The sequence below is a fragment of the Phragmites australis genome, chromosome 12 (assembly GCF_958298935.1).
Source record: "Phragmites australis chromosome 12, lpPhrAust1.1, whole genome shotgun sequence".
Lineage (NCBI taxonomy): Eukaryota > Viridiplantae > Streptophyta > Magnoliopsida > Poales > Poaceae > Phragmites > Phragmites australis.
In genome coordinates this window covers 5328486-5400574 of record NC_084932.1, presented here as the reverse complement: position 1 = coordinate 5400574, position 72089 = coordinate 5328486, and the positions used below count along the sequence as shown (strand labels likewise).

The window sequence follows — 72089 nt, the reverse complement described above, 5'->3', positions numbered from 1 at the left end:
CCTCTGAGCTACCGGTCTCGCACCGCCTCAAGTCGAAGCCGCACACACGATGACGCCCTGCTCTGCCCTAGTGAGCCTTCCACCTCGCCGCTGCCCCAATCTGTTGCCACCTCGTCGTCGTCCCGATTCGCCACCTCCGAGCCTCCGATCTCTCACCGCCTCAAGCCGAAGCCGCATGCACGACGATGCCCTACTATGCCCTGGTGAGCCTTCCACCTCGCCGCTGCCCCAGTCCACTGCCACCTCGCTGCCGTCCCGATTCGCCACCTCCGAGCCGCTGATCTCGCACCGCCTCAAGCTGAAGCCGCACGAATGACTATGCCCTGCTCCACCCTGGTGAGCCTTCCACCTCGCCGCTGCCCCAGTCTGCCGCCACCTCGTCGCCGTGCTGATTTGCCACCTCCGAGCTGACGATCTGTGCGCGCCTCAAGCTGAAGCCGCACTCATGACGATGCCTTGCTCCACCCTGGTGGGCCTTCCACCTCGTCATTGCCCCAATCCGCTGCCACCTCACCGCTGTGCCGATTCGCCACCCCAAGCCAACGCCATTTGTGCGCGCCCTCGCCCACAGGTCCGCCCTTGCACTCCCCGCCTCCATCTCTAGCTACCGTGCGGTGAGGACGGCGTGTGTCCCCGTTCTCTGCACGTCTGCTGCTGTGACCCTTCTTTGCAGCGCTCCGGGCATTGGCCAGGGCCGTCGGCCTGCCATAGCCGTCCAACAAAATTGGAGGTGAGATCATGTATGTTTGCAAACAACAGGTACCAACAAAATTGTTCGGTGTTCATTTCATTTTGTTCTGGGGAAATTTGTGGAGTCTTTTGCTGTGTGGTAACTTGCTAATTCAGTTCTACAAATCCATGTTTCCATCCATCCTATATGTGATGACTTTCAGTACATTTTTTGTATGCAAAATTGTACCATATGGTAATATGGATCAGGGGTATTCCCTCTAATTGCTGTTTTCATTATTTTTCTCTTCCTTCGGTTGACAGGAGCAAGCAGGAATTTGTTGCCGGTAAGCTCTGAAGTCTCCTCTCTCTATTTACACGACACAACTGCGGTGAGCACATCTAAAGCTCAAACTCTGAAGAAACCTACTTTTTCTCTCTCTCTCTATGAAGTTGCATCTTACATGTATTCAACAAGATTGAATTTGATGTTTTCACGAATATGGAATTCAGCAGGGATGATTGCAATTTTGTGACTGAGGATGGCATCAATGATGCTAGCTGATGGTTCTTCCTTCGATGTTGGAATCCATGGACTATCCTAATTCTTTACATCTGACGAAAACAAGTATGGAATCTAAGGTACTCTTGACATAGATTTGCATTTTTCTTGAATCTTCGAAAACAACTGTGGAATCCTAATTCATTATATTTTTCTTGAATCTTCGAAAGATTTGCATTTGTTTCTTAATTTAGTTCTAATATTCATATCATTTGCTGACCTGGTGGTAAGGAGGAAGTGCCACGATGCGCCAAGGTTGGTATGAGGCATTGGCCTGCTGGTGGATTGAACTGTAGCAGGGCATACTGAATTAGCTTCTCTTTTTACTTTACCTTTTCAATTTCTTGGTAGTTAAGAGATTGAAATAAATTTAACAATCTGGTGTACGCTTCAGAAAATGGGGATGCCCTTGATGAGATGAAGACGACATTCATCCTGGCGTATTGAGGAGGTCAAGTGCCACAGAGGTGATTTATCCACCTTCTGCAACTGTTGGAAAAATCAAAAATGTGTTGCCATTCCAAATAGAGAGAGCTGAATCAGAGAAGTGTTTTTCAAGTACAATGTACCACTACAGTAGCTTCACAGTTCAGCATCCCCAATTTTGCTTATGCACACCTGTTAGATTTTGATCTCTTCCTTAATGTGTGCACAGTTGCAAGAGTTTGTTTAAATGGGTTGGAGTTAAAAGCTAGAATGAAGCATAGTTTCAAAATTATTTTTTAACTAAACGAAGCCTAAAGATCCTTTGGACTTCATTTCTCTTACTGAATGTTAAAACCAAATTTTAGTTGATTAGTCAAACCGATCTGATACTGTGCTCTTCTCAGATTGAATACCTATGGCAACATACTGGTTATTTGAGACTCTATTTTGTTGTAGTGCTTAACAAGAAAAACTTGAAAAGAGTCATTCGCATGCCATTGATGTATATATGTGTTTTCAAATTCACACTGATTTATCTATCCACTGTTTCTCTCTTATCATACACATCCATGTTGTGCATGCAAACAACATAGATTCGAAATTAATTTATATCTAGAAGAAGCCTGAGGATACTTTGGACTTCATTTGTCTCTGAATGGTAATCCAAATTTTAGCTAATTAGTCAAACTGATCCGATATTTTCTTCTTCTTGGATACAAATAGTGTGTTGATTTATGTTGTAGTAAAAGATAGCAGGTAGGGAAGAATATCTATGTGAGGCTTGCGAAACTTGCATTTTGATTTTGGCACATAAGCAGTTTTCTTATAACACATTCATTCTGGCTTATGTTGTCTGTGCATATGGAGGGGAAGCTAACATAACTTCTGATTATTTATTTTGTGTCACACCCGTTTTTCCCTCTCCCTCTCATTTGATTTCTCTCTTTCTCTCACTCTATGTCACTGCCATGTGGGTCCTGCCCATCATCCCTTTCCTTCCAACCATCGATCCTCTCCTTCCCTTTCCCGTAGCACCCTCCTGTTTGAAATCCCTATGATTCCATGCGTGTTTAAGGAAGAAGGCCATGATCTTTCGTAACCGACATCCCGTATGAAGACTGCCATCAAGCCGGGGTCATTTGTGAAGGAAAGAGGATGAGGAATAAGGAAATCGAGCCTAAATTTTCCACCGTTGCCATTAATCCCCGTCGACCAACTCGATTCACCCTCCTCCCTCTATATAACCCAAATCAAACCCTCGGCTGAGCTTCTTTGCACCCAACCGCTCTCAAAGCCCCAATTCCTGTCGATTTCCCCTCACATGAGAGCTCTCGCGCCATCGTCGGATTTCTTCTGCACCCCGCCGCCATCGTCGTGTCACTCCAAGCCTCCTCGACTAGATTACACCAGTTTTCATTTAAAGGATCATCTCATGCTAATATCAGTTCAACATTTCAATTGGGATAACATATGCCTTGAACTAGAAGGTGATTATTATATGTTTTCATGCAGTACTTCAACATAAAAAGATCGTGCATGGCATGCTGCAGTGTGTTTTCTTTTCCCTCTTTTTTTAAAAAAATCTTATCCTAATTATTGTGAACTTTGCTTTCAGTTGTGAATCTGAATTGGTTTAACACTCAAGGGAGCCTTTTGCCCCCTGCTGTTTATTGTTGTTCATGCTTCATAGTTTAGCTGGATGTGTTTATAATTCTTGAGTAACTTAAGTAAAAATGATGCAGCCACATTGCTAAAATGCACACTTAGTGTTTTTGTTTTAAATTGTGTGTTTTGGTTGTTCTATCAATGCTTAGTTCAAGATCTAAATCTTGAATGTCAGTCAAAATTTGGAAACTATTTTTCTTATGGTAGGCAACATGACATTGGAAGCGGAGTGTATTGTGTTTCTTTTAGGCTTCACTTGCCAACGTTGTTGAGTTAGAGCCGCTGAAGTGAGATGAGGTGGCTGATGTGTATTGTGGTTTCAGGTTGGAGTAAGGTTGTCCAAACGACTGGTTAGGGAAGGTAACATCATGGAATTATGCTTATCATATTCCCAAATAATATACATTTCATTCGTTACTTCAATACCAAGGAAGAAATGTAGATCTCCTAAGTCCTTAAGTGCAAAGTCATTTCTCAAATCTTGTGATAATGCTGAAATTGCCTCTCTAGATGAGCCAGTAACTATGATATCATCAACATAAATGAGCATATACATAGTTATACCTGACTTGTTATAGATGAACAATGATGTGTCAGATTTAGATGGTGTGTACCCAAGACCTTGTAGCTTTGAACTTAATCGAGAATACTAGGCCCTGGGAGCTTGCTTAAACCCATAAAATGCTTTATCCAGCTTGCATACATGATACAGAGCATCAACACTTTCATAGACTAGTCGCTGCCTTATATACCTCTTCTTCCAGAACACCATGTAAGAACGCGTCATGTACATCTAGTTGTTTCAAGTTCCAACCCTGGACACAGCAATAGTCAAAACAGGTCTAATAGTAGCTATATTGACAACAGGACTAAAGATATCTTCCTAATCTATACCATATCTTTTCTTGAAGCCCTTAGCTACTAGCCTTGCTTTGTATCTATCTATTGTACCATCAGCCTTTTTCTTTACTCTATAGTCCCATTTACAATCTATCAAATTTTTATCTTGTGCTGCTGGTACTAAATGCCAAGTCTTGTTTCTAACAAGATCCGAGTATTCATCATGTATAGCTTTTCTCCACTTGGGATCATCTAGTGCTTCTTGCAAAATTTCTGGTTCCCTGCAGAACAAAAGAACCCATACCTGATAGTGCCGTCAGTGAACCATTTTGGTTTATTTATGCCACTTTGAAGTCGTGTCTTAGGGCGACTCTGTTGTATGGGTGCATTCTGTACAGGAGGAGGCTGGACTTGTTGCGTCGCTGGTGTAGAGGATCCGTGGCCTCTGGGTACGTGCGTCACAGGAAGGCTTGTGTTGCTGATGGTGAGTTGCCACGAGCGGGCGACACAAACGGAGATGGCACAGAGGATCCGCACGCAGGTGAGGACGTGGACGAGTGCACTGTTGTCGCCAACGGCGCGGGAGTGGGAAGATCCTCCTCGATAACGACGCCAGCGCTGGAGTGGCCCATGCAACGTCCAGACGGATCGGCGCCGATTGTAGCGCCGGATGTGCAGTCGAATCCTCATGGAATTCAGCGCCATGCATGTCTGGTAGCTGCGAACCCCTAGTAGGTCTGAAAACCGCATCATTTTGCACCGGATTTGCACCAGAAAATTCCTGTACATCAGCAGCACTAGGAGCATGGTTATGGTCATTAGTTGTTGCATCACTACAATATTCACCCCCTTGATCTAGACTAGCATTTTGTAGATAGTCCGGTAGGAGCAAGATTTCATGTCGGAGGCAAGAGCTTGCATTTTGACGAAGATGCTCAAGAGGAAAGACAGACTCATCAAAAACAACATCTCTAAAAATATATACACGGCCAGTGGATATGTCAAGACACTTGAATCCTTTGTGTTGAGGGTTATAGCCAAGAAAGGTACATCTAGTAGAGTGAAAAGCAAGTTTGCGAGAATTGTATGGTCTAAGGTTAGGCCAGCAAGCATATCCAAAAATGCGGAGAGAGGCATAGTCTAGTTTTTGGTTGAGGAGACATTCCATAGGTGTATGAAAATTAATGACTTTGCTAGGCAGAAGATTTATGAGATAGGTAGCTGTAAGAAATGCCTCATCCCAGAATTTTAAGGGCATGAATGCATTTGCAAGAAGATCCAAACCTACTTCAACAATGTGGCGATGCTTTCTCTCAGCTGAGCCATTTGCTGATGGGCATGTGGACATGAGACATGATGGGTGACACCAATCTTTTGGAAGAAAGCATTTAGCTTCTCATATTCACCACCCCAATCAGTTTGCATTGTAATTATTTTCTACCAAATATCCTTTCAAGAAATTTTTGGAAATTATGAAAGACTTGGAACACTTCAAATCTTTTCTTAATGAGATAAATCCAAGTGTATTTGCTATAGTCATCAATAAAGCTTACATAATAGGTGTGTCTTCCAATAGAAATAAGAGCATGACCACATACATTTGAAACGATAAGCTCAAGAAGCATAGTGAAAACACTATTAGATTTTGGATATGGAAGCTGTTGACTCTTAGCCCTTTGACATGAATCACAAACTGACTCACTACTAGAATCACTAGCACATGAAAGCTCATAATTTCTAAGAACATGTTTAACAATGAAAAAAGCAAGATGACCCAAGTGACTATGCCACTTTGATGTAGATGGTTTATTGACACCAAAGACTTGTTTATCTTGACTTGAACTGGAGCATTGCGACACTGGTGGATAGAGGCCCTCTTCACATCTGCCGCAAAGAATAGTTCTCTTCGACGCCTGATCTTTGATAAAAAAGAAATCAGGATGAAATTCAAGGAATGTAATGTTGTTAGTGGCTAAGCGATGAATAGAAATGAGATTTTTCTGAGCAGTAGGAACATGTAAGATATTATTGAGATGTAGATTGTGACTAGGGTATGAATAATTGTATGATCAACATAACTAATTTCCATACCTGAACCATTGGTGGTGTGAACCTGATCGTGTCCATTGTACTTGTCACAAACTGTCAGCTTCTCTAGCTCGCTAGTGATGTGATTGGTGGCACCACTGTCGGTGTACCAATTTGTGTCAATGCCATAGGATGTTGTTGCAGCTCCTGCAACCTCATCCTCTTGCTGGAAATTGGGATCAAACCGGTTCCAACAGTTGAAGGCCGTGTGTCCAACTTTGTTGCAAAGTTGACACGCCAGCCTAGGGTTTGCTAAGGCATTTTGGTCTCCATATCTTGGATTGCCATTGCTGGTGTGGCCACCATTGTTGTGACCACTACAACCTTGACCATGATTTTTGTAGAAGTGCTTATTTCCACAGTTGTGCCCTCGCGAGGCCACATTGGTAGAGGACTGGAACAAGCCACCGAAGCTAGCATCTTGGTGTCTCCAAGCGCATGTCATAGGACATCATCTGGGCATACAGATCATTGAGTGAGATGGGATCTACACACCCAACGACTGACAACACCAAGGGGTTGTAGTCGAAGTCGACTCCGTCCAAGATAAAGGAGACCATCTCATCATCAAGAGCTTTCTCGGCTACTGCAAGTTCATCGCTAAGATTCTTCATCTTGGAAAAATATGCTGCTATAGACATGTTGCCTTTCTTGGCGTTCGCCAATAACATGCGAAGATTTGTTACTTGGACTAGGGATTTCACCGAGAACATGGCTTCAATGGTAGTCCACACGGCTGTCGAGCTTGTGAAGGTAACCGCTTGCATCAACACCTCTTTGGAAGGGGCATTGAGCATATACCCGAGCACTTGTTGATCCTGCACCACCCATTGAGCGTACGTAGGATTGGGAGTCGTCTCTATCACCTTTTCCACCTTAGTGACCTCAAGGGTCTTTGGTGGTGCCAGGGAGGTTCCATCTAAGAACCCGATGAGCTGTGCGCCCCTAATGGTCGGAAGGACTTGTGCCTTCCATAGGAGAAAATTGCTCTCGTTAACTTCTCCGAGACATGAGGACCAAGTGGCGGAGACATGGAGGACAAGGATGCTATGGATCTAGATTTAGATGTATTGGTTTAAGAAGACGACTCTGATTACCATGTGAGAATTGGTAAAGCATGTACCATGTTTGTAGCGCTTTTGTGTTAATATATATCTAGTCACCAAGGGCAAACGGCATGTGTTCCAATATGGAGTACAAGATATTCAGGGAATATTTAAATCTACACCTTCCTAGATTACAAGAGATTTGATCTCAACATTCTATCTATCGGCTCTTATCTCCAAGCCATATACAACTCAAGATACATGAGATATTAACAAACTCTAATAGAGCCCATTATAGAGTGTTGATGGAAGTGGTCTCCAGTGCTCGACTCAAATGATTCAGCAAGGACATGATTGTTCATGGCAGTACTGGTATTGAGGACACATTGAGGTGTGACGAGATGAAGGAGGAGAGGAGAGCGAACACAACTAGCTAACGTAGATTGCCATGCACAGACATCAAAGATGTGCTAATTACTCCATGTTGAGGAACAAGTCAAGAAATTCTACCTCTCTAATAATACAATATTTTTCCGACCAAGGTAATTGTCCTGTCCAAGGACAACCCTGTATTAATCCACGGTGACCAATCCTAAAAAAAAAAAAATCCATGGTGACAAAAATAATTATGTTCATAGACATCTTGTATTATCTTTTCCCCAACCAACTACTACACCCCCATATATACTTGTACAGTAATTTTTAATAAAAAATTGTTGTTACTCTCTTATGATTTTTAGTAGTTTTATAATAGCTCAAATAAGTGGCTGCATCAGAAATTTGAACATCACTAATACACGGAATTGTTTAGCCTTTTTTAATCTAATATTTTAAAAAAGCACGTGCCAAACTAAAATTCTAGGAACTAGCTCCTTTCACTACTACAAAATAGCCCATCACTATCAGTTTGAAATCCACCATCACTGTTGATTTTGGAGCCGGTAGTGGGCAAGCGGCAGTGATAATCAGAGGGCTATGACAACCAGAGGACTACCACTGCTGGATTCCCCACCAAAAATGTTGCCCTTTTCTAGAAACAAAAAGTAAATGAGCCAGCTTGAAATGAAGTTGGCTCGGCTGCCACCACCGCTGGTGTGCTCCGCCGCCATGAAAACTCAACCTTGCTCCGCCCTGAACAAGAAAATGCGATGACACGAAGGCCGCCGCAACAGCACACATAGTTGCGCCCTGCTTGTTGCCGCCACTGCCTGCGCCCTGCTTGCTACGCTCTGGCCTTGGAGCAATGGGTGGAGTTGGGGACACAAATGAGGCTGCATAGCCCTGAACCTACCACCACACATGAGGAACCCGGCTAGAGCCAAGCAAAGCCACGACATGATGGAACTTAGGCCTGGGCTGGCGCAGAGGAGGAGCATGGGGTGGTGTGAATCTACGGAAGGAGGCGGCATTGCATGAAGGAGGCTCCGATGCTGACTCCTCTCCTCCATCTTCTCATGCGCCAAGCCCCTAGGTAGCAGGAGCCATCTTCCTCACCACTTTTGCTGGATCCACCGTGACGCTAGATCCCTGCCACTGCAAGTCAACCTGCTTGCCCTACTCGAGCTCACCAGCAGCCTCTCCACCCTTCCCCCTCAGGCTATCGCTCGCTCATAGGTAGCCATGACTGGGACTTGGGGATTGTCTAGAGTTGGAGTTGAACAGAAGGGGAGAAATTGAGTGGACGAAAGCAAATGGTAGATATAAGGTTGGCCTAGACTTGACCTGGGCGTGAGGTTGTGAGCTAAAATCAGATCGTATGAAAAAATCGGGTCCGACCATATCTTCACTTTCGGTTGGTATTAACAACCGGCAGTGTTAGTATCACTATCGGTTTATAGCTAGAACCGGTAGTGATACTTGACTATCACTTCCGGTTCTTTTCAAATAGGCTTTTAGTGCTGGTTCTTAATATGAACCGGCAGTGATACACCATCACTACCAGCTCGTAAGGAACTGACAATGATGGGGCGGTATATATAGGGTTTTTGTAGTAGTGTTTAGTCATGTCGAGGCATCGGGTGTTACTCGTCTACTTGGTCATGCCACTTCATGTGGCGTGATTGACTCCGCCACCCTGACACTCGGAGGAGGGAGTTTACATATGTATCTGTCGTGGCGCGATAAAAGTCACACCAAGAACTTTGGCGTGACTTGCTTGGGTACATAGAGCCACGCTCGGCTCCTTCTCTACTCCTCCCTCTCCTTCCTCCTCCATCCCAAGACCCAGCTCGAACAAGCACAGTGGAAACTAGTGACCCTTCCCCCCCACAAATCCACCGCCAATCCACGCATTTTTGGGGTCATTTCGAAGGGGAAATTACAGGGGTCTACCCTAGGAAGGTAAATTCTCCATTCCCTTCATGTAATTTTGGTTATTTTGCCTTACATTTATAGTTCTAGCGTAGCTAGGGTTTAGGGGATTGATGTTTAGGATGTATGAAATTGCTACATTTCGGGGTAGACCAGAGGTCACATATCGTGCAATGGATGCATTGTTACACATGTCAAACATTTTGAATTTGTTGCATGCAATTTATTGGCGGTAAGGGAAGGAAATCATATATGGTTAGTCTAAATGTGTATGAATGAAGAATGATTTTGCATCTATATGAGTAATTTGGATAGTATATACGAATGCCTCAATTAGAATATTGAATGTAGGCAATTGTATTCATGTTTATTGATTAAGCTTTGAATTATTTAGACATGTTGAGGTGGAGGTACAATAGAGACAATGAAGACATGTAATCTAGCCCCTGGAAGAACTGAGACTATCCCCGTGATGGAGATTGGGATGCACCAGTGCCTCCCACACTTCCCATCCAAACTGTGAATGCAGAGCTCCTTGATGCCCGCAAGAGGATGGGACCATAGTAGCACTTTCACCTAGGAGTATTCCTAGGTTATATCGAATCCACAGGGAGCTTGCCATGTGGTGCAATGCGCTTTGAGTTATGTGTAGGGATGCAATGCAATTCAATAACGAGGTTTTGATGGTGATAATAAATAAATTACAAAAATTAAATAAATAGGAAAAGGATAAGTAAACTATGGATGAGATGCAATTAGAGACAAAGACTCTATGAAAACAAATGTTCCTAGGCTTCGGCTAATCAAAACATTTCATAAGGCATGAAATTAAACATGTGATCTAATTGCAAACATGAGGGTGAAGTCTAATTGAGCGCTCCCCAGTCTAGGGTTTGACACTCCTCGTAACGCAGGTTCATGCACCATATCAGGATCTCTACGAACCTTTTAAGAGGAAACCCCGAGCTGCAACCTTAAGTTGTGGTACTTCATGGTTCCCCTGCATGAATGATCAAGGAAGTCGAGCATAGCCTTGTCACCCTTCTGCCCTCTCATCCCATCTCACCTATTGGCTGTCCCCTCCATGATAACCTGATATACTTGTGCACCAGCAACCGGTGCTAAGAGGATCGATCTATATTAACAATAAGTAAATAACCCTAATTCACATTATGATTGGCTCGGCCCAAGAATGACACAACTACTCACACATTATCTGGATAGCCATGATAAGAGAATGAAGAACACAATACAAACACATATAGATTTCACAAACAGTGTATACAATCCAAGGCACAAACGTGAGATGCAAAAGACAAATGATTAAATATGCAAGTATATGATACCAGGTGCTATCCAGGGATCCCATTGCAATGAAGACTTGCGGTGGCGGAGATGATGGACATCGACACCGGCAAGATGGAGGTGTGGTGGAGATGACGACTGGTGGTGGCGCCTATCGACACTGGCCTAGGGCGTGGAAATGGTGGAGAGTAGTGGTGGCAACATGGAGAATACTTGGGAGGAGCTCTAGGGGTGTCCTCCGTCTGTTGGGCCATGCTACCCAGTGGCTAAGGTTTTTACCTCCTCTTAGATGGCAATATATAGAGGCATTGATGGCCTTTGGTCCCTTGGATATGCTGTCAATCCAATCCCACTGTCAATGGGTGGTTCTCCTTCAAAATATCTTCCTTAAGTGCGAAGGAACCTCCCAAAATAAACCCTAATTGAATTAGTCTTGAAATGGATAAGTTAAAGCATTAACCGTGGCCTTCTTAGGCTCCTTCGCGACCCTGTAAGGTCACACAGTTCTCAAAACTTTTTGTTTTTCAGCACGTGTAGCTTGTCTTCTGAAATTTGTAGAAAATTCATACGAAGTCAGATAGAGGCGATCCATACAGGAAAAATCAAAGAGATAGACGAGATATACAACCTTGATATTCTCAATATTTTCATTTGGAGTCATTAAGGTGCTCGAATATTCATAATAATCTTCAGCCATCATTTTGGACACCCGTAACTTCTCCGGCTTTGCTCCATCTTGAAGTTTCATAGTGGTTCACCCTTAGGAGTTCCATAGCGTCTTTATTCTATATCAAACAAATAAAAATTTATACTAATATGATAAAAATATAAAATATGCACTGCTCAAGTATAAACATGAATATCTAGTTCTATGCAATATTAACAATAAAAAACATATGTTGGTGAAGGCATATTGAAGCATTTTTCATTGAAAGCATAGAAATATGATGATGCTATTTTGGCATCATCACTCCCACTGAGTTGAAACAATAGAAGCATCTCTTGATGGCTGCCCATGCTTTCTACACTTGTAGGGATAGTCATGTAAGTGCATATACCATTTGTCATTTCGTAGGTCGGATTGATATGCGTTGGATTTGGTTTTTGATTTGTTTTGCTCAATTTGACAGGAAGAGTTTAGATGCTTCTTCTTCCAGTGAATTGATGGCTTGAAGGCGTATGACAAGAGGATATGTTGCTTCCCATATCAGACGGGACTGTCCACTCCTTACCAATTGTTCAAACATTGGGTGTCTCCTCTGCAAAATCCACCAATAATGATGGAGGAGAAGAAGGAAGCTAGTGTTCGGCGTACAGATAACCTGCCACTGTGCGAGTGTGAGTATCATTCAGAGCTGGAGGTGCCACCCTGGAGGTTAAACTATACTATGTTCTCCCATTGCGCTTAGTGGGCTATGTAAGAGTGAATCATTTTGTTCAAATATTTTGATATACCACTTAGAATTCATATACAAACTTGAACATGGATGCAGGATGGCGTTTGTGCAATTTTCAAGAGTACATTTATGGTCCCAAGTTGCACTGGCCGAAGGGAGAGGAGCTGGAGAAGTGTTTGAAATTTTGCAAGGACATTCCATGTAACAAGCGGCCAACGATGTTGTTTCAATGTGGAGTAACGGCTCATATAGGAATAGTGCCATCTAACCTCGTCCATGGTTACTTCTGTGCAAACACGGTCAGCGATGGCCATGACTGGGTGAGTAATCGATTTGTGGAAACATTGTAGGTTGTACTTGCTTGATGGATTTTATCTTATAACTTGAACATTGTGTATTGTAATAGATGAGGAGGTGCGGTTGGGGGAGTTTTGAAGGTCGACAGGAATTGTTGGACGACATTAGCAGGCTCCCTCCTCTGTTGGGCAAGAGGAAGGTAGAGAAGGTTAGGCGGAAGATTTGAACTAAGGCCCTATTTGGCACAGCTAAAATGTATGGGCTTTTGCTGAAAAGTTGCTTATGGCTTCTGAGAAAAGTTGTTAGCTTATGGTCTTAATTTTTAGGCTCTCAGCACACAGCTTCTCAGAAAAGCCACTCTCAGTCAGCTTATCAGCTTTTAGTTTATTTTATTAGAAGCCAGCTTATCAGCTTTTCAAAAGCCAGCATAAGCTCAGCCTGTTGACATAGCTTATGGCTTCTGAGAAGCAGAAGCTGCTGAAAAGTTGTGCCAAATAGGGCCAAAGTATCATGTGATTGAGTCACCTTGCTGGATTATTTGTGCCATTTACAATTAAGAGCAAATATTCGGTCACGAGGATGCCTTGGCTTGTTGGCGGAAGAATCATTATAAGTCCATGTCACCCGTTGAGTGGAAAGTTGTGCATAAGGAGGCATGGAACAAGAAATTCCATTCAATTAGGGAGCTTATGAAGTGGTTCAATGGTATGTGCAAGGCTATGGATGATCCTTTGTAGTGGGAGGATAAACGAAAGAGAGAGGAAGAAGAAAATAGGAAGAGGGAAATTGCTTACACAGAGGCAAGACTTCAGGATCCAAATTCATGGGAGTCTTATTTTGCTAGGGTGGAGGAGATTAAGAAGGAGGAACGCTAGGCTCAAGAGGAGGCGGCAAGACAGGTACAAATGAAGACAATGAAAGCACTTGTGGCTAATTTGCTTGTGGTTGTACCCAAAGATGATAATGATGAGTTGTCGTATGATGGCGATGATGACTAGTATGGTGTGGGATTACACCGTGTGGCTCCTACTATTGTTATGTGTACTTGATGATGTAATATTTGGACTTGTTGTATCGTGGTAAGTTTTTTATTTGCTATTTGAACCTTTTGTATTGATGTAGCCTTAAATTTACTATTTGGACCTTTGTATTATGATTTGGATGATGCTATATGGACTTATTGTATTGGGTTGTTTAAGTCTTTAATTTGCTTGGCTAAATATTATGGATCAATGGACAAGCTAGTTTATTAAGATAATGAAGTCTGAGCACAATTCATTGCAACATGTGAAAAGCATTACTCCTATGGTACATATGGGAAGCATTACATGATATGCAAATCCTGGCTATTCCTACAGTGCATTTTGGGATTCACACATTTAGGGAACGAGAACACAGTACTAGACAAATACGAGGCCAACTGCTAGAACACATCCAAATTACTCACAGTTGTTCCCCCGACCTATCATGCGAGACAGGATGTAGCATCTTTTGATGTTGTTGGCTCTCTCTTGGCACAATTGTTCCTCCACTTGTTCGACAACAACGTGCAGGTGACAGATGTATTCTTGAATATGTTGCTCCATCCGTAGGTCAATCTAGTACGTGAAACCACAATCATTCGTATGATAATAGGTTTAGATGAGATAAATGAATGATGTTGAAAAAATTGAGAAGAAACAGAGTGTTATTTGTTCTTACCCTAAAATGTGGACAACGGAAGAACTGGTGGCCTGCGTCACCAAAATGCTCAGAAACTTGAACTACAATGTCATCTCCATGTTGGCAGGATGGTCAAAACGTGCAAACAAGAGCATTGTGGTTACCGTAGAAATCCCTACCGTAGATGTCTAAATGGGGATGTGGAGGCGATGGATCAATGGGCCATTGAGAGGATGAGAATATGCCATTCTAGGGATTCAATTTGAGATAAGGAGATGAGTGAGTAGAGAATCAGTTGGGCTTGGTTTATATAGAAGAAGCCCCGACGACTGTGAGTAGATGTCGTAGCACTGAAAAGCCTATGCGATAAAATGCACCGACCTAGTAGGAGTAGCACTGAAAATCATATGCGCTAGACTGCACCGACCTAGTAGGGGTAGCATTGAAAATCCTATGTGCTAGAATGCACCAGTTTAGGAGAGGTAGCACTGAAAAGGCTACAGCTGCAAAGCTACTATGTTAAAGCTAACACTGCATGAATATTTGTACCCGGTAGTCATGTTCATACATGAAATGAAAAATACATCACGAGTAGGGCATGTACAAGTGCTAATGTTTGTCTTCTTACTCCTATGGTACACATGGCAACATGCACTTCATACGGACGCTACCACAATGCATTGCAACACTTGTTACAATGACATGTATGGTACACATCATCTCTAACCTAGTCATGCATCGAGCTAAATCTAACATGCCTTATTCAAAGTAAATTGTCGGGGGTAGTACCGATTCACTCCTCGTGACTTGATGCATCTTTCTTATGGGCTAAGGCTTGGACTTCGTTTCAGACTTGTTGCCTACGCCTATACTCATGCTCGTCCTGCTCGCACTTCCTCATGTATTCCACCCATTCTTGGTCCTTATGGGAGATGAAGTCATCGATCCACTAGTGAAAACCACATATGAAGTTGGGTGCCTGCGTGCAAGTTGGTGGTTGTGGAGGGCGAGTGTTAGTATAGAAAACAAATGAAGAACAAAGATTTGTGATAGAGATTACCTGAGATGTTTCGATCTACTTCAGAAGCTCATCTATGTTGGGACAACAAAAGTACCTGCTCCCTTAAGTTTCCATGTCATGTGATCTCTTGACATTAATGGACCCAGATCTACATTGGCAATCAGGTGGCTTGACACCTTTTGGCCAAAGCTTGTCCCTGAAAGCGTCCCAGTGTGGATCATTGGGTGCTGGTCCCTCCCACTTTGCTAACTCTCTCTCCAACATCACCCTCTCGTCCATGCTTAGTGTTGGGTGTAGTGACAATGGTGACTGGTGTGGGTGAGAGGGCTCGCACATAAGAGTAGTGCCTTAAATATAGAGTAGGAAAGGGATAAAGATGGAGCACTGCTCATTTGCAGTAGTAAGAGCAAGTGAAGGGATAAGGATGGAACACTACAGGACATGATGCTAAGTGTCACTGAAAAACGTACAAGTTGTAGTGAAATGTTCAGTCCAAATCATCTGGAAAGTTGTAGACCGTATTGCTAAAAGGCCTATGTAGGACTAAAAAGCCTACGCCTGCAACACTGGGTTCCTCATCCTAGGACCGGAAAAATTAATTATTCACAAACAATATGATTTAACAAATTTAAATTGTATATATTATGGTTGGGAATGATATTATATATTTTTTAACCAATTTAAATGAATTTTAACAGCTTTTTTTGGACTTTTGGGAATATTGAGTTACGCCAAATAGCTTGGTGTGACACAATGTGTCGCCACATCAAGTGTGACCCATTTCCATTTTCTTAAAGGCTTCGGAGAAGCTGAGGACTGGCTGGTGTGACAATATGGGTCGATCACGCCAAAGGTTATGGCGTGACAGCAGGTCATGCTAGTCTGCATGGTGTGACTCGCTGTTATCACCACGCCAAGCGTAACCTGTTTCCAGTTTCTCTGGTGATCTCGAGTACTGAGCACCAGACTGGCGTGATAGCATGGTTGAGTCATGCTGTTTGGCTTGATGTGATAGCGTGGTGAGTATTGAGCACCAATGATGTTAGTGTCGCACCATCCATCATCGACAACCCTGTCTTGACCAACTTGGCCAACGGCAAGAGCCCCCCCACCGAATGTATGGAGCATATCTCTTAAGAGGACTGTGAGTGCATGGCCCAAGAGGTTTTAGCATCTGAAGGAAATAATTTAAATTGGAATTATTACTTACAGATGCATGCTACTTTGTAACCGTTATGGACAATTCATACCTTGTTGCTGTCGACCATAAGGTGAACTCGGTTCTCATTGCCATATTACATCTCAAGGAGCAGGTAATCGAGGTGCGCCATTGCCCTAAAACATGAAACATTACACAATCCTTAGTTAATGAAAAAAACAAGATAATTGCAAAAGGATATTTAATTAAATGACATAAAATCAAATACAATATTTAATAGTTTACCTCTACCAAATTGTGGTTTACTGCCTGCTTTTTTCCCTACAATTTCCCTGATTCTTCGAAACCTCCTTGTGTTGTTCCAACATATGACCAAACTGGTGGCATATGGAGCAACATATTTTAATATGCGCCTGATCAAAGTCCCCAGTTCCATACATGGCATCACCGTAACTATTATTGGAATCATCCATCTCGTTTCAGAGCCGTTTCCTCTTCCTCCTCTCTGGTTTTTATTTCATTAGACCACAATCTGGCACATATTCATTACCAATGTACTCCTACCATTGCGAAGGATCAAGTACATGCTTGAAGGTGGCTCCTAAGTCTTCAGAACCATTCTCTCAGAATACACCAGATTTAAGTAGTCAGGTGTTATATGGTCTACTCTTCTCATCTGACATGTTGTGATGACATGTGAATATGAGACATGTAGCAAATGAGGGGGCCTGCACGTGCACTCCACATTGGTTAAGTCCACTCCATAGATCCGACCTCCAGATCTCTCACCCCCAATACTTGTCAGAAATGCTGGCCTAACGTTGTACACATAGCTCCTTGGATCAAAGAGTTGTGCCTCTTGGTTAGCATATAGCTTTCTCCACAACTTTCTAGCATCAAGTTCACTACGTGCTTTCTTCCATTGATCGACAAAATAGTAATTGCATTTGTGGAAGGTGTACTCCATGATGGTAGACACAAACATTGTATGGATGCCTTTAAGAACATTGTTGAAAACCTTCGAGATATTTGTCGTTATTGTTCCATACCTATAATCACCCTTGTCATACGCTAGCCTCTATGTACACTTATCAGGCATTTCCCCCTTCAACCACTCTGTCGCAAGTTCATTCAAAACCTTCTCCAATTCTTCAAGCTTTTTGTTGAAGTCCCTCCCCTCCTTAACTTTGCAAAGCATCTTTAGTTTCTTAATGATCTCCTTGCTCTTTTGTCTTCTCCATATATATGCAGCAAAATGACGCATGCACCACCGATGCACAATATGAGGGTGACCCTCCATTTGTTCTCTAGCAGCATTAAGGAAACCCAGTGCTGGTTAGATATCATACAAATTTGGTGTGCCGACACAATTATGAAACGATGCACCAAATATAAGAACCAGGACCAATTGTTGTTCCTCTCTCCCTTTGTCAATGCAAATGCTAAGGGGATCAACTAATCCTTCGCACCAATGCCAACATCAATTATTAGTGCACCCTTATACTTTCTCATCAAGAATGTGGCATCCACACTAATCAGGAGCCTACAATGCTTGAAGACCTCCAAACATTGAGGGAAGCACCAAAATCCACGCTGAAGGATGAGCTTCATGACACCACCATTGTTTCCCATCATGCCTCTAGTTGAAATGAAAGATCCCGTCCTAGCGTTGAAATATAATATTGCATTCAAGATCATAGGGACCCTCACGTAATGCCATAGTATGTTGCTTCGCCCTCTATACCTTGCCATACATCAATTTCCTAAACCCTAGCTACCCTAGAACAAAATAACTGAAATTTCTTGGAAGGAATGGAGGATTTACATTCCTAGGGCAGACCCCTGTGAAATACCTTTCGAATCGACTTAAAAAAAATACTTGGATTGGTGGAGGAATGAGGGGGGGGGGGGGTCACCGGTGCGCGCCGCCACCTTGCTGTAGCATGGCCTCAGACTAGAGGAGGAAGGAGAGAATGGGGAAGAGAAGGGCCAGCGCGCACCTTTGTACTGCCCTGAGTCATGCCAACAAGTTTGGCGTGAGACACGGTCGCACCTATATGTATGGCATGGCTCAGGTACACCACGTTGGCACTACGTGTGAAGTCCCCGGGGCGGCCACCCGCATGTCATCACATGCATTGGTGTGACCAAATGGAGGAGTCGCACCAATAACTTTAGCATGACAAAAGAGGTTACTTTCTAGAATTTCAGTTTTGCACATATTTTTTTTTAAATATTAGATTAAAAAAGCTAAACATTCCCTAATACACACGACTTTTCGTCTTTGTTATTTGTTGTCGTTGTACTATCTTATGGTTCATGTAGTTTTGAGAGTGAGAAACGAAATGATGTTGAAATGCTAAACCGAAATCAGTGTCAAACTTAATCTCCAGCAACCATATACTTGGAGGAAGTGAAATTCTCGCAGATAGAGACGACAAATTGTTTGTTGGTAGGCTGGTTTGTGTGACTAGCAAGCCTTTGTTGTAACAACAACAAAAATATCAGCAAAATGGAAGGACTTATATGCAAAATGGCGCCTCGAGGCTCGAGCAGTGAGGGAACGTGACGTCTTCCTGGCGACCAAACGGTCCTGTACCCGTATGTCCGGGTCGGCGTGACGTCTCTCACTGGCTACCTACTGACATGTGGGTACATGGATGTCCCTTTGGCACGGAGTCGGACCTGAGCTAAAAAATTCAATAGCCTTTTGTTTCCGTACAAAGAAATTTTTTTGTGTTTCAACGACTTTCTTTCATAATTTTTTTCACGAACCATATTTTTATAATCTTTGCAGTTTTGGAATTAGAAATGTGGACTTGCTTGGCTCTGTATGGAGCCGTATTGCCAGGAATGTATAGCCTTTGCGATAGACTATGGCCGGGGCCAGCTCCAGCTGGGATTAACCTTTATTATCCTTTTATTCCTGAACTTAAAAAGAAAACCGTAAACTTTAGAAAAACCTGAGAAAGCAAGCGTAGGTTGCTTCTATCAAGCTATTCAGCACAATCTCATTTCCGACCAAGACCGCAATAAGTTGCATCTCTAACCTTGTAAAAAGATTGAAAAAGATCTCAAGTTATTACCTTATTTGAAATCATCAATCTTGACAATCTTGCTCAATCGCGGTGTGAAAATAAACGAGTATATTTCCGTTTTCTTCAACCGTTGAGTCAACCTAAAGTAGCAATCAACAATCCGACGTTTTTCGCCACGATTTGTCGATCCTTCGTAGTTGTGATATAATTGCAGCATATTCCAGTTGATATAAAGAAGATGGTTCGCTATAGTCTTTGTTTGAATGCTATCATACTCGCAATGGCATAATTTGGTAGACGGACAACTATGGCATAATTCTTGTAGACCAGATAGCACTCCTAGTCCCATGTAATCGAGCACGACGAAGCTAATGCACACGTTCAATATTCTAGAGGTAAAACACCAGAACACCTCCACAGTCAGAGCTCAGGAGTAGTGACGGGCCGTGCCTAAGATTTTAGCCAGGGAAAACTCCACCTCGGCCTTGGCCGGCCGGTGCCGGTGTCCGCCATTGAATCACGCTCCTATCACTGAATATGCTGCTAGGTAGCTGGGGCAGCTGTCCCACTCTGCTGTAGACGACAGTTTATCTAGAAAGAAAATTTTATGAGATCCTTTATTAAAGATTCTTATGAGATTTTGATTCATGTTATTTTTTTTTAATTTAACAACTGTCATATGCAACTGAGAGGAAGAAAAATAACAATGATATACACAAAAGAGACCGGAGTCTTTTTTGAGACCGAGCCTCGTAGAATTTCTTTGCATAATCTATACTCGGGAGTGACTCGTAATAAGCAGCTAAGTTACGTATTAAAAACATGCTATCCATATCTTACATATATATGGAAGTATGACCCACGTCTGGTCCTCACCATGAATGTTATATTATAGACCAAACACTTATTAAATGGCATATTGTGGATTTTTTTATCCATATTGATCCTGCTGTATATGAAAATTAGACCCCACTTAAGAAAGTTTTACATGCATCATCCCATTATTTTACATGCTCAGAGCCAGCTGGAGCTGGAGAAGGGCAGAGGCGTGGAGCCCACCACGCGGGGCACAGGGCCCCCCCGTCAGTGAGACCAACTGAATCACCACCTGCCCACCTGGCCCCACCCCGTTCCCGTCCTCTCCTCCTCCACTCCTCTCCCCTAGAAAACCCCTGATCCTTTGCTCCGCTCGCCCCCTCGCCTCCTCACGGCGCGCCACTCAGGCAAGCGCCCTCCTCTTCCTCCTCTCCTCACGCGCTCTTCTAGATTCTTCTCGCATTGCTAATATCGTTCTCGAACTTTCTAGGCTTGCTCGTCGAGGGTCAAGGAGGGAGCCTAGGGCCGAGCCGCTTCATCGACGCTCGGCGCCGCGTCGACTCCGCCGTCTCCAAAATCTTCTCGAAGCTTCTAGGCTCGTTCGTCAGGGTCAAGGGGGGAGGCCAGGGCAAGCAGCTTCATCGACGCTAGGTGCCGCGTCGACTCCGCCGTCTCCAAACCAGCGGCCCATCGCCCTGACGCCGCAGCACTCAGGCAGGTTCGTCCCCCTGCTCCTTCACTTCCAGAAACTTGTTGTGACCCAGGGTATCTGTGGTAGGATTTTTTTTAAGATTTGTGGTAGGACTTGAGTAGCAATTGATAAATTGGGTAGAGGTTAAACATGGATTAGCAAAGGATTTGGGGGGGGGGGGGGGGGGCAGCATGAACAGCAGGGGACCGGGAGGGGACGAACCGAGGAGGAAGACGACTCGAAGACGAAATCTGTTCTGTTCGATCCCGTGTCAACAAGACACTACTAACCCTCGCCCACATGTCGTCGTCTCCAACTTGCTTAGGCCCACTGTCAGTTGGTTTCCAAGGTAGAGGCTTTGCAGGTGTGATGACATTACCGCCCCGGTGAAATCTGCTTGTTCCCAAGCAGAGGCATAGTCAAACTGCTATTGAAATACTGAGTAATCGCACAAACGGTTAAGTTCTGATAGCAGACTTGACCACTGTACGAAAATCTCCAATACACGCCTTGCAGGAACAAGCATTTCCCAAATGAATCTGTGGTTGTATCTCTCTGACCTGACTGCAGCTGTAAACTTTGGTATGTTCTATTGTACCAAAGCTTGCCGATGTAGTAGCTTGCATAGGAATACTGAACAAGTTGCTGCTCCGCCGTAAGTAATATTTGTCTCCTGAATGCCTGTATGTAGCATTGAACTTCTCCTTTCGACAGTACTAGGGAGTAACATCAATTTCGGAACATTTCCTTGTATCATGACCACAAGAACAGCTCATGTCCAATGTCAGATTCCCGTCTTGTACCGGTAAAATTCACCCAGGAGGACTTCTGAAATAGTTGAGATAGTTGAACTGACCTTTACAATTTGCCCATACCCAGAGTTTTGTTCATTGGAATTCCAAGATCCCAAGGCCTTTTTGGAGTAACATATCACATTGATTGAACTTTGCAAACCAAATCAACATTAATCACATTATTCTCTTGCTGTAACTTTATAACCTTGCTCATAGAAGCCTCTGTGTCGGGACTAAAACCATTCCGCCTCCAGGATGGTATTTTTCATAAGCTTCAGACAACCACTTATCATTCTCAAATTTCCAGGGCTTAAAGTACCTCTCTGCCATGGCTGTAACAGATCAAACACTGCGAGCCCTCATTAGTCCAGATCTCCATGGACTGAAAGCATTTCTATTCCAAGGTGATATTTCCATAAACCCTTGCTGCTCAATACTGAATTTCCATTTTAGAGCCTTCTGCTTGACATCTTGTGGCATTTCTATGGACACTACATAGTCCAAACTCAGTGGTATAGCCCACTGCTGACATATGAAGGTGGTCATCTTCCACCAAACATACCTGAGCTCCATTTGTCACCGTGAGCTTGTTGTTGGTTATCTCATCAATCTTGTAACTGTTTCTACAACCAACATATCCGTTGGATACACGTCCCTTCTTAACGTAGTATCATCTTCATCTGTGCTCCAGATTGCACCGATATGCATTCGTGCCTAAACATTACAAGCCGCTAGCACGCAGGCCGTGCGAGTCGCCATAAATGGCTCTACCTGAGCCAGAGAGCAGCCACACCATCAGTGGGAGTTGCATGTCCCATAATTATTGAAAGGTACATTCCTGAAATTAGTGAGGATGATCTCCAATCTCTTCATGTCAGGGGTTTCCTGGACTGCCTCACATGATTGTAAGAACACTAGAACAGCGTTGTCTCTACTGTACTGTATTCCAACGATACTCTAATGACCACTAAAAAACTTTGCTTAAGTTACATAGCTTAAATTCACAACACTTGGATGCACCCAGATTTTTGGCATGGCTAGGTCACTGGAACAAATTATTTTGTGTCTATAAGTTGTTTTGCCAAGTTTTGCACATTTTTAAAGACTTTTACCCTTTTGTATTGCTTTTCTTTGTTATATTCTTATCTTTGTAGAAATATGCCATTGATTGTTTTTCCTCTAATCTTAACCAAGTAGATAATTGGGTACGTACAAAATCATGAAATTGTTACTTTGTTGATCACGATATGTAACGCATTAAGGTCAGTCTATGGCTACGAACGTTCAAATACTTCCTCTGTTATTTCTAAGTAGGGATGTTGTACCACCCGTTCCAAACAGATTGACTGTAAAAACTAGGATAGAAAATTCTAACATTTGATCCAAATGCAAGCGCCTCTAAGCTTCTTGAGCATTATTTGATTTTTGGATAAAGTAAACAGGAACTTGGAAGTAAACTAATGATTGAGCACTTCTCCTGAAAAGGTTTAAACTCATTTCCCCTCTTCTTGAAATCATAAAATGGTTGGACAATAAAATTATTTTAGATGCAAGTCAATTTACTCATATAACAAAACTATTATCTTTAGTAAATAAATGTATGTATGCCTAAATGGTCAAACTTAAGCATTCTTTTGTTTCAAAAATAACCCTCAGTGTATATCTTCATTGTTTATTACATGGGAAATAAAGAAATAACTTTCTACTGATGTTTGTGAAATTTGCAAAACCTAATATAAGTTATTATCAAAACCGCAGCCACGCGCCGATGGCACTCCTAGTACGTAGATAATTGATGTTTTCACCATCCTACAAACACAGCACAAACTTGTTGGCACGGTAGGCCTTTGTGCGGTCAAGCAGTGATCCAGAAAGGCTAACCTGCTCCAAGCTTCCCACAATATATCAGCAAACTCCCTTCTAATTTACCCGAAGCAACCTTGATAGCTGAAGCTGTGGTATAGGATTGGTTGTGTCGTGGGGGTGGACCCTTGCCCCGACATGGTTGCATGAACCAGTCAAGGAACAAGGCTAGAGGGTCCCCAAGGAACAACCTCCAGCTTGATGGCTGAAGGGACCGTATTCGGAGCACCCAAGATACATTAGCCGAGCCTTGGGAACTAGCCGAAGGAATGTTTGGTGCAAGTCCGGCCTTGGGGATATTCCGAAGGACCAACAAGACTCATTGAGGGCCCTAGGTGAAGGGGAGCATGGCCAGGCCCATCATGTACACCTATGTTGGCTTTGTAATTGGGGCAAGTGTGTTGGGGGCGGGGCGGGGGTGGGAGGTACGCTACCTTAGAATAGACCTTATTTATAGGGGTGTGTAATATATTGTTCTTCCAATTCAATACACATTCTTCTAATTATACTCGATTCCCTAGCTAATCTTTGGGCACTACCCCGTCTTAGGTACCATCCAAAGGATCTTTTATTGTTTGGATATGTATTAGTGTCATATATTGGGATTGGCGTATAAGCTGCGAAGGTGGCACTAGATAATATGGGGACCCTCTAGAAAATTGGGTCCGGGGCCGTGACAGAGATACTCCTGAGCCCATGAACCTCGAGTCGCACCAAACATGCAAGAACGACCTCTATAATTGGGCCAAGTGTGTTGAGGGTGGGGCTATGCTGCCCTAGTGTAGATTCCCGTTTGCACCTAGAGTCAACCTTATTTTTTGGGATACCGGTGTAATATATTATTCTTCCAATTTAATACACATTTGTCCACTTATACTCCATTTCGTAGCTAACCTTTGCGCACTATCCCGTCTATTATACTATTTGAAGGATCTTTTACTGTTTGGATATGTATCCATAATAGTTAGTTTCATATACGGGGTTGGCGTATAAACTGCTAAGATGGCACCAAAGAAGATAGGGAAGACGAAAACCCTCACGAATGTTGGGTTCGGGGTGGCGGTAGAGATACCCCTAGGCCCATGAACCTCGAGTCACACCAAACACGCGAGAATGACCTTTGATAGGGCGAGATGAATTCTTCCCGCCGCAGGTGTGTGGCCCAAGTATGTTGGCTCTGTAGTTGTGTTAGGGTTGGAGGGAGGGGTGTGCTGCTGTAGAATAGACTTCCTTTTATTTCTAGAGTAGACCTTACATATTTATAGGGGCACCATTGTAATACATTGTTCTTCCACACTTATACTCCATTCGGAAGCTAACCTTTGGGCACTACCCCATCTAGGGTGCTATCCGAAGGATCTTTTCCTATTTAGATATGCATCCACAATAGTTAGCTTCATATACGGGGATTGGTGTTTAAGCTGCGAGGATGGCACCAGAGAAGACAGGGAAAAATGAAGATTCGTAGGAAATATCCCTTGGGGTCACACCAAACAGCAAGAGCGACCTTTGTGAGAAATGGGACGAATTCTCTTGGGAGTAGCTTTGGGGCATCATGGACATTAAGGTTTTGGGCTACTACGCAAAACGCATGAAGGCGAAAGTACCTTTTCTTCGCTATCAAACATGACCTCAAGGAAATCCTACACGAGTACTTGATGCTTTTTGTGAAGGTTCGCTGCTATGATTAGGGGGTCTACAAGATTACTATCATCAATGTTGCCATTTGCGGCGTCTAGCCTGCCACCCTCATTGAGAGAATCACATGAAAGACCATCAAATGTGACACTGTTGTTTGACAAGATGGACGAGTATGTGTAGGGAGAGGTGGACTGCTCATGGGTGAACCCCTCAACAATAATGCCTCACCCGTCTCCAACTGCTAGCCCTTAGTCCTGAGAATAACAGGCTCACCCCGAAGAAGTTCAAGGCGCATACAACTCGAGGCCTTCTTTCAGTTCATCACCTTCTTTTGATAATAATGCTTTCTAGACTTTCACCCTAACTGCTATCTTATTAAGGATAAGGAAATGAGTAAAGCAATTTCATGGTCCATGCGTTGATGCCATGTGGTCGTCCATTTGCTAGTGCCATGTGGTCTTTATCTTCACAAGACGCACCTTCTGTAAAAGCCGAATAAAGCCTTTCCATACTCAAGAAAGATGGGCAGTTGCCTAGGGCACTCTTCTTGTAGTCGCTCAACAAGTTCTTAGATCATTAGGATACCCCTTCGTAGTAGTCGTTCAACAAGTTCCTAGATCAAATAGACTTTTGTTTGCTAATGTGTCAAATATTGTGTTGGTTTGTGATGTGTCAATTGTCCAAGAATCAGCAATGATCGTACTCTTGTTGTTGTAAAGTGTCTTCTTTTGCGTACAACTTGTTTTTGATGTTTGGGGCCTTGCCTTTGGCCCCGATGAAACATATTTTAGCTTCATTAACGACTTTTAGCAAATTTACTTGGGTCTTTCGGGGCCGGCGTTGTGTTGTGTGGTGTTTAGGACAAGGATGATCAGGGCACCTACTTGGCCGTGCCTTCCTGTGAGGGGTGCTCAGCCACTAGGGTGGCACCCCTCGCGTAGTAATAGTCCATGCTCATTAGATGTCGCAATCTCTCGACTCCGAGAGTTTTGCAGCTCAGCGTCGATGGGGTAGGGTTCAAGCAACGATACATCGTACATCAACACTTTGACCAGCACCTACATGCCCTGGTGATAAGAGCCAAGAGCTTCTCGTGTACTCCTTAACTACCCTCATGTGCCAAAGGGGTGCCAATTCCCCGAGCGGGTTGTTGCGAAGGGGCGGTCCAAAGCGAAGACTGATCAATCAGGGAATGTCTTCCAATTTGGCACGCCCTCCTTGCGTTACAAGTGCATGCACCACTACTGAGCCCCTCTTGCCAAATGGTAAGAGGCTGGCTAGACCTTCTCTTCCTCCCCGCTTTGTTGCGCGTCAAAGAAGTACTCAGGCAAAGCAGAGGCTCCTCCTTGCCATCGAAGTTGGAGAAAGAGAGCTTATGGAAGCGGGGGACGTTCGACACGTCGCTGCGGAACACCTCGGATGTCACGCCATAGGGCAAGGGCAAGATGTTGTCCACCTGGTGGTTTTCCCGCGGTGCTAGCTGTGGGCGTTGTGTGGCTTAGGGTGGCCATCTCCTTGGACCACATGTTTAGTCTCTCCTCCCCTATGTGGCACCACAGGCAACATGCTCGACGGCCTCAGTTGAACGTCCATAGAATAAAAGTGAAATAAAAAGCGTCCACGGAGAGCCTAAGTGGGGCAATGTTTCCTCAATGAAATCCAATTTATCGTTGCCGAGGTTGTCATTGTTCATCTCCTCTTTCTCGATGTGCGTGAGCTTGGCGTCAGGCAATCCATTTGAGAGTTGAGCATTGCCATCCCAACATCTTGCACTCTTCAAAGGCTTCTCGAGTCTCTACCGCATCGAAATGACAGATGATCTCAGCTAGGGCTTCATTGATGTTGGTGAAAGAATAGAACCCTTCCCATGCATTGTGATGGGTGTAGCAAGAGGTTATGATACCAATCTGTTATGTTCCAAAAATTGGGATCAGAGATTGTGAGAGGTGGGAAAACGGGGATTAGGGTCTCGACCATGGCTTCTTGGCGCCGTAGTGTGGCAATGGAAGGGTGCATAGGGTGAGGGTGAAGGTTAGGGCTTGGGGTAAAGATGGAATTCTTTAATCCTTCTTGAATAATTGATGAGCCTTGCCTCCTTTGCATAGGCCGACTCCCTAACAATTTCTATCTAGACCTTCCTAATTTATCAGTCCAAACATACCAACCTATCCGATCCTAGCCATGCCGGACGCCTAGCTTCTCCTAGGGTGATGCGGCGCCTTTGCCCTGCTGATAAGTTGGCCCACCATGACATTCACACTTGTGATTAACCTGCTTCAAAAACTCATTGTAAAATCCCACTGGGAGCTCATCGGGGCCAGGGGCAGTATTTGGCCTATTCTGGTTCTGTGCTTAGTATAAAAGGCTTTATCAGCTCGTCTTGTTCTCCAGCTGTCATCCTCGCCCTATCTGACCACAGATTTGGGTTTAGATGAATATCAACTCTCTTTGGCTCAAATAAAGTTTTATAGTAATCGATACAGTATCAGTAATTTCTCTATGCTCGTGTTCCAAAGAAAATATGTTACATCTACGCCTCCTGTCATTTGCTCTTCCATGAAAGAAAGCTGTATTTAGCCTTCTAGGATATGCCGTCCAGTTTATTTTCCATTTCATATCTCTCTTTAAGATTTGTCTTTAGACAGGCCCATAGTATCAGCTTTCCTGTCCCAACTCATCCAGTTGCAGTTGCAGATTTGTCTTTCCTTTACAACTCACCACCGCTGGCTGCCCAACCTTTGTGTAGCTCTCTCAAGGAGGTAATAGTATCTTCCGAAAGTCCAGCTCATTTTCCTGAGATCTATCTGGCCAGTTGGCAATAAGAGTTCCCCTGAAGCCTTCATGCTTTAGCCAAGCCATCTCAAAAACAAAATATGTAATCTGATCTTTCTGTCTTTCCCAGAGTCAACCAAAATTGGTTTCTGATTTGAAACGACTCTCAACAGGGCTACCACAGTTACAAAAGGATAGTGCTCTTCCTAGTTGGCTGAAACCAAAACGCTATCCTGGGTGCTTCTAATTGGATTCATTTGTTTGTTTCTTCAAGTAAATCTACTGAATCCATGATGCAATTCCGTTAGTTGTGTATCAGCCACAACACTGACATATCCATATAAATCAATTCCACACCGTCATTGGATTTCTCATGGGCAAACCTGACAGAGTTGAAGTCCCCTCCCAGTCTCCTACAACCAAAGTGTTAGATATGGTTGGGATTGTGTACACGTATGGTAGAATCTTCATTAACATATACGTGTTGTTGTATATCCAACTGTGTTACCGGGACATGGACACGGGTGTCGGAGTCCGACTCGGGTGCGGGTGTCCGATTCGGCAAATTCTAGAAAACAGGATTCGAGGATTCGCCTAATATATATTAATTTTTTTTATTTTTAGTCACTTTTATATGTATAGTGTAGATATCTATCTCTAATTTAATACGTTAAAAGGGGCAAAAATTAGAGTCCTAATTTTGTACATGGATTATCCAATAATGCAAGCCTAAAAAAGGAAAAAGAAGAAAGAAAAAGAAAAAGAACCAAAGGATTAAATGGGCTGTTATTTAGTGGCCCATCCAGTCCACCTACTCCTTTGTTGCCCTACCAACTCCAGACTCCAAAACCAAACAGCAGCCGCCACCAGTCTTCTTTCCTAGCCCCCTTCTTCCACGGACAGCTCTGTCGCCGCTGTAGATCCCTCGCCACCGGCCATCATCTCTTACCAATGACTAGCAAAATGGATAGCCTGCACCTACCTCATCACTCCGGTGCCCTCATCCGCCAGAGACTGCAGACTGTGCTACCGCAGCGTGCTCCCCTTCGGTGCTGGCCCGTTCCCCTGCCCTCCTCCATCTTCTTGTCTTCAACTCTCGCATCCACGGTGGCTTCCCCATCAGTGACTCGCTCGTCTCAGCTACGGCGTCACAAGAATCGACGCTCACCGGCCGACATTAGGCATGAGACGCGGCCACAGGTGTCCGATGCGTGTCGCGTCGTGTCCGACGGGTATCGACGCGCGGACACCTCGATGCGCCAAAAAAATTTCACACGCGTGTCCAGGTATCACAGATATCCAACAATAGGCCGATTGCCTTCCATGTTTAGATCAGATCACGATCGGTTGAGATCCTTCATATTGAGCTATATAAAGACATCAAACCCCTAAGGTTAATTCACAGGGAAAACAAAACATCTACCATGAGTTTCTTCACATGGTATCAGGGCTAGAGCCCGAATTTTGATACAAAGCTCATGATCACCTCGGGTACCTCCGAATCCATCCTCGGGTCGCTTTCCTCCGGTACTCTCGGTGCCAACACCAACACATCGGTCTTTACGGGTTCCATGGCGTCCGGGTACATCTCCATCCCGACGATCGGCCAGATGGTCACCATCAAGCTCACCCACGGCAACCATCTGCTCTGGAAGGCGCAGATCATCCCCATCCTGCGTGGCCACCAGCTCCTTGGCTACATAGATGGGTCTCACCCTGCCTCACCATCCATGGTTCCGGCGTCCACAGAGGCTGGAGCCGAGATGGTCGTCAATACGGCGTATACCACTTGGTATACCCAGGACCAACTCATCCTCACCGTTATCAACTCCACGCTGTCACCAGAAGTTTTGGCATGCGTGCTCGGCCTCACGTCGTCGGCTGTTGTTTGGGCGGCTCTCGAGCACATGTTCTCATCGCACTCACGCATGAGTCACCCAGATCCAGAAGCAGCTCACCCTCGTCTAGAAGGACATGAGCATGACTGACTATTATGTAAGGGAACGGGCAGGCTATGCTAACCTAAAACAAAAAAATTTCTACATCATGCACCTATGAAATCATGCTAGTAGGAGATCATAGATCGTTACCGCTTTACGTGCAGTTGAGCGAAAGAAGAGTTGGAGTAGAGCGATCCAACGTCGTGCGTGTCAAACTCCTCGAGCAGCTTCTCAATCAGATTCGCGATCAGCCCGCGCTGGTAGTCACGCTCCTCGACCAACCACGAGCAGGTGGTCGTGCTCCTCGACTAAAATCCGAGCAAGTAGTCGTGCTCCTCGACCAACTCCCGTTCGACTCGCCGAGAAGATCAGTGCCGCAATAGCAGCAGAGCCTCTACGGTATCCACACGTACTAGGCAGAAACGCTGAGCGCGATGTGCTAGCACCACATGCACGACTAGGGTTTTGGGAGATCGTGCGGAGGGGTGCGGCTAGGGTTTCGGAGTGGCTCAACCATCGCACGTCCTACCCACGCCTCTCCTTATATAGAGCTCGCCAATGGGCTCCCACGTTTGAAGCCCTTTAGTCTTAACTTCTCATGGATCACAATCTAATCAAAACCCATATACAAATCTAATTTGCATGTTTGTTCCAACCATTAAGTGTGTGACCCGTTAGGTTCATGTACAAACGGCTACGACTCAGAAACCCTTTCCAAACCGAAATCAATAGCGGTCCCTAGCAGGACATGTTGACTCCCGAATATACATAAAAGATCATATCGGCTGAACCTTGATATACACATGCACCAATCCTTTCGCCTCACGATACCAGTCAAGCTCAAGGCGAGATACGTGCCACCCTTGTGATAACCTGACAATTCACTCGATCAAATAGTGGATTCATCATGATTAACCGTTTAATCATATTGGTATGGTCATGCACTTTCTCAATCCAACTACCTCGAGGGGCTCAGAGATATCTCTCCCGTTATCAAGGAGGAGCAAATTCCATCTTAATCGCTCATACCCCACGACATGTTTCATGACAAACCCAAAAACTACATTTATGACTATCCAGTTACGGAATAGCGTTTGACAGCTTCAAAGTATGCCACTACACATTCTGGGAATCAATGACGATCTCAGGTGTAAGGATCTTGCAGGTGCACTATTTGAGATAACAACTGATGGCACATCATAAATAACAATCCCAACAGTATCTCAAGATGAGTTTATTCAATATCATGTTCTCTAACATAAATGTCCACATTATTGACCCGGTATCTCTATACCTATGATCTATAAAACGTGATCATCAATCAATACATGTGCTGATCTTATATATTATCACAATGATATACGATCAGAGATCGACTAAGAATAACATCAGGATACAAACAAAGAGTTTCATGAACAAGTCACATACTTGCCAATCAATGTAAATGATAGTCATTCTTTGAATAACACATTATTCGATAGTACATGGACATAAACGTGTAATACAATCATCTCTAAGATTGCCTCTAGGGTATATCACCTTCATATTATGCTCATGTGAAGGGCCTCGGCGACCAGTTGGCATCTACTAGCCATCCTCTCGTTGACGAAGAGCTGATGATCTACATCTTAAATGGCCTCGACGCATCCTACGATACTTTCGCCACTAGCATCAACTTAAAGGGAGGCGATATGACGCTTGATGAGCTGTGGTTTCAGTCTATCCTTGGCGAGCTTAGCATTCAGCACCGAAGGGCACCTGTTCTGTGGTGCGATAACCTTAGGGCTACGTCCCTATCTGCTAATCCAGTGTTTCACGCGAGAACAAAGCACATAGAAGTTGATTTTCATTTTGTCAGGGAGCGGGTAGCTCGCAAGGCACTTGAGATTCGTTTTGTGTCAACCGAAGATCAAGTTGCAGATGGTTTAACGAAGCTGCTCGCTGCACCTCAACTCCGCCGTCTCTATTACAATCTTAACTTGAGCAATTCGATTGAGGGGGAGTGTTAGATAATATGGTTAGGATTGTGTACACGTATGGTAGAATCTTCATTAACATATACGTGCTGTTGTATATCCGGCAATAGGCCGATTGCCTTCCATGTTTAGATCAGGTCACGATCGGTTGAGATGGTGATGTAACTTGACTTGTACTCCACTTCATGTAGAGCTATATAAAGACATCAAACCCCTAAGGTTAATTCACGGGGAAAACAAAACATCTACCAGTGAGTTTCTTCACAGAAAGGACAATTGCTGTTCTGGGATTTTGGTAGCATCAAACATCTTTATCCCCCCCCCCCCCCCCCCAAAAAAAAAATCAAGCCCCCAGATTGGTCTTGGGCTGCAAGCCAGTTCCAATCCAGGCACAAGGTTCCCTGTTCACTATTGGTTACAACTATCTAATTGCGTAAGATGCTTTTAAGATTTCTTGGGAGACATAGAATGTCTACTTTGTGTTTTAAGAAACAACTACCCTAGCTGTCTTCTCCCTTCTCCATATCTATAATGTTCCGAAAGAGAACAATATTTTTTTCTTTTCGATTACTGCACACCCTTTCCTTTTATGTGCCACAAACAGCTGCTACTTGTAAAAGTTTACTGCTATCTACAGAGTTTAGAATAGAAAATGTATTAGTATTGATCCACCTACTTTTCTTTTGGTCTTGACTGGCGTGAACTTGGCATCCTGAGTAGGTGCACCTTGCAGATCGCCTCCATCTCTTGAGTCCGTGTAGGAGAATTTGTAGCGCCCGCCAATTGGTTTTCCTGCTGTTGCATATCATTCAGTCCTTCACTCAGGCTCCTGATTCCAGAAACCAAAGACAAGACTAAATATTAACCCCGCACGCAGACTCCACCAATACCCCTTTGTCAATCTTCTGTTTCTGAATGCCTGCTATATTCCAGTCCATGACTTCCTGAAGAGGGACCATTTTCTGATAAAATAGTGCATGTTTTCCGGGTGAATGAAGCACAAAGGGGAAGTGGGATTGTTTGGCCACCCAGTTTTTTTTTCTTTTCTTTTTATGCATGTATACTCTGTGCTGATCTCCATTCTGCATGTAGGCATTGAACTGCTCCCTTCTGGTCTGCAAAAATGTCTGAAAGTGCTTCTGTGGGGAGGGGCCAGAAAGCAAATGATCCTGATGACGAGATAAAGGTGAATATTTCCCATAACCACACTTATTCATGTTATATGACAGATGCTAATAATTCATCCAAACTCAGGAGCAACATTCCAAACTGATGCAATCATTCCAATCGATTCTAACTGCCGAGGTGTGGTTCATGTTTCCCACCATGGCTGGGGCATCCAATTTGGACCGCTTGGCCAAGGGAGACCAGGCGCATGTTGTTATGGCCTTTATCATGATGGGTTACGTCTCAATCGTGTCCTGGATTATATCTCACACCACTGAAGCTTCGAAATGGTCAGGTGTAGTCTCAGGTCTGACACAGCTGGTGACAATCTTATGTCTAGGGTTGTTCCACTTTGTTGTTGGCCTTCTTATCCCTGAGGAGTACCCGGCCTACATGTGGGCAAACTTTCTTCTTTTCATTGCTGGTGGGCTGTCCGTACTGTCACTATGGAGGACATACTTTCTTCTACCAAAGAGCAAGGTATGCATATTTCTGTTACAAGTAGCATGTGTAATGTATATTTTTGTTACAAGTAGCATGTGCCTTGACTATGATCACTGAATTAATTTTGCAACACAAATGATTTGCAGACAGTCTTAAAGGAAGATTGAGGCGGCAGGACCGCGGACAGATACCTACACAAGTGAAGAAACCAGAGTAACCAATTAACTGCATTATGACAATCAACTCCTCAGCTTAATGGATGTCGATATAACTCCCTTTGAACTGTTGCATCATTAATGCTGCTAGTATAGTAACGGGACAGGCAGTATATCTTGTTTTCACGTACAATATCGAGCAAAGCCGTTACTTGACATGTCCACGCGTTGTGGTCGCGTAGCAGCAGATGTACCAACTCCCTTGTTGCGGAGAATTTTGGCTAGTCTCGGTACGAGTTAAGACATTTAATTAGGCTTTTGCTTTTACATCTTGCATGCCCTGTTCTGTCTTCTGTCTCTCTCCTTTTGAGGAGTTACTACATCTATGCGCTAAACTCGGTATAACTGAGAAGGTCTCTATGAAACTATCACCTGGGTAATTTGCAGAAACGCAACTCCATGGTGTTGTCTATAGAATGTCAATGTCGTCCTCTGTTTTTTCATTGGAGCTGTTTTTTTTTTTCTCTCGTCACTCTGGTCTGCAGTTTGTACTGCATCCGTGTGCTCGCTTTTCGTTTTGGTCTGAGTCAATGCACTTCTCTGGTGTATGTGTCCTTGATAAAATTGAGACAGGGCTCGAATTTCAACTCCAGAAAGATGTCCACAGAATCAGTAGGACATTTTCAAATTAGATATAGCGTCCAGACGATCAGTTAGAAGAGAAAAATTACACAAAACCCCTTGATTTTTCCATGTGCCATGTAGCTCAAGGTTTAAGCCTGTGAGGCACGTGGCACCAACTATTTAGCAAAAGTTATGGTGGCAGCTAGTCGGAGCATTTCCAACCGGCTCTTTATCTCGCTCCCTATGCTATTTTCTAGCAAAAACAGGACCAAAACAACCTCTACACGGGTCCCTATCCCGCTCTCTACTTTTAGGTTGTGTTTAGTTAAGGGATGGGGTGAGATGGGAGGAGGTGATCCTTGTTTTTTTGTGTTTAGTTCAGCGATAGAGATGAGATCATCATTTCTAGGGAATATTCTTTTAAAATATTGGATGAAACTATCTCTCTAAATTGGTAGGATAAAACTATTCACCTTTACTAATCATGCTCATTAGTAAAAAAATTAGTGATATTAGTATGTTTATATTACTTATTAGTATATATTACTATAAGATTAGAATTTGTAAGGGTTAATATGCTAATTAGTGTTAATTAATGAGCTAATTAGAGTATGATTAGGGGTAATTAGTATATTTTATTAATAATTAGTAATAACTATGGCAAGAGTAACATTAATACGCGTTAGTGCTTGCTGATTAGTATATTATTAATGATTATTAGTTAAAATTAAAAGATATAATTATTTGATGATTCTCGTCTCCATCTGTCGTCATCCCTTAAAAAAAAATAGACTCATCATATCCAACCAAACAAAAAAGAGAATCATCTCATCCTAAAAATAGAGACAGATTTATTATCTCACTTTGCCTCTAACCAGACACATCCTTAAGATCACGAGCTGTTAGGCTCGGCTCGCTATCCATTCCCACGTCCGCCCCTCATCCATTCCTGCGCCCGCTCCTTCTCCTTCCTTGTTGACATCGGGCGTGGCCGCCAGCAGGGGAGGGAGGTGGGGTGGGGACGAGGTCGTGCTGTGCTATGCTCTGTTTTGTGGTTGCTATAATCCAATCTCACCAAAATAATCAGTCTAAATCAACACTCGTCACACTCTTTTCGGCCTACAACTTGTTTAGTTGGTTTTCGTTGGCCTTGTAGCCTAGTTTTTGTCCTGTTTTATTTTTACCGTTTCCTTAGTTTAGGATCTTCTTTAATAAATTCACAGTAGGAGCTTCCTACTGTATTTTCGTAAAAAGAAACACTCGTCACACACCGTACCAATTTGTTCAGCGTGCTGCGTGCGCCACCCTAGATTTGTAATTCCTTCTCAGGGCACACCTACACTGCCCCCTTGTCATCCACGACGCGCCAACCGACCGCGCCCGTTGGTGCGTCAGCCAACCACTTGATGTTGATAGAAAAGAAAAGGTGTGTGAGGGAGGGAGAGGGAGAGGGAGTGGATTTGGTGAAAAAGAGGGTGAACACATGCCATAATCAGAGGGTACAAATGTACAATGGCATCACTTCATTTTGGGAGAAATAAAGAAAAACATTCAGGAAGAGCTATCAAATAGTTGACGTGATAGTTTGTCGAAGGTTAGTTTCTGATAATATGTTCGTAATTAGACTGGAGTACCTCCGAGATCAGGGATAGAGCAAAAAAAACACACGATGTAGACAGGTTCGACTCTCCGGCTGGAGTAATACCCTACGTCCTATATGAATGTTGATGCATATGTATTGTCTCAAGAACAAATAATGTGGCTAAAAACCTATTACAAGGAATAGATCGAATCTAAACTAAATTATGGTTGAAGTCGCTGAATATCTTTGATGGTCTTGATGCTTGCGTCAAGTTGCGCATGCGTTGATCTATTGTGGGTTATAGAAGTTGTCCTTCTGGGGTCTGGGTCTCCCCGCCTTATATAGGACTCTGTTGTTGCCTTGAATCTGATCTTAGTCAATAAGGAGTCTTTCGTCTTATCGACCACGATATTTGAATAGTTAAGATGTGTACTATGTACCCTGTCCCTATACGACGATGTACTCCTAATACTTAGATATTCAACACAGTTAAACCAACGTGGAACATCAGAACGAAGCATTGGTGCCACTTGCTCGCTGAGAGGGAATTCAAACAGCAACTATTATACTACACAAGTAGTAGTACGTTCTACTCTCACGATGAAAGCTTGGTCGTCACAATTCTTGCATTTACATATTTGTAACAAATACTTACTAGTTATGATCAAAACCAAGTATGTTTTCAAACTTTCTAACAAGAGCTTCGTAGTGGCTGAATATCGCCTTCTCAAAGTCGCTGATGTCACCGCCCTGGTCCAGTCGATGTCTCCTAAACACAAACGTCATCGCCACCTGGCAAAGCACGATGAAGGGGACAAGAAACAATACCCATCGTCCCGTGCTGCTCCGTGTCGCCGACTCCAACATGCGCACGATCAGCCAGCACACCACAGCGGTATACAAAGCCCAGCAGACCTGCCAAATCACGCGCTGCGCCGTCGAAGACGTCCTCCCCGTCGGCTTGCGCCGGCCGGCCGCGGCGTTGGCCGACCCGTCGGCTGGAGGCTCAGCGTCCACCTCTTGCGCCGTGGCCATGCTGTCGATCTCCGCCGGCCGGGCGCGCACGTAGCGGCTGATCGATCGATCGATCGATCTGCTTGGCCCTAATTAATTAGCTCGCTCTGGTTCAGGCGACCTGCTGCAAAGCAAACGCACGCGATGCGCTCCTCTCCGGGGCTCGAGCCTGAGATTATAAATCGACGTCGCCGCGGCGGAGTCGGTCTCCATCGACTCCGGACACGAAACGGAAACGTCGTCGGTTCGACCGATCGGTCCCTGCGCGACTGCCCCACACCGAGTTGTTTAGGGTGCTCTCCTTGTCCAAAAAGGAATTGCCGTGCTCTTTTTTATTCTACAAGTGAATTTTTTTTACTCGTTTTCTACAAGAAAATTACGAATTAAAGAGCACTTGGAGTAGCTAGCACGCTTCGCACATTATGAATAAAAATTAAGTCAAATGATTCGACAACATGTAATCTTGTTGGTCTCGAAACATGTAAAACAAAATAAGAAGTAACATTATACTTTGAAAAAAATAAAACTAATACTACAAAAATTGTTTAGGGTGCTCTCCTTGTCCAAAAAGGAATTGCCGCTATAAGGGAACTCTTTCCCGACCATGACCTGCTTGCAGCGGCTGCCGAATAGGCGGCGGAATCCCCTGCTTGTTAGGTGCCTCCACAGTCTCTTGCTGTTGCCGCTTCCATGCATAACTTCAACATCCTTTGTTGGATTGTCCGCAGACTCAACCTCAAGGCCTGTCGTGACACCGTTCGATCCATGATCACTAATCACTGTGCTTATGTTGTATGTTTGCTGGAGACTAAGCTTGATGTTATTACTCCGTTTCTTATAAATGAGATCTGCGGCAACACTGTATCAAGCTATTCCTTCTTGCCTACCACCAGCACTAGGGGTGGCATCATTGTTGCCTACCGCCAACCTTTTGCTTTAATTGCTTTTCAAGTTCTGCATTACCCGGTCAGTGTTCTCATTGCTTCACCATTAGACGGCTCTTTCTATTTGACAGCGGTATATGCTCCCAATGATGAGAGCCTAAAGTAGCCTTTCCTCAGTGAGCTTACTGTTGTACACGTGCTGATGCCGGGTCCATGGCTGCTATTGGGGGATTTCAACATGATCGCTTCTTTTGTGGATAAGAACAACGGCAACCTCAACAGGCGGTCCATTGCTAGGTTTCGGCGGTTCCTCACAAGTGAGGAGCTCAAGGACCTCCATCTCATTGGCTGTCGTTACACTTGGTCCAATGAAAGGGCCTCCCCCACGCTTGTAAGACTGAACAGAGCTTTGGCGTCCTCAGAATGGGATGACATGTTTCCAGACTGTCTCCTACAAGCTACCTTCTGACTGTTCGGACTACTGCCCACTCTTGCTTTCTTCTTCGGTGTGCTCGCAAAGGCGCAGACGGTTCCACTTTGAGAGCTTTTGGATGAAGCTACCGGGGTTTCTTGAGGCCGTCTAGGATGGATGGGTGTTGTCTTCAGAGGAGCTAACTAAGCCGCCGCTCTTTAGGCTTGACATCTTGCTCCGGCGCACCGCCAAATCGCTTCAACAATGGAGCAGCAAGTACATTGGTAGCATTCAAGATCAGCTGTTCATGGCACACGAGCTTGTCGGTTGTTTCGACGCCACACAAGAGAGTAGGGTTCTCTCAACCGCAGAAGCTGAGTTGCGTAAGCACCTCAAGCTTCATTGTCTAGGCCTTGCCTCCCTTGAGCACTCTATTACGCCCAGTCACTTCGGGATAGCCTGGCTCCGAGAGGGGGACACCAATTCCAGACTCTTCCACTCCTTTGCTAGTTTCTGGGTGCGCAAGAACATAATCTCCTCCTTGGCAACTTTGAAAGGCCTGGTCTTTACCCACAGTGATATGGAGAAGGCGCTGTTAGACCACTTCTCCATTTTTGGCACTAATCCTTCAAGGATTCACTCCATGGACTTGTCTGCCCTTGGCATTGACCCTCTCGACTTGTAGACGCTCGATGCTCCATTCAACGAGGAGGAGATTTTGGGGGCGATCAAACGTATGCCGCTTAACAAGGCATCGGATCCCGACGGCATTACAGTGGAGTTCTACCGCGGGGCCTGGCAGGTCATCAAGTATGACGTCACTCTTGCAATTTCTACATTTGGCATCGGTGACTATAGGGGACTCAGCTGTGCTCTCATCACGCTCTTGCCGAAGATGGAAGGGGCCACCTCGGCATCGGACTTCCGCCCTATCAGCCTTATTCACAGCGTTGGCAAATTGATCACAAAAGCTTTGGCCCTTTGTCTCGCTCCACGGCTTAGCTCTATGATCAACAATAGCCCGAGTGCATTTATTGCCGGCCGATCCATTCATGACAACTTCAAAGTGGTTCACTCCACGGTGAGGTTGTTCAAGAAAACCAAAAGGCATAAAGTTCTGTTCAAGCTCGACATCGCTAAATCATTTGACTCTGTGAGCTGGCCCTTCCTGTTGGAGGTTTTGCGAGCGTGGGGCTTTGGTCCTCGATGGTGTTCCTAGATCGAGGAAATTCTGGGCTCCTCATCCATGCACGTTCTCCTAAACTCTGTTTCGGGGCCACCCTTCTACCACACACGTGGGCTGCGTCAGGGGGACTCCTTTTCTCCGTTCCTTTTCGTCATGGTGTTGGACACTCTCGATATCCTGCTGTCAAAAGCAGGGGAGGCTAGAATCATAGAACCAACAAGACACGACCGTTGCTCCATTTATGCCGATGACATCGTGATCTCCATCTCACCAAATGTGTGAGACATCCGAGCGATCTGCATGTCTTGCATTTCTTTGGTGATGTCTCTGGGCTGAGAACTAACTTGGACAAATGCGCGGCCGTCCCTATTTGCTGCAACGACCATGATCTCGGTGTTATCAATGAGAACCTCCCGTGTCAGGTTGGTGCTTTTCCAATCCAATACTTGGGAGTGCCTCTGACGATCGGTTGCCTGCGCAGACATCATCTCCAACCCTTGTTGACAAGTTCGCCACTAAGATGTCGACATGGCAGGCCAGGCTGATCTCTAAAGCTAGCCGTGCAACTTTGGTTAAAATGGTTTTGTCGTCATCCCCTCTGCACATGATCATCTCCATTCTAGTCCCTCCTTGGGTCATCAAGGAAATCGATAAGCTGAGGAAGGCCTACTTATGGGCTGGTGACAAAGAGATGACCGGCGGTCATTGTGCGCTGGCTTGGGAACGCGTGTGCCGGCCACTTGTTTACGGTGGGTTGGGGATTCAAGACCCTTCGGTTGGCCGTCATTGCTTTGCGTATTTGTTGGCTCTGGTGGCAGCGCTCAGACCCTTCTTGACCATGGGCAAACCTCCCCTTGAATCACGAACATGATGTCGTCGCCCTTTTTGACGCTTCAACTTTTTTTTGAGGTCGACAATGGGGAATTAACCTTCTTCTGGACAGATGCGTGGCTCTAAGAAAGTTATGTACGTCTTTTGGCACTGGACCTCTTCAGTTGCATCACACCCTCGCACCAAACATCCAAAACGGTGAAGGACGCCCTGCTCAATTGCGCATGGGTGTGTGACATCACTGGACCACTCACCGTCACCACGCTCACTCAATTCTTGCACCTATGGGCCAGGCTGGAGTCCGTCCATCTTGAAGACGGGCATGATCACGTGATCTGGAGGTGGTCTCCTTCAAGAGAGTACACGGTGAGGTCTGCCTATCACCTTATGTTCCAAGGTTCGACTCGTTTCACTGGTGCAAGATTATTGGGGAAGGCTTGGGCGCCGGCGAAGGTTAAGTTCTTTGCCTCGCTAATCCTCCATGACCGCCTTTGGACCGCGACTCGGAGGAGACACCATGGGCTTCAACAAAATGATGTGTGCTCATTTTGTTTGCAACTCCCCAAGACAGTCCATCACTTGTTTTTGCATTGCTCTATGGCACGCAAAGTGTGGTGGCGGGTTCTAGGGGTTCACACTCTAGTGGATGATATCTTCTTCTGATTGGTGGTTCGACGTCTGAGCGCGCGCGCACGAGGAATGCCGCGGGGGACTGGACTCGTTCATTCTGTTGTCTTGCTGGTGCATCTGCCTTCTGCGCAATGACATCATCTTCAACGGACGGCACCTATCTTCCGACGGCTTACTAGCCCACATCTGGGAAGACGCTGAGCGTTGGTGCGCCACCGGAGCGACCAAGGTCTCCACCGCTTTAGCTAGGCTTTGACGTAGGGGCTCCGTTTTCTAACAGGCGCCCTTGCTTGATCCTTCGGTTGATGAGACCATGTAATAGAGTGTGCATGTTTTTCTATCGCTTGATGCTATAACAAACCCTACCGGGTCGTTATATAAGACTCAATGTCCTTCCTCTTCTTAATACAAAGATATGCAGCTCTCCTGTGTATTCGAGAGAAAAAAAACCTAGTTCAAAGGTTAATGAAATCAGGGGTGGAGTAGCATGTGGTAGTATCCTTAAGGTATGTAATTCTTGATTTAAAATATTATCATATTTCACAAATCCATGTTCGCGTCTAGACCATACAATATTCTTGTTCTGTGGAATTAAATGTTAAATTTAAATTCCGATCCGCAGGGAGTCCTAAGGGTGAACCAGAGAATCGAAGTTCGCCCAGGCATTGTGATGAAGGATGAGAGTGGCAATATTAAGTGTACCCCCATCTACTCGAGGGTTGTGTCCCTGTCTGCTGAGCAGAACGAACTCCAGTTTGTTGTTCATGGAGGGCTTATTGGTGTTGTAACAACAATGGACCCACCATTGACTCGTGCTGATAGGCTGGTCGGTCAGGTCCTTGGTGAAGTTGGATTGCTGCCTGATGTTTACATTGAGTTAGAGGTCAATGATACTGTTGACGACCGAAATCGATATATTGTGAAGAATTTCGGTTCTGGATATTTTCTGGTCGACTGGTGAACAGTACCTGCGACTAGTAAACAGTACTCTGGCTAGATGAACAGTTCCGCAACCAGATGAACAGTACCCCCACACCCCAGACCAGTGAACAGTAAACGCAACCATGACCAAGCGATACAGGCGGATGTTCGGATCGAAAAGGTAGTCGAATCGAAGAAGGCTAAACTGCAATAAAGGATACTCATGTAGATATATGGGAGTTTTATATGTTCAAATAGGAAATATATGTTTGTTATAGAAAGTTTGAAGATCAGGTAGGCATATCAAATCATATCTGTAAGTCTTCTTCGGTTTAAATTAGGAGTCCTGATCTCTTACGACTAAGATCTGATGCCCTATAAATATGAGAGGGTTATGGCCGATTGAGGATATCCAACAATCGATCAAATACCAATATGCATCTACTATTTTTCTACCTAGCTCGTGTAGTCCTGTTCCTCCTTCTTCCTCTTCCTACTTCTACTCGTTCTTGATCTCGACAACCAAGGACAAGCCGCCGGCAGACCGTGCCCTGACAGGGTTCCTCCTGGGTACGATTTGCTGACAAAGGTCTGTCGCCACAGTGCCAGACTAGGCTTCCCAGGTGCTACTCACCAGGTTAGTTATCCTTTGTCGGTTTGCTCGTAAATCGGTCGCTTGTTGCCGTGAAAGCGCAATAGTTACCCCCGCTATTGTACGCCCTGCGTGTGCCACTGCGGATTGCACATGAGGTGCTCGTGTGTTGGCGCAAGGATCCATATTTTTGGGTCAACACATTTTGGCGACTCCGCTGGGGAAGAAACTTTCAGCTGCCTTTTAGCCGAATTGTTAAACCTTAGCCATGTTGAACGGATCCGAAGTCGACTCCGATAACATCATTGTGCCTGCCATCGAAGGAGGAGGTACAACAAGAGTACGATAAGTGCAAGATGGAGTTCGACAGGGCGTTCGCTTCGCGCTTCCAAAAGACGAGACAGGGCATCGTCCGGAAAGGAGGAGATTTCATGCCTATCTACACCAAGCCCGAGGTAACTCCCACTATTCAATCGGCCATTAATGAAGGACGATTGAATTTTGCGGAGATGCAAGTGGACCTTCAACCATTTCCCATTAATGTATTTGATTTCCAAGATAAGAGCATGTTAATTCGGCCAACTCAAGCCGAATGGACTAAAGGTAAAAATGTAATCGTTGGTGAAGAAAGGCCAAAACCTTTGGGGGAGAACAAAACTTGTTGAAAGAGGTGTTACTTGAGAAGACTCCTGAAGGCAAGAAATCAATCAAGACTGTGGAGAACACTTCAACCGTCGGGGGTCATATCAATGCTAAACCAAGGATGATCAAGCCAAAGAATCCGAAGGTTGGTAAGTGGAAACTCCATGAAGCAAAGAAACAAGATAAGGTTAAGAAATTCAAGCCCACTTTCAAGCAAGTCTTGTCTAAATATGAGAAAGACAAGGGTGTTCAAACTCATGTGAATCGGCCAAGTGGAGCTAAGCGATCAAGATCATCTCCAAGGCAAGGAGTGAGCCATCATCATCAACCAAGGGAGGATAATGCTACTAGCGTCTACCCGCCACTCAGTATGGCGCCATGGTCATGGATGCCTCCTCCAATGCCTTTTTCTCCTTGCCCAACTTGGGGCTATAACTTTATGTGGATGTCACCCCTTTCTATGCAATTTAATCATTTTTATTCGATGTGGATAGCACCACAAAGGCCGATATTTAATAGAATTTCATGTCCTACTCATGAACGATCAAAGCATACAAATCGGTCTAATGATGTTCAACATGCTAACGTTGTGAAAAAAGTATACCGGGCCAAGGAGGGTAGTGTTTCCATTCAAAATTCAGATTCTAATGTTGATAAGGTAAGTACTACTACTGATGATATTATTGAGAATGGTTCAATAAAAGTAGTGGCCGAAGAACATGGCAAAGGACCGATCATCTTTGGTAATAAATCGGTCAAGTCTAAACACATATCTACTGTTGTCCAAGTTGTTCCAAGGGCTAATGACCATGAAGCAAGTAGCAGCAAGCCGCTTTCTAAGTACATACAGCTAAGGTGGTGTCCCTCAGGCTTATCTCACACAAAGAAACAAAGATTGCAGCGGTTACGCAAGCAAGAATTGGTGGAGCAATAAGCTGAAAAGTTGCGTGATGCTACTTTCAATGAGATTAAGCCAATGCAACTCGTGAAGCAAATATGTGGATAAAAGCTAAATGTTATAACCGTTCCTACAACAATCCCTTCACCAACAACAACAGCGGTGCCTATGCAAGATGACAAGGAATATGAAGAATTACTTGATTATGGAGAATCGCCGGTGCATGCTAATGATGCTACACCAACCAAAGGCACGGACATTAATATGATTTTTATGTTACCTTCAGAGTTTCGGTTAAATGATGTAGTGAGTCAGTAAGCAAAGATGTAAGGCCGATGTATTAGTTACCATCGTCCTAAGGTATTCATGGCCGATGTCTTGATCATCCCTCTAAGAAATGTAGAAGTAGAGAACATATGTTTTTTTGGCACGCAAGCTTTACCAAAAAAAATAGGGGGCATGTAAATCGGTCGTCACCGTAGTGCCAAACTGGGCTTCCCAGGTGCTGCTCTCCAGCTTAGTTATCCTTTGCTGGTTTGCTCATAAATTGGTCACTCGTTGCCGTGAAAGTGTAATAGTTACCCCGCTGTTGTACACCATGTGCGTGCCGCTGCAGATTGCACACGAGATGCTCATGTGTTGACGCGAGGATCCATATTTTTGTGCCAACCGATACCTTTGCTACCTAAAACACCCCACGGTGTAAAACAGAAGTTGCCATTTCTGACACTTTGGCTTGCAGTTGAACTTCTTCCTCAGGAGGCTGCTGGGGGTGAGGACAAGTGGAACAGAAAGGGCAAGTAGGGTCTCAAAGCTCTCCAAGGGTGAGATCTTGATGCTTAGCATTGGGTCGATGTCTACCGGAGCCCGTGTTGTCGCCATCAAGAATGATCCTGCGAAGCTACACTAGCAGGGGTGAGAAGCTGGCTCTCAGCCGACACATTGAGAAGCACTGGCGTCTCATTGGTTGGGGCACGATCCAGGCCGGCACTACACTCGACGTCCCACCCTGTCGCTCTGAATACAACACCCTTTTGACGCGAATAGAGTTTGAAAGAGAAGAGTGGAGATTTGGCAAGGCAGAGAGCTATTAGGAACAGTTTTTGTGAGGTGGACGAGAAAACCTGAACCTAAATACCAGCCACTTGGCAGTATTTTTGCAGTTTTGCATTGTTATTATGTTATGAATGAGCGGCGTGCTCTTGAATAGAATTTTACCTAGTTGGCGTAATGATAACCTTGAATTTTGAATTGAGCAGTTTTGGGGTTTTCATACTAGTGAGAATTGCTGATGCTGTGAAAGCTGAGCATCAAGTGTGAGCCTACATGTACAGTGATAGTTTCTCTCCCTCTGAACACGATAAGCATCTTTCCAGCAAGGGAAAGGAGAGATCTGTGACCCTTACTACAGAGAGAGAGAGAGAGAGAGAGAGAGACTGGACCAGGTCCAGTTTTAGCAATTTTAAGTTCCGGCGTAACAAAGGTACCCCTTTCACAACGTACTGACTAGATTGGTTTGCAATCCAACCGCAGTGCATCATGCATAAGAGCGATACACGCAAGTTCCCCACCTGGAATATGATGAACCTCAAACAAAGGGCGCAGCAAAGTGAAGACGAGATGGGAACCTGATAAATAAATGCTTATACGACCAGCACAAGACATCGTATAAAGGAATTACAGTGATATTTATAATAAATCATACAAAGCTACAGCTGACGAAACTAAGAATGAAACATTATGAGTTTCCTTTTCCCCCTATCCTACACTTGAATTGTTTCCAGATGACGATCTTAGCAACTGATGGTGATTAGGAGCAACCGAACTGGGCGTGCCAGAGTTGAAGATGTTTGATGCCTGCGCGGATGGTTGAGTCTGGATGGCTGAGAGCGGCAGGCGAGGACCCAACGAGAGCATCTGCTGCCGCTGATGCAAAAACGGCATCTGAGGATGCCCCTGCCCCTGCCCCTGCATGCTATTGGTGTATGCGGCTGACATGCTAGCCTGAGGCATAGAGCCTGGCACAGCCACTGGTCTGGGGTTTATGCTTGCTGGGTTGGATGGCATGGTGCTACTGCCTCCAGGTAGACTGCTTCCGGTGGCACCTAACAGGGCTGATCTCATTCGGACGCGGTCAGCTGAAATCCTCTGTCTAACCCTTTCCACTTGCTCACATTCCTTCAAAAGCAAGGTCTCAACTTCCGCAAACTGCTTCAACTTCAACTCCAACCTCTTCAACTGCAAAATTGAGTGGTGTTGCAACAGTATAAATAGCAATAAAGCCATCCTCGGAAACAGCCTACTAACTATTTATGAACAATTGTGGATCAAAACAATTCCACCCTGCTGTCAGGAATTTAAAAAAGTGTTAAGTTTAACGACTCCTTCACAAACATTTTAGATTTCCAGTGATCAAACAACTTATATAATTATATTTCAATACAAAAGTTAAAACATATTTTACTTGGGAACAGAACTGCATTTAGTAAACCAAGCCATATGTATTAGGACCTTATATGTTGTGAGTAAATCCAACTTTATCAACAAGTTTGTACGATCCTGACTGACCTTTGCATTGTTATAACAAGCAAACAGTAATTTGACAACATCAGTTAATCATTTCCGATTCACTTATCTTTTTCAGACAGTTCCTGACCCCTTTGACTAACTACCTTCATCACTTGCCACATCACTATCATCAAAGACCAGCAAGAAACTGGAACATGTTACCTGGTAAGGATAGGCCAGGGGTTTAGCATGGCTGGGTTCTTTCAGAACCCTAAAATTCATTCCCAAAAAAAAAGCTCACTACTACTACTTTCTACCACCAAATCAGGCTAGGAAAGGAAACTTAGTCCCGGAGGCGCCAGGCTGCCTCTTTTTGAGCTATTTCCAGCTTCATTGAAAGCTAACTCATATATCAAGGGACTGAACAAGTCTTAGACAGCTTTTTAAAAGCTGATCCCAGTTCTCATTGATGGGAAAGTCGATACCAAGGGACCCAACAAGTCATGTGTTGGCCATGCAACACTGCGATTTAGTTCAGTAGAAATCTATACGTCGAAATGAACAGTGGTAGTTCGCAACAAAAGGAGAAAAAATTGTGCATGCAAATTAGATGGCAACATGCAAACTAACCTGATGATTTATTACGGTAGCAGCCAGTCTTTGAACTTCACGCTCCTCTTGATCCGCAAAGAGTTTAGACTTCATTGCTGCTGCCGACAGACCACACAAGGCAGCTTGTTTCACATTTTCTGGAGAAACGGATGACGAAGCACCTGTTTAAAGATCAGATGATTTCTTTAATAGTAATATCTTGAATAAACAAATAAGTTGGATTTGATACCAAAACGGATTGTAACGGGAATTAGATACAAAGCAGTTACCATTATGATTGTGAAAATTTGGATTTGCACCATTGGCCCTACCATCAGCATGTATGCCTTCTGAACTCACCCTGCAATTGTAGCAAAAGATAAGTCAAAACTTAACTCTAGCAGGATAAGACCAACGGTCTACATAGTAGCCAATATGGAAAAGTTTCTATCTCGCGTATGAGGACAGTGTAGCAGATTTGCAGTGATAAGGCTTTAGTGTTTACTAATGTCTCTAAATTCAATCACTCAGTAAAGATGGCTAACCTGGAATCATCATCTCTCGTCAGAAAAGATAATGCTTCATGTGCGCATGATGCTGCAACTCTTGGTCCTATTGCAGAGGCCAAAAAAGCAACCTACACAACATTTCTGAAAAGTAAGGATGGACATATAAAGATATACAGAAAACACAGAAGCCAGGAATTTTGTGGTCATGAGATAGTACATCAGGCAGAGCAATGCATCTACTGCACCTCTTGCATCCCTAGCCTTAAAAAGGGTATGATAATTCCTAGGAAACTTGTATAGGTAAAGGTATAGTGGCAAGAATTTCAGATTTAAACTCAACCTAGAGGAAAACATTAAAAAAAATCAGGATATGCTGCCTTCTGGTCTTATTGTACAGAAGCCAAAAATGTAACCTACACAACAGTTCTGAACCGCAAGAGTATCTATTCCAGGTAGCAGTTTAGGCTTTTATTTCCAGCATTTTCTGCTGTTAAAACAAAAAAAAAAGTTTAGTGAAACTTAAGTATAAACGCAAATACAACTTTACCAAGACACCTCATGCCAATTTCAAATAACCAACCATAGGTACTACTGACTAGCACTTAGTTATAATGCTACAACTGGCACCCGAGTTTTGTATGGCGTAATCCACTTCTCTAATCTATTAACTGGTGCACTGGTTCTCTAAACAAAAACAAAAAATAGTGAGGAACTACTCACCACCGACATGACCGGATTAGAAGAATTAATGAACGGAAGCTGGTTTCCATGTTGAAAACTTTGAAGTGGATTTCCTAAAAAGTGAACACAATCATCAACATTAAAAATGGAAGGAATAAGCCATGATTTACATCAGGAGGAAATTAGCAAAAGGTAGACTGTAAATAAAAAAAAACTATATATTCAACTGATAGATACAACATAAATGTAATGATATAAAACACCTGAAGCGCTGCCATTGGAATTTGAATGTGGATATCCATTGCTCTGTTCTCTAAATGGCATGGGAGCTGGTATCTCAACATTCTCTAACAAACCATCCTCCACTGGAAGCCGAATAAAATGGTAAATACACTGTGCCTTTGATTTTGTTCCAACGTGCCCTGCAATGTCATCCCAGTTGTTATTGTACTTCTCAATGCCCTCCAACAGCAATAATGTTTCTTCATCAGTCCATCTATCACTATCATTTTCTGATCCATCATTATCCCCATCCACTCTCTGGAAATCTAAGCTAGAATGCCCGGCAATATATCTCGCATCATGGAAGCAATCAGAACACAGAGCAATATCTGCCTGCTCAGCCAGTTAAAACACACTTGTTATTGCTAAGTTTTGACCCAAAATATAAAAACAAACAAAGGACGCACAATAATGCACTAAAACTGGAACACAACTCTAGCAACACAGAGAACTACACTGCAACTAAAGCAGATAATCTCACATCACAAATATTGGACACTTATGTGATATTTGCTATCTAAATGTTCTTTCCCAAATTACAAATGTCAAATAGTAAAAATATTAATACAGGTTTTCAGCATTATGTCACATTAGCCAAGATTTGAAAAAACCTATGTGAACAAGTGACCAGTAAGTCAGCAAAGCCAAACACAAGAATAAAATTAGGGTTCAAAATTCAACAACAAATCGTAGTATTAACACACTCTACCAAAACTTGAGCTATAACTTGCTAAATTGTGAAACAAGACTACCGCAGCTTACTGTTATGTAGTATCAGAATATTTGAATGACACAATTTCTGAGCATGAGGTTCAAAATTCAACAACAAATTGTAGTCTTTCCACACTCAACCAAAACTTGGGCTATAACTTGCAAAATTGTGAAACAAGACTACTGCAGCTTACTGTTATGTAGTATCAGAATATTTGAATGACACAATTTCTGAGCATGAGGTTCAAAATTCAACAACAAATTGTAGTCTTTCCACACTCAACCAAAACTTGGGCTATAACTTGCAAAATTGTGAAACAAGACTACTGCAGCTTACTTTTTTGTAGTATCAGAATCTTTGAATGATATAATTTCTGAGCATGAGTATGAAATGGAAGTGTAAACAACACTTCCAAAGATACAGATAAGGGTTTCCACACAAGACATACAAGACAAAACATGTAAATGGAAATTCCTAAGAAACGCACCTCATTTTGAGACTGGTAATGCAAACTTGGCAACGGCTGTAAGCAATAACTGCAAGAGCTCTCTGACAAACGCTCCCTAATCTTTCCATCCAAGTCTGCAAACGCAGCATCGAAATCCACAAGCTCCGAATTCGATGAGGATGACACCATTGAAGAAATGTCCTCTGCTTGAAGGCTACATTTTGGCCGGTCAAACAAAATTAGACCATCAATTGATTTCAATGGCGCAGTAAGCAGTTGCAATTCCCCTGTTGGTTCCTCCCTTAGAAGCGATGTTGCCATCCTCAGGCCGCGGTGCACTGATCCAGCCGCAAGGTAATTGATGATCCCCCAAGCGTCCAAGAATCTAACAATCCTACTCAGGTCATACAGTTCGCCTGTGCTCCCAACAAGCCCCTGGCACTCAGCAAAAGCAAGCCTCTTTCCTGGGTTCTCCAAGTATTTCGCGATAACTTTATTCCTTAACAGAACATACTTCTCCGGAGTGTGCCCCGGAGATTTCCCGGTGAAGAAGTGCGGAACTACCTGCCTTTCCAGCCTATGCACCGTCCCCGGGGTAAACCAATCTACAAATTACAAACCAAATTATAAGTACTTACTTTAAAACCTATCGCCTAGCATACCTCAGCGATCCATGCTTACGTCGCAAAGAGCTAACCTGAGTGCTTGGGCACGACATGGAGTCGGCCATGGAACTGCTTGGGCACGCCGTGCCCCTCCATTAGGGGCGGAGGTGTGCACACGTACAAGGACGGCCCGTCGGGGTCCGTAGTCAGGGAGGGGTGATCCGGAAGCACCCCGGAGAGCACCTGCAGCTGCCCGTGCGAGATGTTCTCTAGCGCCGGCGGCGCCACGGCGGAACACGCAGGCCGCTCGGCCGCGAGGACGGACGGGTGCGGGCGGTTCACCACGCGGCGTTTGGCGGCAGGGAAGGCGGAGACGGTCTCGGCCGAGGGCAGCACCTCCGCCTCGAGGGGGCCCTCGGCGCCGTCCGCCGCGGCGGCGGGGACGGCAGGGCCGTACTTACCGTTGGGCATGGGTGTTCACCCAAAAAAAGTGGATCTTGTAGCTCAGAAAGCAGCAGGTAAGAGATCTATCGCCCAGAACAAGTTAGGGTCCCTTACCAACGAAAGAAAACAACCCTAAATTAGGATGGATCACCAATCCAATCGACGCATCGGCCCTTCTTCGTCGTCGTCGTCGGAGGAGGAACTAGGAAGGAGGAGAGGTTCGCAGCCGAATCGAGTTTTTTTTTTCCCCTTTCGAGTGGGAGCTGAGGTGAGGTGAGGTGAGGTCAGCCTAGTGCGGATCTCGGCCAGTTTTTGGGCCGATCCTAGCCCGACGTGGGGAGGCCGGAAGCCCAGAGTGAGGTGGACTTGTGCTGGAGGTTCATCTCGTTAAGACTAACGAGTTAAAAAGAGAGCTGAAAAAGGTTTATTAAAAAGCTTGAGCTGACTCATTGAGCTCGCGAGCCAAGCATAGTTCCACTTCAAAGTCATGAGTACAGGTGAGATTAAGCACATTGATAATGTTTAGATACGTTGATAATATCTAAAATGATAACCCATGGCGATATTACGAGAATTACTAATATGGGACAATAAATATAAAAAGAACATAAACGTTTCGATACTTAACATAATTTTTATAAATATTAGGCTTGGCTTATGGGTTGGATGACAAGTTGGATATGACGTCAAATATAACAATATCACCGTCCTTTGAACTCAGAATTTGAAAATGTCATAATTATCAAGCCTAAAGAGTTAATAAAAGAAAACGAGCTAAGATTATTCCTAACCATTTTCCCTCATTTTGTTTACTTTTCGGTTTCCTTCCCCGTTCTCATTCCCTTTATTCACATCTATCTCCAACAACTTTCCTTCGAGGGGAATCGTGAAGGGAAATGAGAGAAAATCCTGTCATGAAGGGAATGACTTTGGGAATCCCGTCCTGATGGGAACCGTGAAGAGAAACTGTTGGAGCGCTAAAGGGAACAAAAATTCTATCGTGAAGGGATTCTTACCCCTGAAGGGAAACCATTGAAAATAGTCTAAGAAACCTGCATTCATCGTCGTGTGTAGAAATGCATTCATTCTTCTTTTCACTTTGACGAACGACATGTGGTGAGTCCGTGAGGGGTGGCAAAAGAGCAAGTAATGGCAAGCCCAGGCCACATACTATATAACTATATAAGAGAGAGAGAGAGGAGAGCCCAATAGAGGGAGGGAGGCATGAGCTGGGGAAACATGTCACACACATCACCGTGGGGAATGCCAACGTGGTTTAGTAATTTACCATTGGATCTAACTGGCACAGTTTTACAAGTTTGTAGGTGTTACCGTGAAAAGATGTCATGCTAAATACTGAGTATCTCGTATGCAAAATCTGACGAGCAACACTCAGGATACCCTAGACGTGGCACTACGTTGTCGGACCTTCGTCGTCACCCATGCTCGGGAGGGACCCTGTCAGAGCGCGGATGATCGGCAGCTTGTCCTTGATCGTCGAGATCAAGAACAAGTAGCAATGTAGATTGAAAAAGAGAATAGGATTATATGAGCTAGGCAAAATAGATAAAAACGAAAGGTAATGTAAATTGTGTTTGATCGATGATTACAATCGGCCATGACCCTCTTCTATTTAAAAGGTGACAGGTCTTAGCCGTACAAGATTAGGACTTCTAATTCAAACTGAACATGACTTACAGATATGATTTGACTATACCTTCTGATCTCTAAACTTTCTATAACTAACGTATCTTTCTTAGTTGACTATGTAAACTCTCGTATATCTACCCAAGTATCCTTTATTACAGTTCGGCCTTCTTGGTTTCAACTACGTGCTCGACTGAACATCTTGCTTGCGTATTGTCTGCTCGATTCGAACATCTGCTTGAAGAACAACTATTGTATTCAATTAAGTGCTCAAATTTGACCAATCACTGCTTGGTCTGACCAGCTCCTCGAACTTAACCAACTCCTTGGTCTTTGACCACCTGGTCAAAGATCACCGTGGTCAAAGATCACCTGGTTGAAGATCACCGTGGTTGCCTGGTCGAAGATCACCTTGGTCGGAGACCACCTGCTTGGTTCGACCACTCCCACACATTCGACCTGGTCCAAAAACATCCCGTTAAGCCAATCATCACTGCAATGACTACTATAGATACCAAATCTTATCATCAAGACATGCCTCCCTGTTTTTGGTAAAGTTTACTTACCAAAAAATAATTTCATGATAGATTTGGTATAAACAATGTGTTACCTTAAAGATGGCCAACTAGGCCGTGCCTAATGGGCCAGCCCGAGGCACGGCACTGTAAGCACGGCCCAAGCACGAGGGTAGACGGGCCGGAACAACACGGCACAGCTAGACGGGCCGTGCCTGGGCCGACACCTTGGCACGGTGGGTCGGCACGGCATGACCTAGTTTAGACAGACCGGCACGGGCACGGCCCACTCCGCCCCGCACCGGTCGCCTGCCCCTGCGCCACCTCATTGCCCTGCCCCGCACCGGCTGCCCGCACCGGCTGCCCGCGCCGCCCGCCTCTGCCACGGCAGCCCGCCCCCGCGTCTCCCAGGCTCAGCCGCCCGCCGGCCCCGCCTCTCCTCGCCGCCCGCCCCGCCCCTCCCCGGCCGCCCGCCGGCCCCGCCCCACCGCCTAGCGGCCCGTCACGGCCCGTCGTGCCGCAACCATGCCCGGGCTGGCCCGGTACGGTACTGTGCTTCACGGGCCATGTCGTGGGCCGAGGGCGCGGCACGCGGGCTGGCACGGCACAGCCTGTTACAGTATCCGGGCCTATCGGACCGTGCCGTAGCCGGGTCGTGCCGAGCCGGGCCCATGCCGGGCCGGCACAACTGGCCCATTTGGCCATCTCTGTGTTACCTCACCTCTTACCTTTCTTAAGACGATGATCAAGACACTGGACTTAAAGGCTCCTTGGGATGATGATAAGCAAAACATCGGCCATATAACCCTACATCACACTTGCTCTAAGCATCTTGCCATACACAAGGATAGTATTTCTGCAATTTCTCTCCTTGCAAGGCTTCTAACAAATAAGAATTTCCAGAGACAATTCTTGCAATTCTGTATGGCCTTTCCCAGCTCAGAGACCACTTGCCAAACTTATTGTCTTTTGATCCAATCGGCAGGATAGTCTTCCACACAAGATCTCTAATTTGAAATGACTTTGCTTTTATTTTTTTTATTGTAGGCTTTGGCTACTCTTAATTTGTCCTTCTCAATTTCTCTCAAAGCCTATAACCTTTCATCTGTCACTTCATCAATCCTGTCTATCATTAAATCATAATAATCCACAACCGACAAGTTATTCTGCTCGGCCAACCTCAAAGCATCAAGAATTATTTCAACATGTAGTACAACCTCTTGTCCATAAACAAGTTCATACGACGTTACTTTAGTGGCACCATGTCTAGAAATACGGTGTGCCCATAAAGCCTCTGATAGAACTTCATGCCATCTTTTGGGGTATTCCTCTATCTTCTTATTGATAAGTTTAATAAAAAAATTTATTACTAGACTCGGTCTAACCATTAGCCTGAGTAATATGGAGATGAATTGAGAAGTTTAATTTACAATGACTCGGCAAATTCACGTACCTCCTTGTGTGTCACATTCTTGAGAGGAACAACTTCAACCCACTTGGTGAAATAATAAGTAGCCACTAAAATAAAACGATGACCCTTAGACGACAGAGGATGTATTTGACCAATGAAATCCAAGTCTCATCCTCGAAACGATCATGGTTTAATAATAGGATGCATTATAGCAGCAGGAATTACTTAAATATCACCAAACTTTGGCATACCTTTCATCCCTTATAATACCTGAAGCATTCATTAAGCATAGTAGGTCAATAGAATCCAACTCTTTTTGATAACTATTTCATCTTTGCGTGATGATTGATTTGTATCACATATGTCTTCATCTACCTCTCCCATAGCAATTTTTGTTTGATCCGAATCCAAGCACTTGAGAAGCAAACCACTACAACTTTGCGATATAGATTATTATTCAACAATGTATATTTGAAAGCTTATCGCCGAATTTTTCTATCAACACTTTTACTTAGATCCTTCAAGTAATCAATTAAAGGTCTTCTCCAATCCTTAGATTCAGCCACTTCAACCTTTTCTCTCATTGGAGAAGATATAACCGAAACTAAGAACTCATGTCCGGCTATACAATAATCAACATTTTCAAGCATTGGTCTTTCAATCACAAAGAATTTGCCTCTATCAACATGATAACCATATGCTTGTTGTGCTAAGTCATTAGCTCTAAAATTATCATCTCTAGACACATGACTAATAGCAAAATCATCAAATATGACAATGATGTCTAGACATTTGTCAAGATAGCTATTTAGTGATTCGTCGAAACATCGATAATTACCGAAAACTTGCTGCACAACTAGCAACGAATCACCAAAAGCTTCTATATTCTTTACACCTATGGAACTCAAATTTTCTAATCCTAACAAGAGAGCTTTATATTCGGATTGGTTATTAGTATAAAAATACTCCAAACGACAAGATGTTTTAAAAATAGAACCTCTAGGTAAAAAAAAAATAAGATCAACACCTTGTCATATCCCGCAAGCCGAACTTATACATCATGCTTATCACTAATCTGATGGTCAACAAATAAAATTAGCCACAATCTGGCCTTTTATAGATTTCAAAGGTTTATAAGCCAAATCATACTCCATAAGTACATAAGCCTATTTTCCAATCCTATCACTTAAAACTGGCCTTTGCAACATATATTTAACAACATCGGCTTAACTTGCTATTATGCAAGTACTAGATAACAAGTAATGCCTTAACTTTGTGCAAGCATAATACAATGATAAGCATAAATTTTCAATAAATATATAACTCGTCTCTGCTTCCAAGAGACATCGACTTAAGTAGGTGACTGCATGCTCCTTGCCATCAATTTCTTGTGTCAAATTAGCACAAATCACATTCTCTCTCGTAGTAATGAATAGTCTAAAAGGTAATCCGGCTTTAGGTGCCCGAAGCGTATGAGGAGTAGACAAATACTTCTTGACTTCATCAAATGCAAGTTACTGTTCTGCCCCCCCCCCCCTAAGCAAATTCGGCCTCATTTTTCAACCGAAGTATGGGCATGAAAGCACTAACCTTTCTGGATAGGTTTGATATAAATCTCCTCAAATAATTTACCTCACTCAAGAACTTTTGCACATCTCTTTTACATGTAGGTGCATGAACCTTTTGTATAGCATCTATTTTAGTAGAATCAATCTCTATTCCCTTCTCATGTATTCAAAAACCTTAAAATTTCCTAGCCGACACACAAAAACACATTTGAGTGGATTTATTTTTAGACCATACCGACTGTAACACCCTAAATGTTCAATTTTCACAATAGTTTAAAATTTTGCTAGAATTAAATAGGACTTGTAAATTTTTGTTCAAATAGAAAGAAATTAATTTCAAATTTAATTTTGCATAGGTTATATATGTGCTTGATGCATTCTTGCTGCAATAGTTGCAATAGGTGTGTGGGAAAATGTTTAAAAAAATTCGCTAGAAGACACTCGTTTAAAATCTCTTTTGAAAATGGTTCAAAAATAAAATGATAAGCTTTTCCTAAATTCCTAAACCCTTCTGGGCTGATTTCTACCCTAAACCTGACCCAAAACCTCCCTCTCCCCTACCTCCCCAGCTTGGGCCTCGGGCCGGCCTTTTTCCCCATGCTCCCTCCCTCTCCCGTGCGCTGGGCCAAGCCGCCCGGCCAAGTCGGCCTCTCCCGCGTGCGCCCGTCGCCTCTCACTGATGTATGGGTCCGGCTCAAGCCTAGCCGAGCCACACCACAGCCGAGCCACACCGCCAGACCGAGCTGGCTCCCCTTCTTCAACACCCGCTGGCATGATCCCCTCCGCCACTGCCACCAATTATGCGCCTCCCCACGCCCTCTCCTCTCCCCAAAACAGCTGGAATCAACGCCTTAACTCTCCATCAAGTGCCCCCACCCGTTTCCCCCTTCTTTATCCCTCTCTACCTCTCAAACAAAGTGGAAACTGACGCCATTATGGCCATAAGCACCACCGATCGTTTCTCTCCGTTGCCCGGCCGCCCCACTTCATTCAGCGCCCATATAAGCCACCATACACCTTCACAATGAGGTTCCACACATATTCCACCTGTTCACGCCCCTTTCCTCGCTCGGATTCGCTGTTGGTGCCATCTTCTTCCCCGTCTCCAGTGAGTTGCTCCGCCGCGTCAATTCTCCATCGTCGAGCTCTCACTGACCAAGCCGATCCCCTCACCGTGTGCTTAGGTGCTCGAGGACCCCATAGCACAGGACTTCGGCCTCTCTCCACCACCGGAAGTTGCCCGCACCGAGCTCGAGCTCCACCGGTCGCCTCTCGCAATCATCATCCGTCCATCACCCCTCTTCATCGCCGAGGACCCTGCGGTGAGACTCCCCGTGCTCCCCTCTCCCTTTTGCGCCTTTTCCCATCACCAACGGAACCCGGACGCGCATTTTCACGAAACTCTGGTGAGTCCCCGGCCATGTGCCACCATCGGCTAGCCGGGGACCATGTCCAGTGCCGCCGGCTGAGTTCAAAATCTCCCCCATCACCTCCGACCGTCCGATCTTGATTGTGCGGCTCAAATCGCATACCCCTTTGAAGTGTGTAAGCGGTCCACTGTGGTCTATGGGTCCATGGACTTTTCTATGGGTTTTTCAATAAAAAAATATTTTGGTTTTGCTTTATGACATCATCATGTGCATTAAATAAGATTTTTAGTATAAAAGAAATCTAGAAATTCTCTGAATTAGGTAAATATTTGCAAAAAAAAACCCTAGACTTCTAATGCTTATAACTTTTTGCTCGTAGCTCCGATTTGGACGATTTTCACGCTCAAGTTCTTGTAGAGTTGTGTGGAATCTTTTTATAGGGTTTTACCAAGTTTTAGTACTGTTTGTTATACTATTCTTAGTAGTTCTCTTGTATGCTTTTTCGGTGTGTCGATTAGGAGGTGAGCAGTTCCGGAACCTGCAAGACCAAGCTTTTGAAGACTTCAAGCAACCCTCAACTGAAGGCAAGTATCCTTGAACATCTTACTCCTATTTTAGGGTTTATATGTAGTCATATATCCTTCATTGCATGCTTGTCTAAAATGAAAGCCTAAGATTTGGGTTTACTAGATTTTTGTATGAATATCCTTGTCGTCGTTGATGAGTTATGGGAAATGAATGGTAGATATGCTAGTTGCTGTTATGGTTGGGGTAAATGTTAAATTTGACTAATAATTATGCAACATGAATCAGGTATGGTAATTTTGTAGCAACATGTTGTAGGGTCCTAATAGGATGGTTGTGTGATGATGGTGTAGGAATACATGTGTGCAGAAAATGCACAGTTGGTTTGTGGTTGTTCCTGTGTGGGATCCTAATGACCGGTTCTTGAAGCATGTAACCCGGCTAAATAGTGCAACCACGAGGCTTATATGGGTATAGCCTGGCCAATTAATTAGCCACCCCTCCGGTTTTGTAGGCACCAATGGATGGTTGAGTGGCACAAGAAGAGGCTTATACAGTGATGGAATCACTATTAGTGGTGAAACCTTAGTGGGAGCTTACAGGTCGGTGAGAGCTTTGTAACTGCCTTGCAGTGATCTCTCGGTGCACACCTCAGAAGTGTGTAAGGTACCGATGGGTACCGGCAAAAGAGTTGATCACGACTTGTGGGTAAAATATGCAAACTCTACAGAGTATAAAATTGATCGATCAGTCATGCTTAAGGTCAAGAACGGCTTAGACTTCTTCTTGATTAGTTGGGATCAGGGTTTTAGTATGGTTGATCGGGTAGCTGGGTAATGGAATTATCTGGTGAGTCTTGGTAGTTAGATGGAATCCGATAAGCTGTTCTTCTTGATATAGTTGTGTCTTCATACTTAGTAATTAGGATGCCTGTTGTTAGAGTTATAGGTCAAGGTTGCTTAGTGCAGTACACTAGTGTCTAGACTTTTCTTGACTTAAGCCTCGTATCATATTTTCCCTTCACTTGCGGAGTACAATATGTACTCACACCTGTTGCTCCCCATTCTAGCATTCTACTGCTGTTTAGAAGCCGTCATGAAGCTACATCCTTCGATGGAGATGACTTCAACCCGAAGCTCCTTTTCTAGGCTGGTGTGTCCCCGGTTGATGCCTATGGAAGATGAAAGACCCTCTGGCGCTGGAGTTTTCTTTTCTACTATGTTTTTCTTCTAGACTCTCGGGTCCTTTTGTAATAAGTTATGGCGTTATTTTAATAACGACACTGTGATGATACACTGATGATGTAACGCATGTATGAAACTTGATCCTAGCATACATGTTTTATACATGGCTTTGTTCCTTTAAAACCAAGTGTTACACCGACGCATCCTTTCAAAGGCTAATCATAAATTGGCTAAATGAGAATCATCACAATACGATTTAACGACTATGTCATCAATATACACCTCTAGTATAACACCAAGCAAATCATGAAAGATTAAGTTTATAGCCCTTTGATAAGTAGCACCGACATTTTTCAATCCAAATGTCATAAACACCCACTCAAATAAACCAACAAAACTAGGACAACGAAAAGCTGTTCTAGACATATCTTCTTCAGCTATAAAAATTTGATTATAACCAGCATTACCATCAAGAAAACTAATTATTATATGTCATGAAGCATCATTAATCAATATGTCGGCTATAAGCATATGATATTCATCTTTAGGTGTAACTCTATTCAAATCTCTAAAATCAATACAAGTTCGCAACTTACCGCTACTCTTCTTCTCAACCGGAATGATATTGGAGATCCAATCCGCATATCTGCATAGTCTAATAAACCCAGCTTTCAATAATCGGTCTATCTCTTATTTAATCTGATCATACATGTTAGGATTAAACCTCCTAGGTGGCTGTTTATAAGATCTAAATCCTGCTTTAATGGGCAACCGATGTTCTATCAACTCTTAGTCAAGTCCCGACATCTCGTGATACTCCCAAGCAAAACAATCGACGTATTCTTTAAGCAGCTCGATTACTCTAGCCTTTTAATCAGCTTTCATATTCTTGTTTACAAATGTCAGCCTCGGTACGGTACCGTCACCTATATCAACTTCATCTAATGGATCAGCCGACGAAAAACCTTGACCTAACTCATCTAAGTCTTCAATGGCTTCACAAATATCGTTCTTATCTAAATGATATTGTTCCATACGCTTTTGTAGCTATTCTAAATTCCTATCTCTACTCAGTAATACATCATATTAGTTAACCAATTATCACAAACATGCTTTACAACCACGGGCATAAGACCATCTTTAGATACACTAAGAAAGTCATAGTCCAAAAGATCAAGTCCCGACAAGCACTTGGCATTGCCATACCTCTAATCAGCTGAAGCATTGGCCAAAGCAACATAGGTTGAAGTATCCGTGTATATCACTTCTACATCATCGTCTACCCATTAAATCAAAAACTTATGCAAAGTAGAAGGAACACAACCATTTGCATGAATCCAATCCTGTCCAAGAATAACACTATAATTATCTTGCACCTCGACGACGAGAAAGCAGTGGGTAATGTCTTGCTTCCAATGGTAAGCTCTATAGAGATGCTGCCTTTGGCCTCATTAGAATCACCCGTGAATCCATTAAGCATCAAGTTAATATTTATTAATTCATCATCATCTCTACCGATCTTCTTGAAAATGGAGTATGGCATCAAGTTAATCGCAGCTCCTCCATCACAAGAATTCTTGAAATCGGCTTCCCATTAATATGGCCATTTACATATAATGGCTTCAAGTATCGATCCATCTCCTTTGGCTTCTCAAAAATAACTTCTTTTGGTCTCAAGTCCAATTGAGCCACTTCACCTTTATCTATAGCATGAAACTTTGAAGGTAACATAAAAACCATATTAATATCCATACTTTCAGTTAGTGAAGCATCATTAGCATGCATTGGTGAATCACCATAATCAAGTAATTCTTCGTCTTCATCATCATTAGGAGCATGTGCTAACGTCGGGGTAGAAACTGGCACAGGAGCTGCCATAGGGCTGTTGCAGCACCTTGTTTCGGCTTTCATTCTTGTCTCACGGGCTGCATTGGTTTTATCTCATTGAACATAACATCTTGTAACTTTTCAGTTTGTTGTTTCATCAATTCTTACTTGCGCAACCGCTGCAATCTTCTCTTCTTTGTATGGGTTAAGCCTGAGGGACATCATCTTGACTATAGGTATTTCAAAAGTTGCTTGTTGTTGCTCGCTTCATGATCATTAGTTTCTGGGGTATTTTGGACAGCAGTGCTTACATGCTTAGATTTGATCGAATTATTACTAGTGACAATCGGTCATTCACCAAGCTCTTCGGCAACCACTTTCATTGAACCAATCTCAATAATGTTAGCAGCCGTGGTCCTCGCTTCATCATTAGGATATGAGATTTGAATATAAACGCTACTCTCTTTGGCCCGGTATATTTTCTTCACAACTTTAGCACGTTGAATATCACTAGACCGATTTATGCTTCCCGATCGGTCATGGACAGTACGTGATATCCTATCAAACACCAGCCTCTGTGGTTCTGTCCATCCCAGATAAAAAGGAGGAAATTGCATGGGAGAAGGAGGCATCCACATACCATCATAACTCCACGTCGGGCAAGGAGGAAATGGCATAGGAGGGAGTGCCCATAGCAATGGTGCCAATTGCCCAAGTGGTGCGTACATGGTAGTAACACAGTCTTCCTGTTGTCGATGACGATCACGCGCTCCCTATATTGAAGGTGACATGATCACTTAAACCCACTTGGTCAACTCATATGTGCTCGAATGGCCTTATCTTTCTTATATTTAGACAACAGCTGGTCGAAGGTGGGCTTGAACCTCTTAGCATTGTCATGTCTCCTCGCTTTATTGACCTTTCACTTGCCAACCTACAGACATTTTGGTTTGATCATTCTTAGCTTAGCATTGTGATCATGCCCCTCGATAGCTAAAGTGTGCACCACAATCTTGATTGATTCTTTACCTTCGGGAGTTTTCTCAAGTAATACTTCTCTTAACAAGCTTTTGTTTTCCCCCAAAGGCTTAGGTCTTTCTTCACCAACGATTACATTCTTTTCTTTAGTTGATTCGGCTTGATCTGGCCGAATTAGGACGTTCTTGTCTTAGAAATTGACCACATTAACCGGTAATGGTTGTTTGTCTATTTCCATCTCCACAAATTTCAATCATCTTAAATTAATGCCCGATTGAATCTGTCGACAAAAAACACTACAATTGTTAGTTGCATGAGAATAAGAATTGTGCCATTTGTAGTAAGCTCGCCTCTTTAGCTCATCTGGCGGTGGAATTACATGGCCATGAGATAACTTAACTTATTTTTCCTGTAGCAAGTAATAAAAAATTCTATCATACTTTGCTACATCAAAAGTAAATTTAATCTCTTCTTGTTGATCCTTAGGAGCCATTGGCTTAAGAGCGGAGCAAACGAATGGTTGGACTTAGAAGACCAGGCTCATTCGGCCATACACATATAAACGTCGTCATCGTCCGAGTTCACGGACTCATACTCGAGCGCGTAAACATTAGAATGATTGACTCTTATTTTGTCATTTGATATATGAAAATTTCTAGACTCTTTAGCTTGGTTCTCTTGTGCTAGAGCTCTTTGTAAAACTTGACTAACACCTTGGAAATCAGAACCCTCTACCTTTTTCTTAAGATGTGACATTAAGCCCGAATAAGCCAATTTGGCCAAATCTTTTTCAGAAAGTGTTAAGTTAAACACATCGGTTCTTTGCATCCCTAAATCTTCTAATATAATCAGGAACAAGTTCATTATATTTTTGTTTAACCGATGTCAAATGCAAAAGTCTCAATTAAGTGTCAGCACTATACAAATATTTATAAAATTTCTCTTCTAGTTGAGACCACACATGTACAAAATTAGGAGCAAAAGATGTAAACCATGTAAAAGCAGTTCTAAATAATGACAAAGGAAATAATCTAATTTTCAAGATATCATTGGAACTAGCTTCACCCAATTGCGCAAGAAATTGACCTGCATGCTCCCTAGTGGTTCTATTATCTTCCCCGATGAATTTCACAAAATCAGGAATTTTGATACCGCATGGGTATGGGATTGTGTCATAGTGATCAGGATATGGCTTTTGGTATACAGGAGCCTTTCTCCTAACCTATATGTCAAATTATTTTCTTAGCATGGTAGTTACTTGTTCTTGCATGATTTTAGCATAATCAGCCACATGCCGAGCAGGGTTAGCTATCGGCTCAAGCTGTGATGTGGGTAAATTCGGTGCATAGGAAGTAATAGGAGGTGGCATAACAAAACATTCCACAGGTGTCGGCCCATAAAGGATGCCTGACCCTTGCGGTGGTATAGATGGAGCATAATATGCCATGGTTTGGTAATATGGTATCTGAACATTAGGATAACTTTCGACTCTATAAGCTTGAGCCGAAGTTGAAGCATGGTGCTTAAAATATGATATTTGATACAGGTTTTGTGTCACATTAGCTTTAATAGCATGAAAAGTGACATGATTAGGTGCAACAATACCCATATAATTTCGGCCATCATGAGGGTTATTCAAGTAAACATAAAATCACTAAGTAATGTATCAATGATAACAGAAGGAATTGAAGCATTAGCATTACTAGCAACATGTTTCTTCAAACCTTGTTCCTCATGTATTTGTAAAATTAAAGGTCGAATCCTCTCTGCCAACGTACCCTCAACCATCTTTTGGACACTATTAGCCATAGTCACACCGACAGATTGATCGATCATATTAGCAACATCTTCATGCAAGGGATGTTGTTGAGCACTTACAGTGGCTGGTACCTTAGGGTTTTGGATAGCGGGCAACAGAGAATCTTCTTTCTTGATCATGCCTTATCGAGTCTTTACGTAGCACGAGAGCAGCTGTTGCCGACGTTGCTCCAAGTCGGCCTCGATCGCCAGACACGCTTCTTCCAGCAATTCATCGTAGGACACTATGATGATGTTATCTTTGTTAATCTCTGAAGTAGATATGTCTAGGGCTTTAGAATTTTGCTAGAGGATAGCCAAAAGTCTTCGTCCCTAGTGGAGTCACCGAAAAGTGTGTTGATGCAAAAAGATGTCACACCAAACACTGAGCATCCCGTGTGTAAAATCCAATGAGCAGCACCCAGGATACCCTGATCGTGGCACTATGTTGTTGGGCCTTCGTCAGCACCCACAATCGGGAGGGACCCCGTCGGAGCGCGGATGACCGACGGCTTGTCTTTAGTAGTCGAGATCAAGAACATGTAGCAATATAGATTGGAAAAGAGAATGGAATTATATGAGCTATGCAAAAGAGATAAAAATGAAAGTTAATGTAAATTGTTTTTGATCGATTAGATGATTACAATCGGCTATGACCCTCTTTTATTTAAAAGGCGACAGGTCTTAGCTGTACAAGATCAGGACTCTTAATTAAATCGAACATGACTTACATATATGATTTGGCTATGCTTTCTAATCTCCAAACTTTCTATAACTAATATATCTTTTCTAGTTGATCAAGTAAACTCCCATATATCTACCCGAGTATCCTTTATTACAGTTTGACCTTCTTGGTTTCAACTACATGCTCGACCCAAACATCTTGCTTGCGTACCGCCTGCTCGATTCGAACATCTGCTTGAAGAACGACTGCTCGGTTCAATTAAGTGCTCAAATTTGACAAATCCTTGCTCGATTCAACCAGCTCTTCGGACTTAATCAACTCCTTGGTCTTGACCAGTTCCTTGGTCTTTGACCACCTGGTCAAAGATCACCGTGGTAGCCTTGTCGAAGATCACCTGGTCGGAGACCACCTTAACCAGAGACCACCTGCTTGGTTCGATCACTCCCACGCATTCGACCCGGTTCAAAAATATTCCATTAAACCAATCATCACTGCAATGACCATTATAGATGTCAAATCTTGTAATCAACAGTAGAATAAATATGAGAATGATATTTTTATAGGTGCCTTTTTTATTCTTTTCAAGCGAAGAATCATGATCATCGGATGAAGATCTGAAGGTTAGACCATTTTTTCAACCTCCTAATGGACATACAAAGTCTAACAACCCGACAAAGTGAACCTCACTCTCCCTTGCCCCGCCCCTCCTCCAGCAGTTGGATCCGCACTCACAGCTTACCACCACGCAAAGCCACTCTATTTTCCTCACCCTGCTGTCGCCCCACTGCACCAGCGCCCTAGCCTCTCCCTCTAACCCCCGGGGTTGCTAGTGAACCTAAAAATCCTAAACCCTAACCTCCTCCCTTAAGCTTGTGAGTACTTTGCGAGAGCCTGAAACTATCGAGTTTTCAAGCGGAATAAATATCTAGTTTTTAATTTATTGGATCTAGTTGCACAGACTCTAAATTAATATGATATTTTATCAAAATGATTTTTTTTAAAAGTATAAAAGTATACACTACCCACAAAAGAGGTAGCACGCACAACTGCACCACTACTGCTGCGCTACACGCGCGTTCCTTTTTTAATGGACGCGGAAGATAGTTCATTTCAACCTTCTAAATTTAAAGCCCAGCGTAGTCGCCATACCAGCCCAGTGGCGGCCCAACTTAAAAAAGACGTAACTGCCCATCCACGAGGCCTCTCGAGTCTCCAAGCGGCCGGGAGGGGGCGAGAGAGAGGAGAGCCCAGCACACCAGCCATGGAGGCGAGCAGCAGCCGGAGCCGGACCGGGAGCGCCGCCCTGAAGCGCCGCAGGGGTGTCGGTGCTAGCGCCGGCTCCGGTTCCACGGCACGGTCGCTGAACGACGACATCCTCCGCTCCGTCTTCTCCCGCCTGGACGACCACTTCGACCTCGCCCGCTGCTCCGCCGTCTGCAACTCATGGTCCGGCGCCCCCCCCCCCTTTCGCTTCAATTCGTCGCCTGGTTGCTCGAATCAGCAGCCGGTCCCTTCGTTTTATGCTGTCTTCTCTCGATTGGGTGGCTAATCTTAGTTCTTAGTTTGTGCCTGTTGGTTTTCGTTCCTGTTCAGCCATGTTGATGGGTTCGGTCCAATTGGAGGTCGGAATGAGCAGTAGAAATCAGCGTCTAATTTCATTTGGTGGTGTCTGCGCTAGTTCTTTCTTCTTGGAAAAAAACTTACTTTGGTGGTAGTACGGTACCAATTTCATCAGGAAGCTGTGAAATCATAGCGGCAATTGGAGGCCTCACAAACGGATTTTTTTTATCTGAGAAGAACTAGGCCCCCGCACGTTGGAGTGTATGTTATCGTCCTTTTGCGGTGTGTGCTATTACGATCTGTCCTTGGGATTGCAAAGCAACTACAGAAACATTGGTCTTCTTGCGCGACAAGGTAGATCCTGCAACTGCAAGTGCCTGATTTTAAGACACCGGATCACTGATGGAGTAGGTGAGGTGTGGGCTTGCTGTGTTTATGCAAGATACGTTTTTGTCTCCCCATTTATCTGTGATCTTCTTCTGAACCGTGTCCTTTAGGGGGCTAAATTGTGTTATGTATTCCTTCTTTGGATGTCCGTGCACAGTCCACAGCTCTTTTAAGTCAGTGTTATTTACTTATTTTTGGTTCCAGGCACCAATTGTTGTACCAGAAATTCCTGCCATAGATGATGTACTTTTGTTTGGCTATTTTCTTTTTCATGCATTTCTCCTCTCTGGATTGTTGAATGAGTGTTTCCTTGTGCAATTTCCTAAACTCTAAGGATATGCATCAGTGTTGATACTAAATGTGCACTGTAATTTTCTCCTCGGTTTATAGGAACAGGATAATTGAAACAGCTCATCTCATGAGGGATCTATATTACAAGAGCAATCCACAAGCAAGATGCTCAAGCTCTAACATTTCAATGAAAAGTTATTTTGAGGAGCTTGCAATGGATGATCATGCATCGTCTTTCTCTAGAGGACCTGCTGAAGTTTATCAGTGGATTGGTCACCCTATGCGGTAAGCACTCATGTTATGCCCCGTATTGTGTATAATGACAGGAATTATCATTTTTCAAGTTATCAAACATCTTTTTTTATATGTTCTACTTGAATAAATCATATTATGTTTTTGAGCTACTGTACATCGTATGAGTAGTGGCTCAATATTCATGTATTCTCTTTCAGTTTCTTATTTCTTATTTCAGGGCTACGTTGTGCCGTATGAAGAGTGGTTCTATCTTAACTGGAGTTGGAGATAAGGTGGGTGTTGCATCATATAGTGTTCTTGGTATTTTTCATCAACATAAAACATCAAATTAATTTGGAGTCACGGTAAGTAAATGAAAGTTCTTGTTCTATTAAAATTATTGAGCTATATAGTTTAGATGTTGTTGCAAGACCCCATCTATACTAAAACCTTTACATGTAGGATGCCTCACCTTTTTTTTTTTTAAATAAGGGTGTAAAAATTGTCCAGTTGTTGAGAGTACTTGAGACAGTACCATAACAACGCAGAATGTCACATAATATGATTGTGGATACTCGATGCCATGGTTGGCTTGCCTCTTCAATAAATAGTCCAAAGTTTTAGATAGTTGACTATAACTTAAGATTTTGTAGTGCTAAGCTTTTTATTGTCTGTTACTATTGTCTCCAATCTAATGCTCATCTCGAATGGTCTGTAGTTTTGACATTCTTTTTCCAGATTCTCCGACTTTGGTCTGCTGAAAGCTGCAGATTCATGAATGAGTACAATGTTCCAAACGCTAAAACATTGGTCGACTTTGATTTTGATGAAAATAAGGTAATCAATGTTGGTGCACTTTCTGTTTGATTGAGAGAACCAATATTCTTGCTTGAGTACAAGCACACAGAAAGTTGTAAATATTCTTTCATATTCACACATGCATCTTTGTAACAGACTGCAGCCTAGAGGGTATGTAACCTATTTATATGTCACGAGCTCCAGCAGTACATTTTAAAGAACTACATTTAGATATGATGATTTAATGGCCTTGATCGTAGCGAGTATCCGTTCTTTATATTTAGACCAATGGAAACAGAAAAATAGACCATCTGTACTATAATCCTATCAAATAGTCATCCATGTCCAACATTTGGAAGCTTTCTATTATATACATGTGAGCTATCTTATAACATACTTGCAAACTAGTAGGGCTAAACATGTTTCATCAGCTGGGGACCAAAGTTTGGACCAGAAGTACAAGATTGTTCTTTAGTTGTTGAATCTCGTAGGTGCAATTTTTTCCGTAGAAAAGTAGGACATGTGGCCAGACAGGCAGGAAGGTGGTGGGCATTGAATGAAAGTAGAGATGATTATGGCCTCATTGTAAACACCAACTGTGGCATCTTGGAATATGGCTTAGGTATTTTTTAGATTATGCGCATGAGGTTGCACTTTATGTAGATATGCTTAGATGTTCTTCCAAAGCAACATCAGCATAACATCTAAACTGGCTGAGTTGGTGTTTCCAATAGTTGTATCATCCAAACTATTTTATTTTATTCATGGAAGATACACTGAACCAACTTGTTATACTTGACCTTGAAACTGCTTTGTTTTAAAACCTTCAACCACAGCATGTCTTTTTCTAACAAAGTGCAAACTTATTTTTACCTACTATAAATTTTTCCAATGCTCTGTGAAGATTGTAGGTTTGACTAGCTCCCAGCTTTGCATATGGAGACGCAGTGAACCAAGAAGCATATTTCAATCTGGTGGAGCCTCATTCAATCATGGGTTATGCATGAGGTGAGGAGACTGGTTTTAATTGCTTGACCTGGCATGCCTTTTTTCAGGGTAATTACAAGATTGGTGTTACCTGCTACCCACCTAGTACTAAATTTTTTGAGTTGTGCTTGAAAGCATGCAATTGTGCTGGAGGGGTCATGCATAAGCTTGTGCATGTCGCACCATTATTTGCTTAGCCTAGAAATCTTTTTTTATTTTAATTAGTATTTATTTGCCTAATGTTCATTTTGCATGTGCAGTTACGCTGATCCAGAGGTTGTAATTGGTTGTGAGGATGGTCGAGCCTTTGTATATGATATGTACAGCAGGAGTTGCTCGGGCATTTATCGGTAAGTAGAAGCGAACCAAGTAGCATAGCATTTGAATAAGGTGCTTTTCCAGCTTCAGTTCTTCCTTTTAAATTGTTGGTATTTATGTTCAAAAGTACAAGACTACAAGCTTCACTTTACTCAGTAGGAATTCTGAGTTGATCGCTGGAATGGCTGCAAAGATATAGGCTTGAGAAATTTTGAAAGTTTCAGCTGCGGACCTTATTTGCCATACCATTAAAGTAGAGAAAAACCGTATAGTTGTAAGAGTAATGAAAACAAAGGAATCATCGTAGTTCTACATAAAAAAGTTGTATCTTGAAGTTAATCTATAATTCAGAATTGTAAATTAGTGTATTCTGGAACTGATCCTTGTTTAACACATGCAATACAGGCTTCACTCTTCTCCTGTGACATGCTTGACAATAACAGATGACCATCTGATTGTTGGTGGTTCTACATTTGGAAATATAGCTATTGCAGATCAAACCTCAGGACAGAACTTAGGTGTTCTGAAATCAGCTTTTGCACCACTAGGTAAGCATTCGACTAATTGCCAACCATAAGCTTGGTCAAGTTCCATTTGTTGATGACGGATGAGTAGTAGTGCCTAGAATTTTCCGCACTCAAAATAAGATGGAATATTTAGTGAGGAAACATTTAAGGTTTTCCTTCTAGCTAGCCCTGATCACATAGGGGTTAACTTGAAAATTTTCTAAGATGCTTCTGTACTTTTAGCTAGTCCATTCCCTTTTTCCATTTCGAGTTGATGGCTGAGATTTTTCTGATTCTTGGCCATTAATAGAATGTTAAGATTTTCCATCACAACATGCAATTTGTTAACAGTTGAAGGATATTTTTGTGGCTAGACATTGAGTTCATGATTTAAAAGCACAAAAACAACATATACCATTTTGTTCTTGGCTTCCTATTTCAACGTACTAATGTCCCAGAAATCAAAACCAGAGAGGCAGAGAGGGAGGGAGGGAGGGAGGGAGGAGGGAGGGAGAGTATAAAAAAAGTAATTTACTTTGAGAACTGATGTGTCTATATAAATGTCTCTTTTTCCTCTATTAACCTATGTTTTATTCTAATACTTCTTTAATAATTGTTCTAGACTTATAGTCAAAAGATACTGATGCCAAATGGTTGAATAAAAGCCTAATTGATCAATATCTTCTACAATTTATATTATTTTGATTGTCTTTAAAAATCTGAATTATCTAATCTTGGTTTGATAAATCAAATTGTGTTTGAGGTTTTTTTACTGGCTGTTTTGTTTATTTCTTATTTAATATTTTGAAGAAAGTGTACTTAATCAAATCCCATGCAAACATAGTGGTGTGAATTCAATAACTTAACTAACTTCTGTTGTATTTTTTATTTCAGCAATAAGATGCTTATCTTTCAACACAAATTCACAGTTGATATTCGCTGGCTCATCTCCTGGTTATGCACATTGCTGGGACTTAAGGTCAGTAAACAATGCTGCAGAGGTGTCTGGTTTGTTAAATTTCTGAAGCTGTCACCTCTAGATTTGGAAAATAAATCATGAACATTTCAGCATTGTTCTGCAGCTGTCCCAAGAGAGAAAATACATATACGTTTATCTGATCAAATGTACGGGTTCCCTCACATTTTGAAGTTTGAGTATGTGGATAGACAGTTGCAAATAGCATGGCTTAATTTGTTATTGCATTGTGTAATAGAAAGGAGTTAATTTGTGTGTAACTGGTAATAATTTTATGTCTTATGAAACATTCATATTAGTTTGCCGTTGAATTTATATGTTTTGATGAGTTCACCTATTTTGATTTATCACATGAGGTAGTTCAGAATTCAGATTGCTTTAGCATGGTATGTTACTGAGTTTCTGCATGTGAAGCTTTTACATGATTGATAAGCGCAGCAAATTGTTATTTAGATGTGTACTTTTAGAGGACAACTGCAATTCATGTTAACAAGCTGCTCATTCTAAGATTAATTTGATCAAGTGCATTTCTGTGATAACACATACAGTCTAGGCTGCAATAATTTGCTTTGCTTTTTCTTAATCAATTTAACAAGTATATTGGAAAAGAGTTACTTATAGAGTTCAAATGCTTTCAACAAGAAAGTTTGCAACCTATCCCTTAGCTGAACTTCTCATGTGGTAGTTAAGCAAATCATAACTGTGATCTCATCGAACTTGTTCTTCTGTTTTCTATTGTTCTTGCTCAGGACTCTGAGGCCTCTGTGGGAAACAAGAGTTAGCCCAAATGTCATCTACAGCGCACATCACTTGCCAGGTGACACGGCAACACTGGCAGTTGGTGGCATTGATGGTGTGCTTCGATTGATATGCCAAAGAACAGGTGAAACCATTCGAAGTATTGTCGTGGATGCAGACCGCCCAGCAGAATCCTCATCAAGAGATAGGCGGCTAATCGAGAAGAAATGCGTTCGCCAGGTTGCCCCAGATGCCCGGCTGGACAACATCCCTAGACGCTTGCGCCCTCAGATCACCAGCCTGTCCGTCGGCATGAAAAAAATTGTGACCACACATGGCGAGAACTACATCAGGGTCTGGAAGTTTCGCCCAAAGAGTTCGTAAAACGGTCGCTAAGTGTATGCTGGTTATCTGTTAGCCCACTGTTTGTAACCTGTACTGTATTTTTGCTCTATGAATAAGATGGTGTGTCACATGTATCCTGTAATTAATCCTGAAAACATAGCTTGATTTGCTGTTCCTCTTAAGATGTCTGAATCAGCAAAGACTGGTCCATGGATCAAGATTTAGTTTGATATCGTTGTAGAAAAGATGTTTGTAATTGGTTTTATCATAAAGTAACCTGGTTTTATCATAATTGAGCAACATATCCTAATCATGGCTTTTGTTTCTGAGTTTTCCTGTGTTTGATTTGGGAAAAATTGCCTCGGCGCCCCACCAAATGTGTGGCCTGTGATTGTATCACACGTCCTTAAAGCGATTATTTGTTGATGCACACCACATGCTACAAAATTGTGTTTATTTGCCAGAACATGGTGTCTACTGAGATATTATTACTCTGGAAGGATGGAAAGAGAAGAGCACCAAAAGATGATCTTTAGTTGGGGTGGTTCCCACACCATTTCCAAACCCAAAGGCACGTAGACTTTTTCAAGTCTTTTCTAGTATCTCATAAATTTCAAAATACTAATGTTTTAACTGGCATAGTATATTTTAATAAGAACAAATAACCCTAATTTCTTGGCCCGATTAGCTAATTATTGATTT

At 43.3% G+C, this 72089-nt stretch overlaps 3 protein-coding genes and 1 non-coding gene across 5 annotated transcripts; 2 read left to right on the top strand and 2 right to left on the bottom strand.

The window, feature by feature from the left end:
• Positions 1–6689: 6689 nt before the first annotated feature.
• LOC133887582 (small nucleolar RNA Z247) lies at positions 6690–6828 on the bottom strand. The gene has a single exon (XR_009903618.1). It is a non-coding gene; the product is annotated as a small nucleolar RNA Z247 (small nucleolar RNA).
• Positions 6829–20795: 13967 nt separating this feature from the next.
• LOC133887059 (uncharacterized) lies at positions 20796–34071 on the top strand. 2 transcript variants are annotated; one of them, XM_062326962.1, is made up of 4 exons: positions 20796–21015; positions 33071–33164; positions 33233–33625; positions 33736–34071. In XM_062326962.1, exons 2-4 carry the CDS (start codon positions 33102–33104, stop codon positions 33754–33756), a joined length of 477 nt encoding a protein of 158 aa, XP_062182946.1. In that variant the 5' UTR covers positions 20796–21015; positions 33071–33101; the 3' UTR covers positions 33757–34071. The 2 variants fall into 2 exon arrangements, with proteins under 2 accessions (XP_062182946.1, XP_062182945.1); XM_062326961.1 differs by having other exon boundaries at positions 20796–21019.
• An 11499-nt stretch (positions 34072–45570) lies between these two features.
• Positions 45571–51020, bottom strand: LOC133886733 (SWI/SNF complex subunit SWI3C homolog). Its single transcript, XM_062326531.1, has 8 exons — positions 50389–51020; positions 49731–50296; positions 48513–48864; positions 48289–48362; positions 47605–47696; positions 47350–47420; positions 47099–47241; positions 45571–46198 (listed from the first exon to the last, which is right to left on the bottom strand). The coding sequence occupies exons 1-8, from the start codon at positions 50765–50767 to the stop codon at positions 45719–45721; spliced, it is 2157 nt and encodes a 718-aa protein (XP_062182515.1). The 5' UTR covers positions 50768–51020; the 3' UTR covers positions 45571–45718.
• A 14396-nt stretch (positions 51021–65416) lies between these two features.
• Positions 65417–71679, top strand: LOC133886803 (F-box/WD-40 repeat-containing protein At3g52030). Its single transcript, XM_062326643.1, has 9 exons — positions 65417–65693; positions 66585–66770; positions 66958–67012; positions 67458–67556; positions 68422–68525; positions 68765–68854; positions 69228–69370; positions 70223–70307; positions 71054–71679. The coding sequence occupies exons 1-9, from the start codon at positions 65509–65511 to the stop codon at positions 71424–71426; spliced, it is 1320 nt and encodes a 439-aa protein (XP_062182627.1). The 5' UTR covers positions 65417–65508; the 3' UTR covers positions 71427–71679.
• The last annotated feature ends 410 nt before the right edge of the window (positions 71680–72089 follow it).

What these genes read in the sequence shown, in the direction of transcription:
- LOC133886733 (XM_062326531.1), bottom strand. Translation starts at nt 50,767, where the DNA reads ATGCCCAACGGTAAGTACGGCCCTGCCGTCCCCGCCGCCGCGGCGGAC. An exon ending in TGTCGTGCCCAAGCACTCAG is followed by an intron (nt 50,297 to 50,388) that starts GTTAGCTCTTTG and finishes TGTAATTTGTAG; the next exon opens with ATTGGTTTACCCCGGGGACG. An exon ending in CTACCGTAATAAATCATCAG is followed by an intron (nt 46,199 to 47,098) that starts GTTAGTTTGCAT and finishes TCAATTTTGCAG; the next exon opens with TTGAAGAGGTTGGAGTTGAA.
- LOC133886803 (XM_062326643.1), top strand. Translation starts at nt 65,509, where the DNA reads ATGGAGGCGAGCAGCAGCCGGAGCCGGACCGGGAGCGCCGCCCTGAAG. An exon ending in TGGATTGGTCACCCTATGCG is followed by an intron (nt 66,771 to 66,957) that starts GTAAGCACTCAT and finishes TTCTTATTTCAG; the next exon opens with GGCTACGTTGTGCCGTATGA. An exon ending in AATCATGGGTTATGCATGAG is followed by an intron (nt 68,526 to 68,764) that starts GTGAGGAGACTG and finishes TTGCATGTGCAG; the next exon opens with TTACGCTGATCCAGAGGTTG.
- LOC133887059 (XM_062326962.1), top strand. Translation starts at nt 33,102, where the DNA reads ATGTCTGAAAGTGCTTCTGTGGGGAGGGGCCAGAAAGCAAATGATCCT. An exon ending in ATCCTGATGACGAGATAAAG is followed by an intron (nt 33,165 to 33,232) that starts GTGAATATTTCC and finishes ATCCAAACTCAG; the next exon opens with GAGCAACATTCCAAACTGAT. An exon ending in TTCTTCTACCAAAGAGCAAG is followed by an intron (nt 33,626 to 33,735) that starts GTATGCATATTT and finishes AATGATTTGCAG; the next exon opens with ACAGTCTTAAAGGAAGATTG.